The sequence below is a fragment of the Nycticebus coucang genome, chromosome 21, assembly GCF_027406575.1.
Source record: "Nycticebus coucang isolate mNycCou1 chromosome 21, mNycCou1.pri, whole genome shotgun sequence".
NCBI lineage: Eukaryota > Metazoa > Chordata > Mammalia > Primates > Lorisidae > Nycticebus > Nycticebus coucang.
The window spans coordinates 36,403,701-36,475,789 of NC_069800.1; the positions used below are offsets into that span (position 1 = coordinate 36,403,701).

The 72,089-nt window shown below is 45.9% G+C and overlaps 1 protein-coding gene across 1 annotated transcript; it reads right to left on the reverse strand.

Moving 5' to 3' along the window:
* Window positions 1-16,005: 16,005 nt before the first annotated feature.
* Window positions 16,006-58,891, reverse strand: STK35 (serine/threonine kinase 35). The gene is made up of 4 exons (XM_053574372.1): window positions 58,401-58,891; window positions 57,212-57,809; window positions 44,501-45,250; window positions 16,006-20,470 (listed from the first exon to the last, which is right to left on the reverse strand). The coding sequence occupies exons 1-3, from the start codon at window positions 58,704-58,706 to the stop codon at window positions 44,538-44,540; spliced, it is 1,617 nt and encodes a 538-aa protein (XP_053430347.1). The 5' UTR covers window positions 58,707-58,891; the 3' UTR covers window positions 16,006-20,470; window positions 44,501-44,537.
* Between the last annotated feature and the right edge of the window lie 13,198 nt (window positions 58,892-72,089).

The window sequence follows — 72,089 nt, forward strand, 5'->3', positions numbered from 1 at the left end:
GTTTTTCTCTCTCTGATGTGAAACAAGCTGATACAATGCTCTGTCTTATAGTAAGGAAAATACAACACTGAAACATTTGTTGTGCAAAATTAGCCAGTCTCATTTCCTGTGCCAAGTGCTGACCTGGGATAATTGCCTTTATGCACAGAAAAATAAGAATGGGACCTGAAAGTGTTTGCCAGATCTCAGAAAGGGTGCCTTCTTCAAAAAATCAATTACCTATTCTCACTTCAGAGAAAACACTTCACAGACACATTTTACATTCTAAGTAGAATTCAGTGTTGTTGGCTGAAACTTACCTGAAAATTATTCTCAGGGACCAAGCGGCTGGACAGAGGCCTCCAATTACCTCAGCTATCGATGTTCCGGGCAGCAGGACACAGTGGTCGTCTCAGTAATCAACTGCTTTTATCATCCAAAAGAAAATCTGAAGTGTAAAATAAGCCTTGGATGTGTTTTCCCCTCCCTGCGCCTGGCTTGCTGTCCCAGAGGGGGGGGTCCTGCCTCACGCACCCTTGACAGTCACACAGCTGTCTTCTCAGTGTGTGAAAGTGGTTAATGAGCCAACAGCTCTTGGCCTTGGTTTTCTCATCTGTAGAATAGGAACAAGAATAACACCGAGCTGGGGGCAGCAGTGTCATTGTGAGGACTTCGTGTGAAGGCTACGAGGAGGGAAAGAACATTTTTTTTTTTTTTTTTTGAGACAGAGTCTCACTATGTCACCCTCTGTAGAGTGCTATGGTGTTACAGCTCACAACAACCTCCAACTCCTGGGCTTAAGCAAATCTCTTGCCTCAGCCTCCCGACTAGTTGGAACTACAGGCACCTGCCAAATGCCCGGTGATTTTTTGTTGCAGTTGTCATTGTTGTTTAGCTGGCCCGGGCTGGGTGTATGTGGCTGGTGCTGTAACCACTGTGCTACAGGCATTGAGCTGGAACGAACATTTGCCCAGCACTTCCTGTGCCTCTTGGGCCTCACCCTCCTCAGTCCCATCTAAGCTCAGGGTCCAGCTGAGCGAAGGGTTGGGCTCCAGAGTGGGACTGCTGAGGTTCAAATACCAGCCCCGCTGCTCACTAGCTGGCTGACTTTAAGCAGGTTGCTGGACATCTTTATGCCTTGGTTTTCTCATCTGTATAATGGGATCACCCAGGGTCCCTACATCATAGAGTAGATGCCAGGAGTGAGCGAGTTCAGCCAAGTGCTGTGAGAGGCTCACAGTGCCCTTGTCCCTGGGACATGGGAAGAAGAGCATGAAGGAGATGAAAATAGGAAGGCAGGTTAGCTCTGCTTCCAGCCCGCTGAGCTGCAGTGCCCTTGGGACGGGTGAGTGGAGATGTGGCCACATCTTGGTGGAGGGCGAGGCACAGGTGGATGAAAGGCATGGACATACCCAGGCCCTGCAGAGGGTGGGGAGGTGGAAGGTGCTGTGTGCCTCCAGAGGGAGAGATTTAATGTGTGTTGGGCAGAGGTGAGCCGGGAAAGGTGACCGCTCTGAGAAAGGGGGTTGCAACCTTCCTGTCCATGCAGTTCAAGCTGTTCCCCACTCATGGGGCCTCAGTTCCTGTGTATTTAAAATGAGGACACTAATGTGCGGTTTCAGGGGTACAGAGGTGTGTCCGGTCTGTAAGAACACGACGCAGAGGCAATGTTAAAAGAGTTCATAGCTGCAGTCCTGACACCCTGTGCCCTCCACAGCCAATCTGTCAGCTGATGCTGCGGGTTCTACCTTCAGATCGGTCCAGACCCTGGCCGCTTCTCACCTCCACTGCTACTCAAAAGCCACCAAAAAGCCACCCCTTCTCTTAGGGTCATGATGCTTCTCCAACTGTCTTCCATCCCAAATCTATTCCTAACATAGAAGCTGAGGGACTCTCTGAAAATGGAAGCCAGATCCTGTCACTCTATTTAAAACCTTCTGCAGTCTCCTCTATCACCTGGAGGAAGAGCCAAGGACCTTACGATGGCCCAGGAGGGCCCAGACCTACCACCTCTTCCTTCATCTCCTCCCCTTGCTTCCAGGCCTCAGACCCAACAGGGCTACTGAATTTGCCGTTCCCCAACCCTGCCCATCACCTGGCTCCCTCTCCCCCTCCGTTAGGCCTCTGCTTAAATGTCACCTCAGTGAGGAAGCCACCCTGACCACTGACCCCTCTTTCTTCAAAGTGTTTATTTCTGTGTGTCCCCCTGTACTGGGCTCTAAGTGCCGTGGAAGCAGAAACTAAAGGATGCTGCGAATCCCCAGCAGTTGCAGTCTTGGCTCAGAGTGGACGGCCAGTAACTGTGAACATCACAGGACCGCCGCTCACTGACCTTTAAGCAGGGCCGGGCTCCTGTGTGCTCGGCCTCCCCTGGCTGTCCCAGGGCAGGTACATTACGATGCCCTGGTGGACAGAGAATGGCCAGCCCTGGGTTGCACTGGATAAGAGGAGGGCCGAGGCACGGGTTATGCCCATGGAGGCAGCTCAGGCCTCAGCATGCCACTAGGCAGTGCCCCAGGGGAACACCTGGGACCCTGGCATGTGCAGGCAGGTGCACGGGGCTTGGCCTTGCAGCGTCATCATTGCCCGGGTGGGACTGAGGCCCCAGGCAGCAGCGTCCAGGACATACTGGCCTGCGCTCCTCCCAGGCCCTGGGTGTCCACCCATGTATTAGCCTTTCAGAGCCAGTGGGCCTGGTGAATAGGTGGGGGGCCCTGTCAGGACAATTAGTGAGCACAAAGCTGAAGGGCTGGCAGCTCAGGACATGGCCTGGGGAAGTTTCTCTGCGCAAACACAGGATAAAAGCCTTTCCGGCCCCTCTCCCCACTGTCCCATGCCAGCTTATGTAATGTGTTGATGCTGCAAGTGGCATCCACCCAGCCCTCTGCAGACCCTGCCTGTACCCCAGGAAATGAGCCTTGGGAGATGACCCAGCCGGCTGGACACCCCCAGCCTGGCCAACTCACATATGCACACACACACACCCCCCACCATCCAAGGGAACACAGAAACCTGTTTTTGTAGTTATTCACTCAAGAACTCTTTATTGAGCACCTACTGTGTACCTGGTGCTGAGGCTATGGCAGTGCCCATGATGGGGAGCTGGCATCTCTGGGAGAGAAAGACAGAAGCTTGATATGTTAGATGGTGTAACAAAGCCAGCAAGGGGGCTGGAGGGAGAGCGGGGCCCGGGCACACACCAGGGCGGGGGCGGGGGGAAGCATTTCAGGAGTGGGAACAAGCCCAAGAGCCCTGAGGCAGGAGTGTGTCCTCAAATAACACAAGACACGGCGGGGCTGGGACAGTGAGTGAGGAGAGAGGAGACTGGAGAACCAGGGAGGGGATGTGGCAGACAAGCCCTCCTCTGGTGCTGTTGGTGTACTCAGCGTGGTGGCTCTATGTCTCTCGCCTACAAGCAGAGCTGGTGACCCCTGTAGACTTGAGCCCAGTGCAGGGAGTCCTCAGGACAGCCATAGCTGCCCATTGTCTAATTTCCCCACATTTGCTGCCTCCCCCTGCACCTCCCCCAGGTTTTCACTCTGAGCTCCAGCTATCAGTGGCCCAGACAGGTGACCCAGGCAGGCAGTGGCTGCTGACAGGAGGAATAAGCTGCCAGGAGGCTCTCCAGAGGCCCAGGGATGGCCTAGTGGTCAAAGGTCAGGGCCCTAATCAGACTCTTGGAGGTGAAAAGACTCCTCTGGACCAGCCACTTATTCCTTTCCTGGACTTTTAAGTATTTTCACACTGACCAAGAGGTTGAAAGAATTGTGCAATGAACACCCAGGTGCCCTTCCCCTTGGCTCCCCATTTGTTAGCGTTTTGCCACATTTGTGTTTGTTTTGATAGAAATACAGACACGGATGTCATAACACCCCACTCCTAAACACTTTGGTGTGTATCCACACATCACCTAAAATCAAGAGGCATTCTCCTACCCAGAGAAAATACTAAATACCCCAAATGTTTACCACGATTACAATCTCTATCCTAATACAGCCCGTATTCTAAGTTCTCTAAATGTCTTCACAATGTCCTTTATAGCTGTTTCATTTTTACTCTTTTCAATATAGGATTCCATCGTGGAACAGGCACTTCATTTGGTTGTTACGTTCCTCTAGCGTCTAATCTAGAATGAATAGTCCCCACTGTACCATCCTCCTCACCTTTCTTTTTTTCTTTCATGACATTGACATTTTTAAAAGAGACAGCCCAGTAGTCTCATAGAATGTTCCACAATTTGCGCGTATCTGATTGTTTCCTCGTGATTAGATTCGGGTTAAGTATTCCGGGCAGTGACAGGGCAGAGGTGAGGGCGTGCCCTCCCCTTTGCATTATTACATAAGGAGGGCATCATGCCAGTGTGTCCCATCATTGGTGATACCAAATGAGATTATGTGATTAACGTGCATCTGGAAGATCTCTCCAATGTAAAGATGGTAATTTGCATCATCTGTGTGATGAATGATGCTATTTGAGACATGTGAAGACCCCGATTCCTCACGACATTTCATAGTTATTTTAGCAACTATTGATACCTTTTCTGAATTATTTCTGCAGTGGTGGCTGCAAAATAAAGATTGTTCTAATTTTCTTGCCATTTCTACATTCTAAGGTCATGTTTTCCCCTCCCTTCATTCTCCTCCATTTGTAGTATCTGCACACTTATGAATTATTATTATTCAATGTGTTAAAATCTATTATCGTGACTGTTCTTTACTGATGCTCAAATTATTTGGGGGGATCCCTTCAAGTGGATTCTTAACGTCACTTCCCACTCCTACCCCCCCCTTTAAACAATTTAATTGAGGCATAGTTGACATATAACACTTGAAGTCTACAACTTAGTAAGTTGTGACATACGTATACACCATGAAACCTTCACCGTATTCCAGACAGTGAACGTACCCGTCACCTGCCCCCGCTGGCCCTTCACCATCCTCAAGCAGCCACTGATCTGCTTTCAGCTACTGTAGAATAGTTTGCATTTTCTAGAGTTTTGTGTAAGTAGAATCATACAGTGTGTGCTTTCTTTCCCTCAGCATAACGCCTCTGAGAGTCCCCCACGTCACTGTGGTATCGGCAGTTTCTTCCTTTCTGTTGCCAAGTAGCATTCCGGCATATGGCGCTACGGCTAAACCGCTACTCGTTTACCCATGTGGCGATACGCGGAGGGAAGTCTGGGTTGTTCCCAGTGTGGAGCTGTTACAAATGAAGCCGCTACAAACATTCATGTAACTCTTTGGACATAAATTTCAAAGAGTTTGGTAAATACCTAGAATTGGAATGGCTGGATTATATGGGAGGTGTATGGTTAACTTTTAAGAAATTGCCAAAGTTTTCTTTTTACAGATTTGCTTTGGTTGTTTTATTTGACCTAGAGTAACACTTTTTTTTTTATATATATTTATTAAACTACTTTTAAAAAAAGAGAAACTACCAAAGTGCTTCTAAAGTCGTAATACCATTTCTCATTCCTACCAGGGGTAAGAGTTCCAGTTCCTCCAAATACTTGCCATCACTGGCATCATCAGTCTTTTTAATATTAGCCACTCTATTAGGTGTGTAGTGATATCTCACTGGGGTTTCAAGTTTTAAATTAAAACGTTTTTAATCTAATTTTCCTTGATGGTGAATAATGTCAAGCATCTGTTTTTGTATTTTTTTTTTTTGTAGAGACAGTCTCACTTTGTCCCCCTTGGTAGAGTGCCGTGGCCTCACACAGCTCACAGCCAACTCCTGGGCTTAGGCGATTCTCAGCCTCAGCCTCCCGAGTAGCTGGGACTACAGGCGCCTGCCACAATGCCTGGCTTTTTTTGGTTGCAGTTTGGCAGCCACCCTCAGTATATGGGGCTGACGCCCTACCCACTGAGTTGCAGGTGCCGCCCGTCAAGCGTCTTTTTTTGTGCTATTTGCCATGTTTATGTTCTCTGATGACATGTCTATGCAAATCTTTTGCCAACTTTCAGGGGAGAGGGGCTTGTTTTCTTATTGTTCAGTTGTGAGAGTTCTTTACAATTCTGAATACAGTCTTTGTTCAATGTATACTTTGTAAAGATATTCTTGCAGTCTGTGTTTTGTCCATTCATTCTCTTAACAGTGTCTCTTGAGATGCAGAAGTTTGAAAGTTTGATGTGGTTCAATTTATCCATATGTTCTTTTACAAACTATGCTTTTTAGTATCATAGCTAAGAGATATTTGTCTAACACCAGGCCAAAAAGGTTTTTCTCCTAAAAGCTTTATCCATTTGAATTTAATTTTTGTATATGTAAGGCATAAATTGAGTTATTGAGTTATCCGGTTGTTTTAATACCATTTGTTAAAAAGGCTATCCTTTTTTTCACTACATTATTTTCAAAACTTTGTCAAAAATCAGCTGTGCAAATACATGTGGATCTATTTTTGCACTCTCTATTCTGTTCCGTTGAGCTGTGTGTCTGTTCTATGCTATTACCACATTTGCTGATTAATGTAGCTTCACAACACTTCTTGAAAGCAGATAGTATAGCTCTCTTTGCTCTGTTTCAGAGTGTTTTGACCCTTCCGAGTTCTTTATATTTTCATATGGATTCAGCTAGTCGATGCCTACAAAAAGCCTGCTGAGATTTTGATTGAGATTATACTGAACCCATAGGGATGAGTTTGGGGAGACTGACATCTTAACAATATTGAGTTTTCTGACCCATGAGCAAAGTACCGACAATTGTCATTATTTGTGGTAGTTACGTTCTATGAACACTGAATTAGCAAATACTGTACTAAAATATTGCCCCTAGGGCAAATACAGGGTTAGGTTTCTGTGAGGGTCTGGTTACAACATTCTCATCAACTGATTGACGCATGTATGTTACCTTGTTTTATGTGTATTTCTGTATAGGCACCTTATGTAATAGCTATTGTTGATGCATTCGCATTGAACTCACAGCCAACAGCACCACAATTCACACTTCAATGAAGCTTATCTTAGACACTTCCCTCCTCCACGAGGCGCACCACGGGCCGGTGTGCACAGGGAACCCCAGGCAGCACTTCAGTACTAGCTTGGGGGCCATTCTAAAATTACCAGCAAAAAGCACACATGAAAAAGTCACACTACATAGACTGTGAAAGGATACTTGTTAACAGTTACGAGAGCAGAAAGGAAAAGGCAGGCAGTTACCTTGTTTGACCTGGGCTGGGAAAGGGAGTATCAAGCTACTCCCAATTTTTGCTACCTGCTTGCCTATGAATAACTGAAGTTACAAATGTTAGTAAGCAGGCGAATTGCAAATATGAAATCCAGGAATAATGAGGATCAACTTATCTCTCTCCATTTATTTAGATTTTATTTTCTCTCAGCAGTCGTTTGTAGATTGTATAAGTCTTTGGTGTCTTTTACCAGTTTTATCCTTAAGCAGTTCATATTTTTTCATGACATTATAAGCGGTAGCATTTTTTTCTATTTCACTTTTTGATTACTCATTGTTAGCATATAGAAATACAATTGGCGGGCAGTGCCTGTGGCTCAGTGGGTAGGGTGCAGGCCCCATATACTGAGGATGGTGGGTTCAAACCCAGCCCCGGCCAAACTGCAACAAAAAAATAGCCGGGCATTGTGGCGGGTGCCTGTAGTCCCAGCTACTCGGGAGGCTGAGGCAAGAGAATCGCCTAAGCCCAGGAGTTGGAGGTTGTTCTGAGCTGTGTGATGCCACGGCACTCTACGGAGGGCGATGAAGTGAAAATCTGTCTCTACAGAAAAAAAAAAGAAAGAAAGAAAGAAAGAAAGAAATACAATTGGCTGGGTGTGGTGGCTCATGTCTGTAATCCTGGCACTCTGGGATGCCGATGTGGGCAGACTGCTTAAGCTCAAGAGTTGAAGACCAGACTGAGCTTTACTAAATAGAAAAAGTAAGCAGGTGTTGTGACAGGTACCTGTAGTCCCAGCTACTTGGGAAGCTGAGGGATGAGGATCACTTGAGCCCAAGAGGTTGCTGTGAGCTATGATGATGCCACAGCACTCAACCCCAGGGACAGAGTGAGACACACAATTGATCATTGTATATTGATCTTGTATCTGGCAACTCTGCTAAACTCACTAAGTTCTAGTAGCTTTTTTGTTGATTCCATAGGATTTTCTACATAGATGATTGTGTCATCTGCAAATGAAGACAGTTTTAATCTTTTTAATCTCATGCCTGTTATTTTTTAATTTTAGTTCTTACCTGGTTAGTCTGGAAACTCCAGTACAACACTGAATGATGATTGTACATCCTGTCTGTTCCTGATGTTAGAGGAAAGTATTTAGTCTTTTACCATTAGTATGATGTTAGCTACAGTTTTCTCATAAATGACTAAGGAAGGATACACTTGAAAGGGGTTTGAACCTTGTTGGGAAAGGTGTAGTTTAGCCACTTTATAGCAGAGAAGTTTGACAATTCAGTCAGGCTAGTGCTGGTCTGGAGCTACTGGGCAAGCAAGAGGCCACCCTCTGGGGTGTGGCTGGAGGAACAGCCAGTGTCATGGACATGAAGTGGGAGTCCAGGCACCAGTGGGAGGGGAAGGTCTTCAGATGACCCTGGCCACACTCAGACTTGCAGAGGGAACATAGCTGGCTATGTGAGACCATCAGGCCACAGTCAACTGTGCGTAGGCCACACCAGGGCTTTCATTTCAAGAGGACTGCTGGAAAGTTACTGCCAGACTGAGGCTGCGGGGTTGCAGAGATTGTGTTCTGGGTCAGTGGCTGGGGTAGGTCTGTCTGCAGTGCCCTTCCAGTGTCCTCTATTGAGAGCTTGAAATCATGCTTAATGGAATTCTGTGAATATACAAATCACAGAACATATATGAAAGGGGTACTCAGAACCGAAATGAAATAAATAACTGACGTAGATGGTAGAACTTGCTATATTACCTGCTCTCCAAAGCTGACTACAGAGTGGTATGAGGGTCTCAAAGGAGTAGTTTTGGGCAGTGAGTTTGGGAGCCTGAGAGTGGAGAACTGGCTGGGTTCCAGGAGCAGGCAACTGGCTCAGCTTGGCAGGCATCTGTGGCTAATCATCTTTTGTTGCCAGATTACTGCTCATTTGATGACCCAGGAAAATACAGTGCTGTGTTACTGTGCAGGAATTGGTTGTCCTCCTCTCCTAGGTCCCATCTGTAGGTCTGGCTTAGCAGCCTGTCTAGAGTTATGAAACACGGTATCCACAGGCTACATCCCACCAACCCAACTGGGACCTGACCCACGTCTCTTTATTTAGCCCCTTTAATGCATCTTGCCTGAAACAAAAGGTCTCAGGATGTGTTCTCTATATGCCCCACCCGACTCCACAGACCTGGCCATCTCTTTTAGTAGTCATCTTGGGAACAGAGCTTGGAACTCAGTAGGGGCTCAGGAAACATTGGAATGATTATAAAGGATACGGCTCTACCCGTAGTTCATCTCTGAATCCCCAGTGCCCAGCAGAGTAGGTGCTCAGGGCAGGAAGAAGGCAAGGGAGGTGTGGAGCAGCCCTGTGGGTCCATTGAGGAGACCAGAGCTGCTTTTACTCCCCAGGGTTCAAAGAAGTTTATTTGTATTAAATCACTTTTCCCTCGCAATAATCTTGGGACAGCATTCTTACCATCTTCTCCACCTTAGAGATGAAGACATCAAAACCCAGAGAGGGTAAGTAAACTGCCCCAGATCTCCCAGGAAGTCCCAAACCCAGGACTCTGGACTCTGTTTTAATTAGGCATTGGATTTCAGACTCCATTCTTGTGACCACTAGGAAGTTCTGCCTCTTCGTCCAGCCCCAGAAGAGTGAGTGCTAACACAGATGACACTCAGCACCTCCTCCCTGAGTAAACAGCAGGCCAACAGGAGCCCAAGCCCACACCTCTTCTGGCATCATAAGGTCCTGTGATGGCACTGCATAATTAACTGTCATACCAACTCTGATCGGACCCCCCTCTAATTTTAGTTCTTTTTATTTTTTGGAGTCCATATTATTATGTTCTGATTATGGTGATTGCCAAACCTTTATCAGAATTGCCCTTTGTCAGAGGCTAGTTGCCTACCCAGCTTCCAGTCTCCCTCAACCTTAAAAACAGGACCATTGCTTCCTTCTTTCTCAGCCTCCTTGGCCACAGATGTTGCCATGTGACTAGGTTTCAGCCAGTGAGAGGTAAGTGAAAGTGTAAGGTCAGTGTCTTCAGGAAAGTTTCCTTAAAAGTTGGGCAAATTTTCTTCCTCTCTCCCTTTCAGCTGCTACTTGGGGTGAAGACGAAATGCCTGAAGCTCCACCATTCTAGACCAGGAGCTGATCTTGAAGATGGAAGCCACTTGCTGAAAACCAGAAGGAGATGGGATCCTTGACTTCACATAATGAGCTTGAGAGACCCAGATCGCCATCTCCACTCTTGTTTGATATGAAAGAGAAAGTGAGTTGCATCTTATTTCTGCTGCTGCTATTTGGGGTCCCCTGTGTGTGCAGACACAGGTGTAGTTATTACCCTCATTTTACATCTGAGGAGACTGAGCGCTAAAGAGGTAGAACCACTCAATTTGGAACCAGAAAGTCTCACGGTAGAGCCTGTGCTCAGAACCACTAAACGACAGGTGCCTCCCAGCAGAGGCTAATTGCGTGTATCAGGCGCTGGGTAAACACTAGCTGGAGGGTGGCTGGGCTCTGCCAATGTGGGAACCAGGAATGTGAGGGTTTTGGCAGTGTCCTTGCCCTGCTGGCTGGGGGAGCTGCACTCTGTGTTCTTACCACATTCAAGTTGTCTGGGCCTGGGCCCTACAGCATTTTGGCAGGGCCCCCAGACCGTGGTTATTAAATTCTTCATATTCTGGTCTCAAGGAACCAGTAGACCAAGCAGAGGCACTTCTGGAGGCTTCTGCAAGAGGAAAGTGATTCTAGCCCCATGTAAAAGAGATAGAGTGGCTGAAGTCCCCTAAAAGAATATTAGGATTTTAGAGCTGCAAAGATGATGTGGTTAACACCTCCCAACCTGGACTCTGGAGCATTTCCCCTAAAACACTAGCATCAGATGTTGATAATACAAGTTCAATGTATAAGCAGCAGTGATCCAAGAAGCTTGAGAAACAGGACTTACTATAGGACTTCTCAGAGCCTTTAACATGCACTGGCTGGCGCCTGCTAGGAAGGGAATGAAATATTTCACCTTCCATGGAGCCCTTTTATTTGAGGAGCATCTCACAGGATGTCTTTCTGCCTTAAAAAACACTATTGATAATACTGGATCAGAGCCTATAAAAAATACTATTAATAAATACCGTTTATGAATAAATCACTGCATCCTTATAGTATACATGCATTGTCAGCAATTTTCAGAAAAATCTACAAGTGGGTACTAGTGATGTCGCTATTTACAGATGATAAAACTGAAGATTGGAAAGTAACATGCCCAAGGTCACAAGATTGTAAGTAGTAACGCAGTGGTTCAAACCTCGTGTCTCATTACAAGACCCGCTGTGCTATTAGGCCCAGAGAGAGGAGAGGACAGGTGGCATCCCACACAGCTGGGCGAGACCAGGGTGAATCTGGACTCAGGTATCTTGACTCCTGTTCCAATTGCTTTTTCATACTTGCTGCTTCTAGATTCGTGGATGTGTTAGGAGGTGAGTGATGTCAATTTCCCTACATCACGTCCTTTCCAACACCCAGAGCTGTCTGGCCAAGCGACCAACTGGGGATGAAGTAAAACCTCTGAGCCTGGTTCTTCCCCCTTAACCAACACGCAGATTCACTTCGATGGACCCAAACACACAGGCCAGTCTCTAAACTGGGTCCATTTGTCGTGGGCGATGCTGTTGATAACCCAGCTCACAGAAGCAAGCTTAAGACTACTCTAGGTGTGTGGGTTTTGTATCTGTAAATGGTTTGAAGAAAAATAAAAATAATATTATTTTGTGACACTTTAGTGAAAAGTATATATGAAATGCAAATTTCAACATCCATTCACCAAGTTTTATCGGCACTCAGCCACGCTCTTCTGTTCACGTATTGTCTGTGGCTGCCTGCGCCGTCCAATGGCACAGTTGAAGGGCTATAACAGGCAGGGGTCCTGCACCCTGAACAGCCTAAGATATTTGCTTTCTGGCTCTTAATAGAAAAAGTTTGCTGAACCCTGTTCCAGATGAAAGACATCAAACCCCAATATTATCCTCACATCTGGTGATTTCCTTCTCAAGTAGCAAGTTTCATTCCTGCCTCTCGGGGGTTGGCAGGAATGAAGCCCAGGACTAAGCCTCAGGAATGAGGAGAAGCTGCAGGCCAGGCGGAGGGCTTGGCCCCGGCTCAGGAGCATTGGGGTCCTGTCCCCCGCAGTGCCCTCCTCCCTGAAGGCCCACGAACAAGTTCCTACTACTGGGGCCATAGAAGAACAGGCTTGGATGTGGCATGCTCTTGACAAACATATACTGGATAGCACACCCTGTCGCACATTAGGCACTGCTTAATGACATATGTACACACATACACACAAAATATATTTATATGCACACTTGTGTATGTACATAATATATAGGTATATAGTATGTAAAACTCCATTGGTTATAAGTGCTATAAACAAAAGTAAATATGCTGAAGAGGTAGCGATGGTGAGGTATTCCGTTTCTTTTTCTTTCTTTCTTTTTTTTTGAGATAGAGTCTTCTTAGTTTGTCGCCCTTGGTAGAGTGCTGTGGTGTCGTAGCTCACAGCAACCTCAAACTCCTGTGCTCAAGTGATCCTCTTGCCTCGGCCTCCCGAGTAGCTTGGACTACAGGCACCCACCACAATGCCCAGCCATTTTTCAGAGACAGGGTGGTCTTGAACCTATGAGCTCAGGCAATCTACCCGCTTCAGCCTCCCAGAGTGCTAGGATTAAAGGCGTGAGCTGGTGTTTCTTTAAATAAGGGTTCTGCAAGGGTCTCCCAGGCAACAAGAGCAGAGACCTTTGTGAAGCAGTGAATAATGTCTCTCAGGTGAGAACAGCCGGTGCAAAGGCCTGAGATGGAAATGCCCGTGTGCCTACGGTAGCAGTGTCAAGACAGCCTGGGGGAGAGCCTGAGGCAGTGCTGGGTAGCAGGAGGGCCCAAGGAGTAAGCAGGAGGCTGGTGGAGGGCTTTCTAGGTCAGCGAGAGGAGTCTGGGCACTATGGTAAGTGCAGGAAGCCTAAGGCCTTCTGTCATGGCCTTTCCTTCCTGAGGACTTAGAAGGGAATTTCTCAGTTATGTGCAGATGGGATTGAAGGGATGGGGCTCAATGCCCCAGGAGCTCATGGGGTCCTCAGGGCAGGGCATCACAAGGTAAGGGTATGCTGCGAGGCAGGCAGATGCTACGGCTCTCCAACTTGAGAGGTTAGAAAAGGACCAGGGTGCTGTGCCCACCACACTTCAGAACCCTTGGTGGGTGAGCAGTCCGTCAGGGCACTGCAGGCCAAGGGACTGCAGCATGGCCTGGTGGGGACAGGGGCAAGTCAGGCAACTGTGTGAAGTGAGCATAACCCCTCCAGGGAGTCTCCCCCATCCTCCCTACTCTGGGTGACACTGGGGCCTTCTTTGTGCTCCACAGCCCCTGGAGCTGCCCTCTGTGGGGTCTGGCCCACTGTAATAATGTCCCTGTCTTCCCTGAGGCCCCCTCATGGGTCCCTGAGCTCCTTGCCAGCAGGGCCTGACTCATAAGCCCTGAGCATAACCACTAAATCAGAGGCTGGAGCCCCAAGATGAGTGAAGGCCCAGACATCTAACTTCTCCTTCCACCGCACGAACTCTGGCCTGGTTTGGTATTCCAGATTCTTCCCTCCAGGGTCTGGGTGACACACTTCTCATCTGTGCAGAGTCTGGAGCTCAGCTGGCCATGTGTTACTGTGGTATGTACCGAGTTCCTCATTACCTGTGCCCCAACACATGCTGTGAGCTCCTCAAGGCCCCTAACTCCAGGTGCCCAGGACTCAGGGAGAGAGGAAATGCTCACTGAAGGGGGTTTGCCTAAAAAATTGCTAGTCTTGCTAACCATCCTATGAAGTGGCTATTTACTTTATCGTGAATGAGAAAACAAAGTGATCTGCTCCACGGTCAGAAAGCCAGTAAATAGCAAAGCTAGGCCTTGTTTTCAACTCTACTCAGCAAAGGCTGAGTACCTTGTCCTTGCTGGATCAGTGAGTGAGTTCTAGAGTAGCTATCGGCTGTGGCACGCCTTACTGCCATTAATATGTAGTGTGGACACCTGTAACAACTTGTGAACATTTATGGTGCAATATGGCAAAATGTAAGGAAACTGCAATCCTCATACCTGCTGGTGGGAATATACAATGGTCCAGCCTCTTTGGAAAGCAGATTGGCGGTTCCTAAAGAAATTAATGTTACCAAATGACCCAGCAGTTCCACTGCTTGATATATACCCAAGGAAATTAAAAACATGGGGGAACTGGGAAGTGACTGTAACAGGTATGGGTTTCTGTTTGAGGTGGTAAAACTGTTCTGGAATTAGTGATAATGCTTGCACACTGTAAATATACCATTATAAAAACCACTGAATTGTATACTTTATGGTTTTCTGATAATCACTCCTAGGACGATGAATTGCACACTTCAAAAGGTGAATTATTTCAATAAATCTGTTAATAAAAAAACTTGTGAATAGCCCTTCAAGTTCCAGTTTGTGTTCCAGGCTAAGGACAGAAGTATCCTTTGTAAGCAGCTTTGTCCCCAACAGCCAATGGACACCAAATCCCAGGCCTGGGACATAGCGTGTTCACTCAGACCAGGCAGGAAGCCTGCTTTATCTTTTCCTCTAACTCACACAGTCCAAAGTCCTGACTCCATCTTCCTGCTGGAGTTTGATTTTTGTCCTGGGCTCACGGGTCCCCCTTGAGAAAGCCGCGCCACAGCAGGACACCAGGAGGGCCAGGGCTTAGTGTCCAGCAGACTCCAAGAGAATGACAGACCTATCTCTTTGGGAAAAGTAAACTATAGAATCATTTGTTGGGTGCCTACTATGTGCAGGGCCCAATATTTGGTTTTGTTTTGAGACATAATCTTACTTTGTTGCCTTCAGTAGAGTGCTGTGGCGTCATGGCTCACAGTAACCTTAAACTCTTAGGTTCAAGTGATTCTCTGGCCTCAGCCTCCCAAGTAGCTGGGCTATAGGCGCCCGCCACAATGCCTGGATAATTTTTTAGAGATGGGGTCCCACTCTTGTTCGGGCTGGTCTCAAACTGCTTGACTGAGCTCAAGCAATCCACCCACCTTGGCCTCCCAAAGTGCTAGGATTATAGGCATGAGCCACTGCGCTCATCCCAGTATTAGATTCTTACATAGCTTCAATAGTTCAAAAGGTGGCTATCTTTGCCCACGCTTTAGGATGGGTTACCTGCCCAGAAGGCAAGCAGCAGTTTTTCTTTCCCCATCCACCAGAACCCACCCTGTAGTCTCAATTTCTCATCAGTCGAGGGGCTCACATCACACTTACCATGCAGCACAGTGGAGCCAGAGCCACCTAGCTTTTAATCAATTCTAGGCTGTGTTCATCATGGGACATGGTTTTGTTGGCCCAGGCACAAAGGGAGACAGGCTACGTGCTCTGTTACCCAGACTCCAATGCTCTCCAGACATGGATGCTACGCCTCAGCCTCCAGAACTGTTCTGACCTGACAAAACCCACCTCTGCTGAGCTTTTCTAGAACTTGACCCTTACCTTTGCTGCTGGCATATGGAGACACACCTGTCCTATTTCCACATTTAAACCCCTCAGAGGTAGAACTGGAACCACTGGGCTGGGGTTGAGAGGCCCACGGTGTGTGGAGAGGCCCCAGAAGAGACCAGGCCATCTCTGGACCCGGGGTGCCCCAGGACCAGCTGCACGGCTCCTTCACGTCCAAGTGCCTGTCTTTCAGGTGTAGAAGGCAGGCCAGAAGGCAGCTTTCTCAACCAGGGAGCACTGGGGTGGCCAGGCATCCTTTCCTCATCCACCCACCACCCGGAAACTAGGGGCTGAAGTCTCCACTCTTTCCAAACGACAGCAACAAACCACAAGACACTCGTTTTCAAATCATATATGGCTTCTTTGACCCCATCAAATAACTTTATTCACACAAACGTCCCTTAATTTACAAAGCCTCAGTCATTCATACATATTAGGGGGATCCACAGTGTTCAAGGAACTTAAATATAATGTATCATACCAACCCAAGTAAACCAAGTACAAAAAATATTCATATAAAGTTGTTCACATGTAGGTCCTAGATTACCAGCTTCTGTGCAAAAAAGGAAATAAAGAAAAATAGATTAACTAGTATTTGAAACTAACTTTGTGCCTGGCTTAAAACCTCCCTCTCACTCAAGTCTGTTCCACACGAATGTTTAAGAAGTCAGTGAAATATACTTTCCTGCTCCAATCGGAAGAAGTCCCTGGGCACAAAAGATTGCTTTGAATGCCCCTGAACAGGCTCCCTTCCTCCCGCGGCCTCTCCTGGAAAATCACATGGGAGAGCCTCCCTTCTGATACCCTTGAAATCTTAGGGGACCCTTGAGCAACCAGTAGTAGTGGGTTAATTTCTCCAGACAGGAGCCCTAGGTGCTCAGAGCCCAGGCAGGCAGGGGGCTAAGAGGTGGGGCCTATGCTGTCTCAGAGGCTGTGCTACAGCCCAGTGCGGGAGGATGGCAGAGGCAATACCTCTGGCGCTCTGCCTCTAAAACCCAGTGGCCTGAAGAGCTGAATAATGCCAGCTCGGCTATTCTGAGGTTGTCAGGCCCAAGGAGACTCCCAGCAGCTGTGTCTGCCTGGGGGCTGCCAGACAGGCCTAGGAAGGGAAAATGAGTCAAGGGGAAGGGTAATCCAAGCTGTGGGAGGAGGAGGGGCGTGGGATGACTGATGGTAGGAGGTATACCTGGTGGACAGGGCTGGAGGGGGTGGTATGGAGCCAGGCAAGGGCAGAGCCAAGGACCCCTCCATAGGGATAGCAGCCTGCCTCTTGCATTCCCAAGTTTCTAAAAGATAATCCAGATATCCATCCTACTAAGCTCTTTCTTCTATTATTAAAAAAAAAAAAAAGAGTAAACAGCCAACAGCATAAAAAGAAAGATTCCCACAATGCTAACTCTTTTCCTTCTCTTAGAAAAAGATTCAAGCAAAAATAATCTTATTGCTTCAACACTGGTTTTCTAGGCTAGGAGACAACTGATATGTTGTTAGAGTTGAGAATCCTGGAGGAAGGGAATGATGAGGTGGGCAACGTGCAGGGGCAAGGAGGCTGCAGGGAGGGCGGTGAGTGGTCCTAGCACCACAGGGCAGGGAGCAGAGGGAGTGAAGGAGGCTCGCCTCTGACCCAGGCATCGCTACCTTCATTCGCTCTGGAGACCACACTGGCAGTGCCATAAAGGAGGGCAAGCCCTGTCCAGAGTAGCAAATCTCTAACCAGTGATGGTCATATTTCTCCTCCAGCTGTAAACAGGGTATTGCCTAAGTAAACATTTAGTATACCCCCTCAGAAGAGCCATGGGGTGGGGGGCACACCTCATCCGATTTGGAGAAAAGAATTCCTATTCTCCTGTCCTAATGTGTCTGGGATGAGATGAGGCTAAGGCCTGCAAACCATAGTCCTGGGCCCAGAAAGAGGTCAGATGGAGCCAGTCTTGAATGAACAGACTATAGCATTCTCCTAGCTAGAGGTAAGAGGCAGACTGTGCACCCATCTGAAGCACAGTTTTTCTGTCCTGGGCTAGAGATGCTACTGAGTGCCCTCGTGGTAGGAGGGGCTGGCTACAGCCCTCAGGAAGAGGGTGAGGGGGGCTGGGGTGGGGATCCTTTCCCCTGTGGCTCCCTGGGAGTGGGAGGGAATGAGTGCAGGTGACAGATGGACAGAGATAGGGAGAGAAAAGCCACACCCTTCCAGCAGAGCAGGGATTTCTGGCAGGGGATGACAATGGAATAAGGCACTATGATCTGTCCTGCTGATTCCTCTCTGACTCAGGGAAACCAAGCTCAGACCCAGGACGGCTGAGGCCAACCTCCTCTCTCCAGGAGGCTAGCCTTGTCACAGAGCTAAGGAGAAAAGAATGAATGACCCATGTTTGAATGTTTGGAAACTCCTAGAACTGGGACAGGTCTAACCAACTTGGTGGTGCTGAGATGACACAAGGGGAGCTGCTGGCAGGCCTGAGACCCAGGTGAGGTGGCAGGCAGAGGGGAGCGACAATCAGAAAGCCAGCCCATGGGGAAAGGTGGACATGCACCTAGAAGACAACAGGTGCCAGCCAAGGCGATGCCAAGGCCAGTCCGCTGACTTGGGGAGGACCTCCACCTAGTTGGTTGGGTGCCTGAGGTGGGCAAAGGAGAGGAAGGGACAGGCACTTGGGACTAGGGAAGGAGGCCTTATCACAAAGCAAGAGCTGGCTAGGAGTTCCAAAGACATAGGGGTACAGCTTCTGGCTGCCCACTTTTGACTTATAGGGGATACTCTGATACCAAGAAAAATAACAAAGGGCAAGTACTACACTGCCCAAGAACTCTAGCCAGAGTGATGGGACCTGGGAGGGTAGAGAAAAAAGACAGGTAATAAGGAAGAAACTTATTAGGCTGGAACCTCACCAGGGATGACAAGAGTGTGGGCTGCAGCCTGGGAGAGAGGCTGCCGAGTCTGGGGACGGTTTTTCCCATTTGCCCACGCACAAAGACAGCTGCCCTCAAGGGAGGGTGAGGGTGGAGCACAGAAGGGCTATGCACCATGATTGGGGACACTGCTGCTCCGATCCTCTCAGCTGCAACTTAAAGTACTCAGGAGGCTGCTGGAGGAGTCAGCCCAGGAAGGGCGGGGCCGAGTCATCACATGCAGCCCTGTGGGGTCCTGCTCATAGCAGCCAACTCTCTGCCCATGAGAAAGGAACCTTGGTGTTGAGGGGCTTGAGAGAAGGTGGGAAGAAAGTGAGAAACACATTGCCAAGCACGGCCTGATGATGTACTGGGCTCCCCAAACCCCAGGGCCAAAGGATTCCTGTTTGGGGAGGAAGTCCCCCGTGGTCGTACACCATCTCTCCTATTGATCCTATGTAGGTTTAGGTAAAACAGAATACAAAAACGAATACAGATCTCCTTTCTCCTTCCCCAGAGACGTTATCCTATTTGGCCATAATGGGGGTGAAAAGCCCCTGGAGAAGCCGAAGTTGTGTCCAGAGAGACAACACAGAACATCCCCCTCTACTTGCTGCGGGGAGGGTCGATGGTTCTGAGAAGCAGCCTGGGTGCAGGTGCAGGGGCACTGCCAGCAGTGACAGCTACAACAGACGTGAGTAGGGGAGTTGAAGGGTGGGAGACTGGGAAAGCCTGAGGGCAACAAGCTTTCAAATGGGCACCTCAGGGCCACAAGAGGCTACCTGGTCTGGGCAGGCCCATTCTTTTCCCATCAGACCTATCTATACTGAGGGTGGGCACCTAGTGAGTCCCTGGGGGTGAGGGAGATGGTGTTTGACAGTATGTGCCATCATGTATGACACCACAGACCCTGGAACACAAGGGTGCAAGATGGCAATGGCAGCCAGCTCAGATTACCCTGTCATGGCATCGGTCATAACCGGATCTTGGGGGCCTCAGGCAATCTCTGACACCTGGGTACTTTCAGACCCATCTGGGAAGATGACAAACCAGGAGACAGTAGGTGAGGGGGTGTGGTCCTCATAGCAGTGACGGATGCTGCTGAAGACCCAGCTGTGTCCCAGGCAGAGTTTGGCACGATAGGTTTTCCTCACAGAAAGGTAGGTTTATAGAACTGAGGTTGCCACTCCACTGCCAGCAAGTGGGAGATGGTCACTCTCCGTCCCTCCCTCCAAGCTCCCAGTTACACAGGGCAGAAGAGGGAATATGTGCACACCACTGTGAGTCCTGGTGGGGCCTTGGGCTCCCAACAGCTTAAAGAGAACAAAGCACGCGATTTAGACCTCCTTTCTAGGTCCTTCCTCTTCCAGGTGGTTCTTCGCCTCCGATCATTTGAGGCAGGGAACTGGCCAGGGACAGCTGACCAAGAAGTCCTGCAGTTCCTGCATCTGGCAGGGAGGTAGCCAGAGGCCTCGTTATGTCTTCATGCCTCATTCTAGGAGAAACCCCAAATTCTCTATGGGGAGGCAGGCCTTCTCTAGGGAAGCAAGATGTGATAAACAGAACTGAGAGACGTGTAGAAAGACAGAGGGAAAGTGAAAGACAAAAACAAAAGTAGCTCCCTAACCCCCTATAAAAATTAAAAGTAAAATTTATGCATAAGCCTTATCCACATTGAATTGCTTTAAAGAAACTGGTGCCTCCACACATAGCTTCCTGCTCTTCTGAAGTCTCAATGGTTTAAATTAAAAAACAAAAAGACCAAAAAAAAAAAAAAAAAAAAATTAAGCAAAACTAAAAGGAAAGGGGAAACCCAAACAAAAGCTTCACATTGCCCGAGATCCAGCTGTTGGGAGATCGCCAACCGGCCAAGCCACCACCTGTCCCCTCTGCCGTCCTCTGTACGAGACATGGTGAGACTGTGGGTCCCGAGGGATCGACCTGGAAGACAGAAGGCAGGCAAGGAGTGGACATCGGGTCAGTGGGCCTGGAGCACCAGTTCCCAACCCAGAGGAAGCTGTCTGTGTGCTGGGGGGGGGTGGGGGAGGGCGTTTTCTATATACCTGGAGTCAAACCTAGCTTCACTACGACTTGCCCTACTGTAGACACACATTATTTTCTCAGACTGGGAAACTGAGGCACAGGTTAATTAACTTACCCAAGGTCACAACAATTCAAGGCCAGACCCTGGCTTTGATAGCATGTTGAATCAGTACCGATCAGAACATGAATCCCATCCCTCACCCCCATCCTGTCAGGAGAAGGACACCAGGGACCCACCTTGGATGACCCATCCCCACAGACCCTGCCAGTCCCTTTGACTAATTGTGTTGTAGTAAATGTCATAGCAATGCCCTTGAGGTTTAGTTATCCATTTTATAGAAAAGGAGGCTCATGCCTCTGGGAGCCTGAATGAGGCTACCTACCAATGTCTTAGAAGGGCCACAGTCCCATTGCCCTGCCCAGAGCCCACCACCTGGTCCCATTCAGCCCACTGCAGCATGCTGATGGGGTTAAGAACAAGGGTTCTGGGCCAGAACCTGTGGGTCAGTGAAGAGGCTCTGCCACTTGACCATGGGTAAATTTAAACCCTCTGTCCCTTGGTCCCATCACCTGTACCTAGATCACAGGCTACCATGGAAATTAAGTGAACTAATACATATAAAAGGGGAGCGTGCAGGCCTCAGGAGGAGGACAAGCAGGATGCCCTGCAGGGCTTATTCCAGTGGAGGCCTAGCACACAGAGCTACAGAGTGATTAGTCTTGGGGCTGCCCCCCACTCTGAGCCACCTGATCGGTACCAAGTGTAGGGAGTGCAGGCGGCCACAGCAACAGTGCCCCAGCACTGGACAAGTGCCTGGTCACACCCTGAACGACTAAAGCAGACAAGTCTTTTCCCGTGTGCCTGCAACCCTGCCCTGTAAGGCAGAGCCCAGCCGCTGCTTGTGCCCATCTCCTCAGCTTCTGGGAAGGTGCCCAGCTAGTCCGCACAGGAGGCAGCAGAGTAGAGCATTACTAGGCCATTTACTTCCTGTCAGCCTCGGTTTCTTCCTTTGAGCACTAGGAACTGAGTGGAACAGTGACTGTAAAACATCTGGCCCACAGCAGCCAACTGTCCCCAACCAGATACTATGAATGTGTTAGATGTAAACAGGCCATGGTTCCCATCCAACCACCAAAACTGTTTCTAGCTGGGGTAGAGCACGCCCCACACTGAGGAAGAGCAGAAAAAGCTTCTGGAATGCTATTCGGCAATGGGATTCCAGAGCTTTCAATAGGTTTAGGCCAGTAGCGCCTTCAATCCCTGGAAGTTAAAAAATAAACCCAAATATAAAAAAGGATTTTATGAATAAAGATGTTCACTAAAGTATTATTTAAATTACGAGGTAATAAACTCTCAAGTCTAAAAATAAGGGACAATTAAGCAAATGAGCCATCAACTCAGTCATCTAATGAAATGAGATAGTTGTTTCTCAACTACCAGCAATTTGGAATGGTATGGTAAAACCCAGTTCTCTGGGTTAAGTGAAAAACAGCAGGTTACAAAGTTCTGTGGCATATAGTGACCATAACTATGTGAACCAAACACACACACCCCGCCCCCGACCGGGGACAATCTAGCAAGAAATACCTCAAATGTCATTGTACTTCCTGTCATGAATGGATAGTCCAATTTCCCTACTTTTTGATACTGAACACACACCACATTGTCATACTTGACTTTTTTTTCCCCCCGTTTTTGGCCGGGGCTGGGTTTGAACCCGCCACCTCCGGCATATGGGGTGGGCGCCCTACTCCATTGAGCCACAGGCGCCGCCCATACTTGACTTTTTAATAGGAAAAATGGAGTAATTTAATGAACAATGAACAAGAAAAGTTGGCATTTCTAAAAGAAAGGTACAGACACAGGCTCTGGTCTGGGCTCTTCCCCACACAGCAGACAATGGAAAAGTTTCCACACCTGTCAAGGGAGAGGTTAGGCTGCGTTGACGCCTGCTCCCTAGCACAGGTGTGGGATGACCCAGCATCTGCGTGTGGAGGGGTGCCAGGGTGGCTGAGAACGGCGCTGGAGAAGTATGTGATCTGAAGAGGAAACACAGGGTTTCTCAGGCCCAACCTTTTACTGTGCTGCTTTTGTTGCTTCTACCTGTTAATTCCTCTCAAGAAAAATCATCTGTGGGTCTTGTCTCCCAGACTTTGACTCGGAAAAATAAAATTTCCATAAGCATATTCTTCAATGAATGACACAGCAGCCATCTCAAACTCTAAATTTAGCATCCCTATTGCTTCTCTGTGCTTTCAGTAAATGACACATATCTACCAGAAGATGAAGGAAGGTGTTCAGTGGGACTCACCCTCTAAGACATTAAGACCTTGTGAACTATAACAAAAAGACCAGGGAAATTGTATGATCACATGTGATGTGCCAACGTCATCTTTGGGACCCATTATGACTTTAACACTGCTTTCCTCCCTCTCTGGTAACACCGGAGCTGAAGACAACCTCCTCAATAGGATGACCACCAACCAGCAGGAAGCAGCACGTGGTAGCTGAAAAGCAGCATTGGCAAGGAGGCAGACATTCAGAAGCCACAGGAGGCAGACATTCAGAAGCCAGAGGTCCCTTTTACCATAATAAACTCCTAGAGTACAACTGCAGAAGGTCAAACAGCACGGTACACTGCAAGAGCCCCTGAAATAACAGCTTGTAGTGACTGCTAATCACTCGTTCCTGCCGGGAAGTGAAGCTGACTTTTCCCCAAAGGCTCCCCAACCCTCCCTCCAGCTCTGGCACTGGCTCTAGCCCTCCTGCTGGAGGTCTCAGGACAGTCCACAGGTCTGAGTCTTGTTCTCCCTTTTAGGCAGCAGGAAGGAAAACAAACAGGTTCTCTATTACAAAAGGAACCCTGGCTTTGGGTTGCTCTGCCATCTCCCATCAGAGGTGGTGTAGGATGCTCACTGGAAGCTACTAGAAGCTCTTTCTACAGCTATGAATAGGAATGGCTCAGACCACAAAGTCTCCCAGGCATTGGTTGGCACAATAAAGAGTATAGGTCTCAGCCCTGGCGGCCCCTGAAGCGACCTCAGGCTTTTGAACTTCATCCGAGAAGCCCGTCTCAGCTCCCTGACTGCCCAGGCTATGGCCCGACTTCCTGGTGACCAGCTTCAACCAGAGCTTGTCTCACTCCTCTCCGGGAACTCCTACCTCTGACCACAGAGCCCTCTTTGAAGGCACAACCACACCAACCAAGGTAATGTGGCACATCTGCAATTGATAACTGTAGTATATGTCTGTGATTGTTACGAGGATTGATTTGGCCAGTTCGAACAAGGGAATAGGCCCAGATTAAGAGATGAAGCAACTTTCTGGTCATAACAAGGCTGCTGAGCTGCAAAACTACCACTCAATGCAAACTCCCCCAGCCTCACTGCCCAAGGTCTTCGCACTCTCACAATCTTCATTTAGTGCGTTCACGGCTGGCTCAGCCAGTGGTTCTGAGAGTGCACATCTGACATGGTCCTTGGGGCACAAGGGTTAGTGGCTCTGGGAAGGTTTGCTGGCAATCCTTACCTTTCTTATTTCAGCTTTTAGACTAAGGTGTTTCAGCACATCCTGTCTTCTTAGTTCTCTACAATTACAACAGCAATCACTTACTGGGCAGTTAATATGTGCCAGCTTAATTCTAAGTGCTTTGGAGGTTAACAACTCAATAAGGCAACTTCCAGCCCTTCTATACTGCATTGTGTAGTATATACAACCCCAGTGTCTCAGAAGGAATCATGTGTTTTATATCGACTCCCTCAGCTGTCCCTAGCAACACTGTAAGGAAGGAGCTACTGTCACTGAGTCTTATATGAGGAAACGGTAGCTCAGAGAGACAAGCCACATAGTTGGTAAGTGGCAGTGAGAAGGGTTTAACCCAAAGGCAGTCTCACTCCGAAGCCCCGACTGCTGACATGTAACTGTGGACTGTAAAGTCCCTTCGTAGAGAGACAAGAACTTCAGTGGAACTTAAAATCCACTTAATCTCTTCATTTATAAATAGACTCACTCAGAAAAATGCTCATGGAAGGTTTGGCTTTGGTGCCTGTACATAGGTCTGGCGCTCAGGGCACAAAGGGGTTGTAGTGCCAACCTGGCAGTGACTAGCCTTTCAGCAAGGTCTTCTGTGGGCCAAACAAACGACTGGTCTGAGAAGACGGAGCAACCAAACTGCTCCCATCAAGGCCATCAGCAGCCTGGAGAACAGAAGCTGGGGGGAGCTGAGGTGAGCAGGGAACAGGAGGACGGGGTAGGGATGAAGGCCCGACAGGACCACTTCCTTCCCCATTCCTCAAACTACAGGCACGAAACACAGGATTGCTTCTTATTCTAATATGACCCACCTACTTTACTGGTGTCATAATGTCATTTTTTGAGACAGAGTCTCACTGTCACCCTCAGTACAGAGCCGTGGTGTGATTGATAGCTCACAGCAACCTCAAACTCTCGGGCTCAAGTTATTCTCTTGTCTCAGCCCCCGAGTAGCTGGGACCACAGGCACCCACCATAATGCCCAGCTATTTTTAGAGACGGGGGCTCAGGCTGGTCTCAAACCTGTGAGCTCAGGCAATCCACCTGCCTGAGCCTCTCAGAGTACTAGGATTATAGGTGTGTGCCACTGCGCCTGGCCCTAAAATGTCATTTTTTTTTTTTTTTGATGAAATGATGATGAAAGTTAATGAGAATCGCTTCAAAAATTGTTCCCTGCCCTAGGCTTTTAAAATTGTACTGTCTTACACATTTAAGCTTGGTAACCACATTTCTCGGGAGTCATACAGTTTAAGACTACATTGTAAACTCAGCATCTTCATCCCAGTGCTCTATCAGGGAAGCACACAGGCTTTATGGCAGACAGTCCTGGGTTCAAATCCAAGCTCTTTCAACCTTAGATGGATAAGGGCAAAAAAAAAAAAAACAAGAAAAGAAAAGAAAAAAATGCAAATTCTGCCACTTACTAGACATTTCTACGGTCTGAACCTCCTTTCTTGAAAATGTAGACGACATTCTTTACCCTCTGGGTGCCTGCTAGTAAATTGCCTACCATAGCACCAAGACAGAGTGGGGCAAGATCTATCTTGCTGTTATACGTGTTAGTGGTCACTTTGATTCTTAGGGTGTCAGATTGGACAATCTATCCTATCTTGAGTCAAGGCTCAATTTAGGAATCTCCCTTAATATGGAGATGAGAGAATGAAGGCAGTGGAGGGCAGCTCTCTGGTCCCCACTCAGAAGGATGTAAGCCCTTGCCCCACCATTACAACAATAGCCCCAGGGACAGCCACACACTGGCAGAAGTATCCTCAGCACCTGCCAACCTGTTCACACCTAAAGAATTTTGAAGCCCATGTGAAGGAGCCTAGGAACCCAGAACTCCGCAATACAACCTGGCTGCTACTGGAATCTATTTTGTAGTACTGCACCAGAGCATCACAGCCACTGGTAGAAGGGTGGGCTAGTACCCCAGGTGGCCAGTGGCACTGTCAAAAAGGCTCACACATTGGTCTACAGGGTTCAGAGTGGCACTGGGCACCTCTTAAGATAAAGGGGACATCAGGTACATTTATCTGTGTAAAGAAGTCCTCTCCACAGCTGAGGGATTTCAGTCTCGGAGACTGCTTAGCAAGTCGCAAAAGATTGCAAGTGAACATGTGAATGTAAAGTGGGTGCCTGGGATTCAAACCTAAAGCCCAGTTTTCTCTATTCTATCCTGCCACTTGGATCTAGTTAACAGGAAAGTCAGTCATCTTGTTGGCATATTCACAGTCTAAAAATCACAGTGTAAACTCAAAGTATTACTGGGTGGGTAGCCAAGAACTCTCACCTAAAAGCCCCTCCTGCCCAGACCCGCATAGTGGTATTAATTACCACTGTACCTAATGACGCCACGCAAGGCTTAAAATGCAATGCCTCCTTTGTCCGAAGGACCATGTTGGAGTTATCCTCATTTAAAGATAAGCAAACCAAGACTCAGTTCATTTCCAGCATATGGTGCTGTGAAGCAAGCAGGCATCACAGGTGCAGAGGACAGTCCTCTCCTTCCTCTAGGGTTAGCTTCCAAATGAGTCACTCCCCACTTGTTTAGTACACCAAAGCATCTGGCTTCTCACACTCCGACATCGACATGCCAGCCCCGGGGGTTCAGCGGCCCCAGCACTGCTGTCTATTCCAATCAGTCAGAGGCACTGAGGCCAGGGAGCTACGTGTTCTGATGCATCCCTCTTCACGGCTGAGCTTGAAACGTGAAGCTTAAAGTAGGGCAAAAACAAGGACGCCTGGGCTGTAAGCGTGCCTGTTGTCACAGTAGGAGTGGGGGTAGAGATGACAAACGGGACAATATACTTAGTTCAGGCTTCAGTGTACAGAGAGGGAATGGTACTAGGGCAAGGGGGAACAGGAGTCTCACAGCAGCCCACAACAATCTGGAAGACCACAGGGCCATGCTTGATAGTCTGTGAACCCTGACAGGAGACCACACCAAGGTGTCTCCCCCACAGGAAGATGCTCAGGAGTGGGTCCTGAAAGTGGGGGGAGTGTTAAAGAGCTGGTGCTCTCTTAAGGGTAAGGGCTTTGGAGTAGGAAGATCCAAAATTTGTATCCCAACTCTACCAATGACTAGCTCTGACCTTTATCTAGTCAAGGCTGCCCAAATCTCAGTTTTCCAACTTAAAATGAATCTCTATATGAATCTTCTCTGTTCTCTTATGAGCAGGCATCATAGGGCCTCAGCCCCCATAACTTTGCTGCAAACTTCTATCTTACTACCCTTAGACTACAAGCCTCCAAGGAAAGGGACGACTGGTGCTTCTCTCAGGCCTCTTGAGTTACTATGCAGTGTTGGGTTTCAGAAGGAGCTCAAATACCAGGTGACTGATAGAATCTGAGAGTTAACACATGACTGATAGAATCTGAGAGTTAACACACAGCAACAAAAATTACTTTATGGACTCAATAGAATCATTCATTCAACATGACACGTTTTAACACAAAAACATGGTTATAAAAAATAACTGCCTTTAGTTCAGTTCCTGCTTCAATGCCCAGTACTCTGCACACATACCCAGTGAACCTCCCAACAAGCCGGGTACAGAGAGGGAGGCTCATCCTCACCTCGGAAAGCTGGGAAGGGATAGAGCTGGGACTGTGGCCAACTCTGAAGCCAATGCTGCTATTTTTTTTACTATGATATGCTGCTGTGCCACTACCCTCTTACATCTTCAGAGTGGGGCGGGGAAAGGAGGCATGCAAGGGATTACGGATTTTCCCGATATTACAAGTTCCTGCAACCAGAAGGCTTCTGCCTAGATTCCAGCTCTCTCTACTACTACTCCTCCCCTTACCAGCTTTTTTTTTGGAGGCAGAGTCTCACTCTGTGCCCAAGAGTTTGAGGTTCTGTGGTGTCACAGCTCACAGCAACCTCAAACTCGGGCTCAAGAGATCCTCTTGCCTCAGCCTCCAGAGTAGCTGGGACTATAGGCACTCGCCACAACACATGGCTGGTTTTCCCATTTTTAGTAGAAATGGGGTCTCGCTCTTGCTCAAGCTTATCTCCAGAGTTCAGGAGATCCGCCTGCCTTGGCCTCCCAGAGTGCTAGGATTAAATGCACCCCCTATTACAGGATACAATGTACCAAGTTTTTAACCCAAACCCTCTTTGTCTGCAAACATATTCTGCTTTATGTGGAGAGGGCCATCCAAATGTTGCTGGCTGGGGCTAGTATGGCTTTAGAACATGACTCCTAAATCTAAGTTAGTAATAGTTAAGAGGTTAATGAGGAGCTGAGTTAGGACTGGAAGACTTCAGTTTGGCCTAAAACTATGGACTCCTCCAATTGTTAAGACTTGCCACGGTCTCCTTCCAGATCCGAACATTTATAATAAAATGGCAACAACACCCTATAAATCTCTACAACTAACAGGTTGTTCAGGTGGTGGTGATGGAGCTCTGGCCGGGGCACTGTGAGGTGTGGCAGAAGATGGTGGATAACTCCCACGTGGCATATTCAAAATACAGGGATTGTTGAAGAGATAGCTGGGGACAGAGGGCAGCCCTACAAGGGACCGAGCACCAGCCCTTGCATAGCCAGAGGTCCACCCTTTGCCTAACCCACCCTTCACATCCTATTCACCTACTCATGTGTCCAGAGGAAGCCAGCCCCATGGAGGCTCTGAAAGACAGACTGCTGCCCAGGCTATACCACCACAGACAAATCTTAGGAACATCCTCCCAGGTGACAACCCGTTAGGAGGTACTAAACTAAAATGCAAGATGAAGGATCTGGTCTGGAACTAAGAGCAGAGGTGTGAAACCTGCCTTCTGGTCCCCTCTAGCTCTGTCCCTGTCCTCCTCTGGACCCTTCATTTCTTCATCTGCCAAATAACGGCCTTGGACCAGCGTAGGGATTGGACTCCTTCTAACCACAAGGATGCACAAGTTCTGCAAATCTCCTGAAGGTCCGTGAAGCATCACAACGTAAGTCCTACACATTTTTCTGGTAAAATATCCCACCGTTCAGGTTCTGAGAAGGGTCCATGACACAAAGAACACCGAGAACTAAGAGGTCCTTTGTAGGCTCCTTATCTATTAAGGCAAAAATTAACTGGATAGCAGCACACACGTGCTCCAAGTGAGGCTTCCCACAGCATGGGGAGGACACCTGTGGCTGGGGTTGAGGGGATTCAGAGTGACACGTGTTTAGGGGAGGCAGCCCAATTCACGGAGCCCTTCCTACCCATGGGGCGGTGAGCTCCTCCTCTGTGAAGGTCTCAAGAACCAGAGACACCTCACCCCCTCAAAGTGGGTGAAAGCTTTCAATAAGAGACGGGCCGCAGGCTGTATCAGTTGCAGTTTGAGCCACAACCAACTCAACACACGGAAGGGGAAGCACACTCTCGCAGCGAGGAGGGGCAGGCCCAGCGCATATCAGGGCATGACTTACCGAGAGAAAAGGTATGAGCAGAGCTTAAAGCCAAGATGCTACACTGCCTTGAACAGACGTCAGTGCACCAGGAAGTTGAGTCAGGGCAGTGCAGCAAGCTTAGATATGGAGACTGGTTTAATATTGTTTTAAACTTCTTGATTCCTCAGAATGTACTGCCAAAATTGCTGGTATGAAAAAGTTTGCCAAATACACAAAAAGAAACACTGGGCAAGACCACTGAGTCAGCTATGGAGGTGTCCGCAGTGACCAGCAGCAGGTGAGGCTGCAGACTGAGTCATCCTCTGTCTGAGGACCCAGTCCCACTTAAACCAGAAGTCACGAGGCTAATAGGGCCATAGGGTTGGTGGTGTCCCCTAAGCACTTTAATAAACACATACTGGGTGTAACTCAAGACCAACTAAAGGCAACTATTTGTCTCTAGAAACAGCCTCAATAATTGGCAGTTAGCTGTGTGGATACCCTAACTAATTTCCATCCTCAACTTATTAAGTGTAGGGTTGAAATAAAAGCTGCCAGCTCCCTCAATTGGTCCCCAAAGAGACAGGTTCAGCTGTGACTACTGTAATTAGCAGCCCAGGGGGTGCTTTGCCAGGAGGAAGATATCTAAGATGCCATGACTGGCTAAAGGAAGAGGTCACTCTTTCACATGGGGGAAAGATAATTTGTGGTTATAAAAGGAAAGACTAAAACAAGGTCATGCCTGGAGTGATCCATCCATACGGACTTCTGGTTACCGCAACCAGTCCAAAGCCCAGCACACCAAGAGAAAGTCACTGGGGGCACTTGCCAAGGGGATTGGAATTCCTTAGGGGAAAGAAGGATACTACAAGTTGTTAGAAAGGCAAAGTGAAAATGCCTGAATGGCCTATGAGGATTTGGCAAACAAGACAGTGGGATGAGGGCACGCCACAGAGCCACCACTAATTACTTCTCACTCCGTCCCAGTGCACCGGATACAGTCAGCAGCATCTTCCGCATTAGTCAGGGAAATGGGGCCCCAGATAAGGTAGGTGACCCGAAGTCACCCAGCCACTAAGTGGCAGAGCCGCAGTTTAAACCTTGGTTTACCAGTCCATCAGGTTCAACAACAAGTCTCTTAGAGCCATGCACCAACACAGAAGCAGAGAGGTTCCTCTTTCCTATCCAGCTGTCGCCCTGTCTGCCCTCACATGCTCAGACTCATGCCTTCTGGAGACGTGTCCTGTCCCTGTGGCATCTCATCTCCCTTCCCTGGGGGGCCGACGGCTCTCCCCTCACCATTACCTACACACCTTCCTAAAACACAGCCTCGTACGCCTCCACCAGCCATCCTCATCTTTTTTGCAGCATGAAGTTCATCCTTCTCAGTCTGACATTCAAGGCTCTTCCACATATTCTGCTCTGCCTTCACTTGTGCTGTGTCCCCTACTGAAAATACCCTCACCTGTCTTTCGCCAAGGTCTACCCTAAGTCGCATGTCCTGTGTTTGGCCACCACTTCCTCAACAGAAGCCCTCTCTGAGCTCTGGTGGCACCGAGACAATGCCACGCCACTATGGACTTGCTCAGATATCCTCTTTGGTGGCTCAGCAGACAAAAGCATAGGCACCGGAGCTCTAGCCCTTGAGTTGGCCATTGGCAAATGACCTACCAGTGGCAAGTTCAGAGAGAGAGTGGGGACACCCCACCTTCCCTCTTACGCCTTGCCATGATAGACTCTGGGTTGTATCAGGCTTGTGCCTATCCAGAAACAAATAGTCACATGTCACACAACATTTCTGTCAATAATGAGGCACATATACTATAGCAGTGGCCCCATTAAGATTATAATGGAGCTGAAAAAATTCCTGCTGCCTGCTGACGTCTCAGCCATCATAATGTCTGTCACAGTGCAACACATTCACCATGTTTGTGGTGGCGCCGGTGTAAATCAAGCCACCGTACTGCCAGTCGTTTAAAAGTCTAGCACATATAATTATGTTCAATACACAATCCTTGATCATGACAATGTTACTGGTTTCTGCATTTACATTACACTTTCCATGATTTTAGACTTATAATACTCAGTGTTCCTACTGATGAAAAAAAGGTACCCGTAAAACAGCCTCAAGCAGGCCCTTCAGGAGATATTCCAAAAGAAAGCCTGTTATCACAGATGATAGCTCCAAGCCCGTGACTACCCCTGAACACCTTCCAGTAGGACAAGTCATGGAGGTGGATGACAGTGATACTGGTGATCCTGACCCGTGTATGCCTAGGCTACTGTGTGTTTGCCTTAGTTTTTACCAAAAAAGTTAAAAGTTTCTATTTTTAGTTTCAAATTAGAAAAACACAGTGTAAAGATACAAAGAAAGAATTTTATACAGCCAGGTTTTAAGCTGTATTATTACAAAAGAATAAAAAGGTAAAAAAAACCCTAAGTTTATAAAGCAAAACACATTACAGGAAGCTAATTTATTATCGAATAAAGAAAAATATTTTTTATAATGTAGCATGGCCTGCACATACAGTGTTTAGAAAGTCTACAGTAGCACATACCAACGTCCTAGGCCTTCACATTCACTCACCACTCACTGACTCACCCAGCAGAACCTCCCATCCTGCAAGCTCCATTCACAGTATGTTACCCTACACAAATGTACTATTTTATCTTTTATCTAGTACTCAGTATAGTAACATGCTGTATGTGTGTAGCCTAGGAGCCATACCTAGCTACAACATACAGCCTAGACATAAACTGAGCTATCCCATCCAGGTTTGCGTAAGTACAAATGATGTTCACGAGACAAAAATCACCTAGCAACCCATGTCTCAGACTGCATCCCCAGTGTTAAGCCACGCATGACTGCGTAGTGAATGCAGGACTATCAGAGAGCTCCGAAGACTCTCAAGTAAGAATCTGCTAAATGAAGGGCCAAAAAAAGACCTAAGTCCCCCTGTGTTCCAAGGAAGGGGTCTGGTGAATAGACAGTGGGGCTAGACTCTACCCCATGCCCTATATACTTGTATTAAGCAAACCCAGGCGTAACTGGGTAGCTGAATTCAGAATGACTCTGAAGCCCCTTCCCCACTGGCTGGATGTCAAGTTAAAGCTGGAGGGGCCACCCATCCCTCAGCTCTTGGTACTTGCATTTAGAAGCCCGAAAGCAATTGAGACCAGAGACCTCCCCCGCCTCCATTCCCTGTACTTTTCTTAACCCAAAATAGAAAGTATTCCTCAATTTACAAATTAAAGTAGTTCTCAAAATCAATTTTACAGCAGCAATCATGGTCCTGAGGTTATATAACTAGTAAAAATAAATAAACAAAGAGAGAGATGTGCACTAGAAAGCTGCTGCATGACAGAATCACCAGGCTGCCCATGTGACAGGACCCTGACAGGTTTTCAACTAAAAAGCAAAACAGTACCCCTCCCCCCCCCACCCCACCCCCCCGGGCCAAAATGCCATGTTCTTAAGACAATTATAGCAGAGTACATAGGCAAATAAAGATAAGGAATAAAAAGCCAGGCACATCAGACACCTAATGGAAGGTGAATAGAAAGGGAAGAACAAAACGCAGAGAGACTCAGCCATCAAATAAAGGCTGGGAACACAGCCCTGGAGTCTAAGGGGCCCTCTCTGTCCAACACCAAAATTGAGATGTAATAGTCCTCCAAGAAGACCCTGCCAAACATACACAACTTACTATAAACACCCATGCAGGAAGAGAGGGGATGGTCTGGTGCCCATACACCCAAGAGACTCTAACGTAGGCTCAAATTTCCCAAACCCTCTCCTCCTGCAATGTTCACTAGCTCTTAAAGGGTTCCACCCGGACTGCCCAGTTACTCAAGCCACAGACAATGGAGTCATGTCTGAGCCGCCCACTCCTCACCTTCCTACTTCAAGTCCATTTATGAGCCCCTGAGAAACCCTCCAAGGCACCATGAATTCACTCACCAATTACCATCCCCTTTGGCCCAGATAGCTACAGCCTCCTAACTGGCTCCCCTTTCCATGCGTGCTTCCCTCCAATTCACCTGTCACAGCAGCCACTGATCCCCTACACCTGCATACAAATGGTGAGGCATGCCATTCAATGATCCAACAGGACCTACGAGGCTGGGCCTGAGCAGGCCCCCTTCTCCTCCTGGTGGCTCCCTCTCAAGGACACCTCTTTCCCTCTCTGCGTGACAGGTACCTCTTCCTTCAGTCTCAGCGCTTTAGTGTTACTTCCTCAGAAAGACTCCCTCTGACTGCTATTTTCTTTATCCATACACAACTGAAACTGTATCTACAGTATTCTTGTAGAACATATCTCTCAAACTGACGTGTAAGCACCTCAAGGGTGGCACCCATGTGTTAGAAGCACCCACCACAATGCCTGGTACATGGGCAATCCAATTAATAGGCCCCCTCTGGTGCGAGTTTCCCTTTTAATTGGTGGGGCAGGGTGAGAAGCGCATGAATGTGCTCACATTCCAAGATGCTAATTATAGCTCTGCTACCAGCATGGCCAAGAACTGGCGCGAAGGGACAGCAGGACTATGCTAGCTTTACGTTAATGTTCCACCTAATCCTCATGATAAGCCTATGGGGTAAGCGTTAGCATCCTCACTTTACAGAGAGATGCCTCAGGTTTAAACAGACTGAGGTCAGGAATTATCCTCATCTCCACGGCCCAAACCAGGCTCCCAGCAGGTGCTTAACACATGCCTGTGGAAGGGAGAAATGACATTTTCTAGACAAGACTAAACGCCATGTGTAGGAACTCCACTTAGGGACTTAGTGACTACATGCGTGTCACAGGGTGTCCCTAGTCCCTATGCCCAATTACCCCTTAAACCCTCCTTTTTCTACAGGTGAGCTCCCTTCCTACCATTCTGACTTCACAGGGATCCCATTATTACCCTGACAGTGTTCACCTGAGATCATCTTAAGACATTCACTATTGTTATGACTCAGAAGTCCACTTCTTCAGGCCAAGGATGCCCAAGAAAAAGTTAAATGATTTCTCCTCCCGGGAAGAGGAAGCCACAGGGCCTCACATCATTCTAAAGATATGTTCCCTAAGAGGGTCCAAGCTCCAGTTGGTTGTCCTGGGTCCTAGAACCACTTCCCTGGAACTAGGAACATGGCAAGGTTGAGGGAACAGGGATAAAGGTGACAGGAGTGGTCCTGCCTGCACTCTGGTTCTCTGGATGGAGAAACCAAGGTGAAGAGGAGTGCCTTGCCCCAAGTCACAGTGCTGGGTAATCAACAGAATTACCTATGGAGGTACAGCAGCTGGGACTAAAGGGGTACAAGGTGAAGGCAGAAGTGTGCATGTTTAAAAGACAGCAGGGTGGCTGACTGTGCCTTTGCCCTTCTTTGCTAGAGCAGTTATTAAGCTTATGTGTTCAATGACATCTCCTGGAGGGCTAAATAAAATACCCTTCCCTCATTTCCAATTTAGCGAGTTTGAGGCAGAGCCAGAAATACCCATTTCTAGCAAGTTCCCAGGTGATGCTGCTGGAGGGGGCTAAGGTTCTTTCCTCACTGACACTGTATGTTGGGGGTGGGATTTACAGGGAGCTGTGACTAGAGCTTGAAGATACTTTCACAATCATAGCACAAACACTCTGTTTAAGTAGAAAACTCCTACTCATGACATCCTTGGTGCCTGCCGCTGATAAAATGGAAGCAATCTTCTAACAACACTTAAACTTCACCCAGGGTCATGCCATTAGGCTGCAGAAGACTCTCAGCTGGCTCTGGCTCTGGTCTCAGTCCCAACTCAATTCTGAGAGCAGGCAGGAGTCTGGCACTCTAGCCACAGATGCTGCCCTGCTATAGACTCCAGAGCAGCAGTGTGGAGCTATGTGCTCTCTGGAGGCTTTTCTAGCTATACACGTTGGGGCCCAGGCCCTCTGAGGGCAGGGGAAGGAAGAAGACTCCTGGACTATGTCAGTGGTGACATCAGATTTCGGTTTAGGCACTTGGCCTAAACCCCCATTTATTATATTTGTTAAAGGTAAAAGTCAGCCTGTTTTGTCTGGGGTGTGGTATATTCACACTCATTTCTGCTGCTCCATGCAAACCAAGGGTTTCTTCCAAACATTCATCAGGTCCAAGATGTAATCTGGTTACTAACAACAAATGAGTCTTTACTTGTGACTTCCAGTTCTGTCTGTCTGGTATAAGGCGGGGCTGTGCTGTTAATGCCCATGCAATCTGCCAAGATCTGACAACACTAAACTACTACGCCACACCTTAGATTTGCCCTAAACTTCAGCTTTCTGGGAGGGCATGTCAGAAAAAAGGGTACATATGAAAAAAGCAGAAAAGAAAAAACAAAGGGGTGCTACATATGGTTAAGGGTTTCCTTTTCCCAAACAGGCAGAAGTAAATGCAGGATAAGTCAACTGGCTCACATCATCTTCGTGATTTTCCCATTAAAATAGATGATCGACACTAAAACCTAAGTGATATATACCAAAGCCAGCCTGCTTCCCATCACTGCTACAATATCACGCTCCAAATTCAGAAAAAAATCAAAGTTACCATTCAGAAGACTGTCTCCCAAGACTCCGTGTCAAGACCCTTTTTGCAACCTGGAAAAATCGCAGTGTTTTCATCTCCTTCACTACGCCCTACGGTGTGTGCCTGGGTGGCTCTAATCCATTCCTCCCAAGTCCCGAGGCGTCGCTTTCTTTAACAAAGAAACAAAATACAGCGTTCTGACCTGTGTACAATGCAGGTTGAGTTATAGCTTTCCCCTGGCACCTCTAACTGAAAGTGAAATTCCTTTAAAGTTGTTAAATTCATTGCAGTGTTTTATGGTATTGATTTATTTTAAACTTGGTTGGCAGTTTTAAGGTCTGCCATTCCTGAATCCTGCAGATGCCGGAGGAGATCTCCATTCTCTGATTTCATAATGCCACAGAGGACTCACTAGTGGAAACGAACAGAGGGCTGCAAGCCATTCGCTGCTGCCCTAGTTATCAAGACAGAACACCTTGGGCACTCTCCCCAGGCCCTGTTAGGGATTTCACTGCTAGAATTTCCTCTTGCAGTTGAGAGTACTATACAGCTAACAGAGCCTCTTCACAAGGTACCCCTAAAAAGCCTTCAAGAACCAGCCCCAATCACCACACCCCCATGAAGGCTTCCCTCCACTCTCTCCAGCCTTCTCGTAGCTCTACTGGGCCACAACCCACAATTCAGTGTCCATGTCTTGTCATGGAGACAACATTGGGGTACAAATGATCAATACCACCACCAGGCTAGTGCCTGACATATGCCCGAAGCATCCTTGCCAAGTCTGACTTGGCCTGGCTTCTTCAAGGACACCAGCAGCACTACAGACAATTAGGATGCCTCGGGCTCCTCTCAGCCCTTTCCTCCTAGCTGGTGCCAGACACTGTCGTGCTGACAGCATCCCTCAGCACCTCCCACTTCAAATCTTTTGGTAATTTTTACCTCTGCATCACCGTTGATTATACAGGCACCTCGCTATCCCAGCCTCACCTTTTGTGCCGTGTTTGGGCTGTATCAGTGCAACACAAGAGGAAGCCCCATGCAGGCTGATGTCACCTGGAGTGGCCATGTTGCAGCATGCTCATGCTAAGATCCGTGGTCACACTGCAGAGGACACCCATGGCAGCCCTGGATACTCACATCTGAGGGGCCGCCACTGCCTCAAAATAGAATTTCTAGCTAGGTATACCTTGTTCCAAACCCTGACTCTCAAAATCTTAGGAAAGTGATTCCCAGCTTCCTCTTCTGCAGAAATGAAGGCAAATAACAGAATACTCACGCAGATGTTGTGGGATTTACAGGGATAACATACATAAAGTGCTTACTTCAGGAGTAAGGATAAAAAGGTCTCTGCCCTCCACAAGTCAAAGGGTCCCTCAAGGCAGGTTTTGATAACCAGAAGCTATTATTGCTAGTGGGAGTGTCTTTGTGTCCTCGAGGGTAAGAGGAAATGGGAGTTGGGAGGACCCAGAACCGTCAGGCAGTTTTGCTCACAGCTGGATGATCACAGCAGCCAGTGATTTGCCCAAAGGGCTGCTATCTAGCTTGGGTGGAGCCAAGAATGCCAGGGAGGAAGAACATGTGAGCAGCAACTGGGCCTTGACGTCAACAGCCCCCAGGCAGGCCTGTCCCCTCATGGATGCTTTCGTCCTGCAGAGCTACAAGGGACAGATTATCCCTAGGGGCCACCAGCCCCATTACATAACTGACAGCTCAGCTTCCCGCTGTTGATGCAGCAGAAACAATCAAGAGATGGCAACAGCAGGCCACGGGAGAGCTGCATGAACTTACGAAAATACCAGCCTCCCCACCTGGGAAGGAAAACGCCTCAGAAAACACAAGTGGACAGGCTGGCCCCAAGGGACATGTCTCTTTGTGTATAGATAGCTAGAGCCACCATGGTCTTCATAGCTGAAGGCTGAGCTTCGATTTCCTTGCGGGGGTCTGGGGGTGGGGGGAGAACTAAACATTCTGAACCTTCACTCCCAACCCTTCCCCCTCATGCGGGTTCTGTGAAGTGCTAGTGAGACAGGGTGACCCAAAAAGAGGCTTAGGGGGTGTAGATCGCCCTAACTCTAAGAACTGATAGTCAATAGACACACATGCACCCACCCACCCCCAAAAGATCTCTATGCTTTAAATAAAATCCCATTCTTCAGGATCTAATAACTCTCAAGGTGCCGGTTAGCATTTCCTTTCTCCCATCTTCCTTCCTGGCAATTAAAGGCTCCAAAGTGGGGATCAGCTTCTGGAGCACAGAACCAAACCACTGACTTCAGCCCCTTGGTGTTACAACTTCTTAGTAGGAACTTTTCTTGCTTATATTTCCTTTACACCTGGCCGCTTTTCAGCACACTGAACTCTGCAAAGTAGCAAAGGACCTCCCTCCTACTAGAAGTCCACCAAGCGCCAGCTGTGCCATGACCATGCCCCTCATCTCAGAATGCTCAGGGTAGGTGAGCAGGAAATCCCATCTAAGTTCAGGCTCAAGTGCTTGTTGAATTCAATTACAAAATATTCTAATTTTATGGATGATTCAATCACGGAAGCAATCCACCACACTGGTTAAAGCCAGGGACTTAGTTCTGGGTTCAAATCCAGAGTTTGCCCCTTATTAGCTCTGCGACCTACAGGAATTTACTTGAAAAGTATTAAATAAAGTAACAGCAGTTAGCCCAGGGACAACCAATAATCATCACCATTATCATCTGTGGTCATTTTGGTGCTGTCATCCTTCACAGCCTATTATCCCACCACACTCTGCAACTCAGGAGGCCAGGCTACCGGTGCACGGGGTCTTCACACCCAGGAGCTAAGTCCCATCCATGGCCTCATGCTCCTACCTCCCACAGGGAAGCTGTGAGGCAAGGGCTCGTTAATGGCCATCCTGACAGCTGGGCAAGGAAATCACACTCAGAAGGGACCTGGAGACCTAGCTAGACCTGGGGTCCCAGTTTCTCACCTAAAAGCATTTCTTAATTTATCCTCCAGGGCCTCTGTTTGGAAGGCTTTGCTGTTTAAATCTAACCACATTAATTAAGCATTTCTCTTCCACCTTTTAGTATCACTAATTAACTTGACACTACTAAATACAGTGTGACACAATCTGGGTATAATCCCAGCTAAAAGGAAGCAATTTGGTAAATGAATTGGCTTCTGCAACTTCAACAGGCAAGATATGCTGTTGTCTGTCAGGAATATGAATCCATGTTAACGGCATTAGGGATGCACGAGAGGTCAGGGGACTCCAAGGGGAAAACCTTAAATAAAAAGCAAAGCAAAACCTACAGCCCATGTCAAGGACCAACCCAGGTCACCTAACATGTTAGCACAGAGCTGTATCTTTTGGACCCCAGGGACAAATATCTATCACTTCAACAAAACAGCTACCAATATCTCTTATGGAGCACAAAATATTTTCTGTGACCCCTTGAGGTCACACCAACATCTGATTTCCTTCAGCAGGCCTTAACTGCCCACTCCAAAAAGACGTCATTCAAGGGCTTTGGCTTCAAAAGGCCCTAGTAACAGAGGTTTGTGTATCAGACAGTAGACTTGGCCCTGAATGCTGATTCCCTCATCCTACAACACTCTCCTTGGTAACACACGGGCGGTGGCACCTGGGACATCAGTTTGGTTGGCTTCCTGCTGGGGTAAAGCTGTGGCTAGCTGGAACCATAACAAATTATTCACTATCTTCCCAGAGTGACAAATAAGGGGGAAGAAAGACCCAGCATTGAGTACCCTTTAAAAAGATATATTTTTCTGGAACAAGTGATGGGACAGGGTGGCCCGGACTGCAACTTCTGATTTAGAAGCAAGGCTACTAAAGACCACTGCCTTTGGAGGGAAACCGAAGACAATACCTCCACTTTAGGTCAATGTGAATCTGAAATTCTACTGTATACCAAGTAATTTTGACCATGTATATAACACACTTTTACAACCTTGTCCGATTCCTCCAACTACCTCAACAAGGTAAGTATGTTGAAGATAAAAAGTATCTATTTTATGGATAATAGAACTGGGGCCCGGACAAGTAAAATAATTTACCTAAGACCACGTGGCCAGTAAACCAGACATGAGACTCAATCCCTGCACTCCCACTACGCCACCAGGCAACTATCTTTTCAGGGATATCCCAAGTTTGCAACCCAAAGTATTTTTCCTTTTATTTTTTGCAAAACCAAACCTCTTAGCCCTGACTTAAATGTTACTCTGAAATCTTCAATCCTAGATTACTGAGGTGTTTCTTTATGACGTTGGTACTGTGCTCACGTGTGTTTACTATCTGCAGCTGGACTTTATTGCCACGAAAGTGGGCTAGGAATCAGGATGGACAGATTCTGTCCTTTCCTTTATTTGGGAAATAAGCAATCTCCTTCATTCTGGGTCTCCAGCTATCGCCCCCTTTTCAGCTCCTCTTCACAGCAAAGTTCCTCACAAAGAGTCATCTACAAAATGTGATCTGATTTGAGAATCTGAAGCCAAACTCTTTCGTAATGCCAAGAGGACGTTATCTTTTTTCACTTTCATTCTCTCATAACTGTACAATGGAGTTTTCCAGAAGTTACATGATGAGTGGTACCAGATTATAATAAGACTCCAGCTGGCTATTAAAACATTAAAGAGCTCTGCAAATATAAAATGCCACACTATTCAATTTTTTTTAAAAAACTAGTTATTACATAAAATATGATACTTATAACATGTAACTGGTTTACTGTTATTTATTCATTCATTTGAAAGGAACACTCAAAACATTTGTTTTCATATTTAATACTGCAGATATCCAGATATAATTCAAACCAAAAGCTCTGGAGTCTATAATTTCAAGAGTGTAAAGAGGCTTTCAGGCCAAAAACTTTGAGAATTATGGGTCTATTACTCTAATTCATCTTTTCTTTGCCTCTCAAATCCACTCTGGTTAGGGCACCCCCCCACCCCAGTTCACGAAACTGCCCATGAACATGACTGTTCACTAAGTCCAGCAGTCAATTCATCTCGCTCAAACAGCAGGCAGAATGTCACAGCTGCTTGACGTCTTTTCCCATCTCTGGCTTCTTTCTTCTCAACATCAGTGTTGGGCAACCCAGAGCTAAGTCCTCTGACCCCCTCTCTGCACCCACTGCAGTACTTGGCAATCTCCTTCCTCTGAACCCCAACTGTCTGCTCTATATCTGTACTTGGACTTTAACTAGACACACCAAACTTTCAGATGACTAAAACCCCATGTTCTCCAGCCAAGCCTATACCTCCTAAAGTCTTCCCCATCTTACTTGATGACAACTTCCAATTGCTTAGGCCGAAACCTTAGAACCATTAACTTCTTTCTCACATACCTCACACACAATTCGGAAGGAAATCAGATGGCTTGACTTCATGATACACTCAAAATCCAATCATCACCATCTTTGTTCCACTGTTTCTAGCCAACATCATCTTTTACCTGGATTATTACAGTCGTCTTTGATCTTATCTCCTAACTTGCTCCCCTACAGTTTATTTTAGGAAAATGACAAAGTGATTCTTTAGAATGAAGAGAAATCACAGCTCAACACACACCAATGGCTTTCTATCTCACTTAAAAATAAAGTCAAAATCTTACTACTTGGCTCCTGCTTACCCTCAAGCCTCTATGTGCTTCTCCCTGCTGGCTCTGTCCAGCTTTCAGGCCGTTATACTGTTACTTCTGTCTGGAATGCTCTTTCCCCAGAAATCCCCAGGACTCAACTTCTAACCTTTGCACCAAGGTTAGTATCTCCAGGAGACCCACCCTGATCTCTTCCATCCAGCACAATACCACACTCCATGCCCCACCCTCCCAACATTCAGATCTCCCTTACCCTTGTCCTGCTCGACTTCTCTAGCCCCCAAATTGGCACCTAATATTACCCATGTTTACTGTCTGTCTTCCCAATGGAATGCTAAGCTCCACACTCCAAAAACTGTTTTGTTCACTAATGTATCATCTGTATCTATGATGGTACCTGCCAATTAGTTTCCCAGTAAATATGGGGAATAAACAAATGGAATTAGGTTGGACTCAACATTCTTCCCAACTCAAGCTCTGACCATCCAGATACAGCTCATCTATAACACAACTGATTTGAAGCTTTGGCACCATAGGTTTAGTTCTGGTCACAGACCTGGACCCAGGCCCACAATTTTAAGTACCCACCTAGGACAGGGCAGAATAGGCTATAGCCAAACTGAAACCACCTCTACTGTACTCATTAGCTGCAAGAGGCATAGAATGAATTAACCAAGCAGCCTGGGACACTTACCAGTAACTCCATTCATAATCTTTCCTCCTCTTTGCAAAGTTACCTACTTCTAGATGAAGGAATCACTGGACTCCTAATTTACCTAAAACTTTGCCTTGCCAAACAGCACAAATCCCAAGTAATCCCAAATGGGAGCCTTAATCTCAATTAGTTGTGACAACCCAAATTTAGGTTCCTCTTCCAATGACAATCTTCTTATGCCAGAGAAAACTTGAATTCTAAGAGGTCTTTCAAAAGCAGAAAAGATGAGATGGAAATGAGAAGTGACACAATGAAATACAATTAAAACACTGTCCAGCCAGCCCTTTTGGTTTCTAACATGGTACTACCCCAAACCAAGCTTTGGGGGAATGCTGTTCTCTTCCCCACTGGGTGCAAGACAAATTGGCCTGGGCCCTGGAAGGCACTCGATGTTTGTGTAATGAAGAACTAAACTGCTGACTCGCTCCAGAAATACATTCAACTGAGACATGCGAAGCCAGGCTTAAACCAGTCAGAACCAACTCCCCCTAGAAATGAGGGAGATGAAGGGAAAAGGGATGAAGAACCCACCTGGGTAACAGAAGGCCCCGTGTTCAGTAGTTTCTGAGGCTCCTTCCCTGTGACCATCAGCTCACCTCAAAGCTTCCATGAAATACAACAGTAGTTTGTTTCTACCTGCCATTTTGACATCAAGGGAAAACACAGTGCATGTGTGTATGGGGGGCTGCCTAAGTAAGATATACCTGACCTTACTTAGGGTCTGGGGTAAATTACTTATTTCCATTATAACGGTGAAATGAAATGGCACATGTGTAAATACCTAGCATATGTGGTCAATTTCTCATTTCCTTTCCATTATTCACACCTCAAACTCTGGTTCAACTGAACAACCCAGCTGTCCTGGTACACACTTTTGGGTCTTCCTCAACTGCCATCCACGCTGTTCCCTTTCCTGGCAGGCTGCCCCCTCTGATCTCCACAAGTCTATATACTTATATACTCCTTACCAACTCACTCTGGTCCAGTCTCAAATGTGCCAGGCTCCCTCTGGGCTCAGGTCCTTTGCAGAGGCTAAGCCTTCTGCCTGGGACGCTCCTGTCTACCTCAGTTCCCTATTCTTGACTCTGGGCACCAACAACTGAAAGGTTAATTTGCCTCAATAACCTTCTCCTCCACTGTAAAACAACTATGATAACTACTGTTGAACATATCTCTAATTAAGCTGCAGAATTCATGAAAATGATTTTGCTTATATTACACCAGAAGCTAGCACAGTACAGTCACTTGTCACTCAACGAGGGAGGATATGTTCTAAGCAATGCTTTTAGGTTATTTTATAGTTGTGCAAACACTATAGAATGTACTTTTACAAACCAAGAGTGTATAGCCTACTATATACCTAAGCTATATGATACAGCCCACTGCTGCTCAGCGATTAGCCAGTATAGCTTGCTATTATACTGAGTACTATACGCAAAGTAACACACTGATATTTTCGTGTCTAAACGCAGAAAAGGTAATGCATTGTGAAAAGAAAGTACAATGGCTATGATGTCACTGCACAACAGGCATTTTTCAGCTCCACTAGTTTTATGGGAGCACTGTCATGCAACATCATTGATCTAAACATTATGTGGCGTGTGATGGTACTTGACAAATAAAAGCTACAATAAATCTGTTAAATTAGCAAAGACCTCCATATAAGATTTGTCCATACATCCTTTACAGTACAGTCTGAGGTCTCAAAGAGAATGGCTACATTATGGTACATAGAACAGTGTCACGTAACCACTAAAAGCCATATTCTCTAAGTACCATGGGGAATGCTCCACTTAGCGTTGAGTAAAAAAGAGCGTGAAACAAAACTCCACCTAATGTAGCAAGATCTAAACTGTGTAGAACTGAGACAGTGTTCATTCTCTGAAAAATTGTACCCATTTTGCAGATTTTCTATAATAAACCTTTATGACTCGAGAAAAGGGACGTCTAAAAAACTTAAGAGATTCAGCTTAAATGCAATGTCCTTTCAGAAGAATTCTCTAGACCTTCCAACTTATACTCAAATGATAATCCCATGTATCTCCTTACCAAGACTTGGTGGTCAGGGGGATCTTGGATGATAAGCACCTACTTTTCTTCAACCCTACATGTCCACTCCCAACTCCAAAAGCTCACCCCAGGGCCCAGGATGAGGAACCTAGTCCAGCAAGTGTGTGTGCAGAACAAAAAGAGAGCACTCACCTAGTTTAAAAACACCCAAGATGCTTAGCCCTGAATTTTAAGCAGCACATGTGACCTGGTCCATTCTGGTTTCAAGTTCAAAGGCATCAGGCCGGTCCTGTGGGTTAGCAGCTAACATGTCTTTCAAGAGCTGCTTGATCCCCTCAGACATGGAAGTCCTGCGTTTCTGGGGGATGTGCAACTCCATCTTTGGGTTTTCTAGCAGCGCCTCGCCAACAGGGACGATCTCAGTCCCCTGTTTAATATAGGTCCCCAGGAGCTCCTTCTTGGTCTCAGAGTCAATAAAAGTGATTCTTTCTATCATTGCCCAGATGATAATGCCCAAGGCGAAAATGTCTGCCTTGGCTGTGTAGTGTCCCTCCCAGACCTCAGGAGCCATGTAGAAGTCTGAGCCGCAGGCGGAGGACAGCCAGTACTTATTCACATTCACATTTTTGTTGTCTTGATTGCCTTCTTTGCCTCGGGGTGCCAGGCCGGCACAGACCTTGCTTAGTCCAAAGTCAGCCACCTTGAGGATGGGGGTGCCAGACCGCTCTGTGATGAGGATGTTGTCTGGCTTTAGGTCCCTGTGCACGATGTGGTTTTTGTGTAGGAAGGCAATGGCACTCGTGAGCTGTAGCATGAAGCTTTTGTTGGTGGCTGGGTCTGGCCTCCGGGACAGGACATACTGATTCAGGTCTCCACCTTCACAGAACTCCATGACAAACCAGAGATAGCAGGGCTCCTCAGCATAACCCAGGATCCTTTCCCCTATAGCACAGGAAGATAAGAACTTGAGTGAGAGGGACATCTTCACAGCACTTTTAGATTAAAGGGATGCGCTATATTATAGTGAGTGACAGATATGACAAACAACTGTTCCAAGAGGATCCATATATTCAGCCCTACGCCCTGTTTCTACTCACAGGATAAGTCAAGGAATGGCACAGGCATCAGGGACCAGTGTCCAGCACTGGGGCCGGGTTCAGAGGCCCAGGTGGAACCTCTGGTCCAGAGGTTGACTGAAGCCTTTTGTTTTATTAACTGTTTCCAAACAGGCAGCAGCAGGCCACTCATACCTCCCAGGGCTGAGACACAAGAAAGCATGTGAGAGGGCCACCAAATGTCTGTTGCTTCTATTATCAATGTTACTTCATGCCAGGCAAACAGTGCCTCTCATTTTCCCTGACTTATATAACAATTCTTATTAGTGCACCTGGAATGGCACTACGATTCTGTGTATTTCAGAGGCACACTCCAACCCATTAACGTTTTCTGCAAGCTTACCACATGCCTAGCATAGTTACACGTTCCATCTCCATGAAACTCAGTTTCAAGGAGATGACAGATCTATAGCAGCAACCAGCAGAAGTCAGACGTGTGCATCAAGGTCAACTTCTCTAAACAGAGGGGTGGGCAAGAATCACCAGACCTGAAGAAGTCAGAAGGGACAGGACTTGCAATGTCCTCTAAAGGACAGGCAATAGGTCAGCAGAGGGAAGCAAAAAGGGCTTTCTGGGCTGAGAGACGGAATAGATGATGAACACAGGGCAAACAGACCAGAAAGTGTGAATAGGAAGTCTGGCAGGAACAGTGGAGTCTGAAGTAAATGTATAAGGTCAAAATTAACTTGTGTGAACCTGAAACTTCAGGAAAGCTGGTGACTACCATCTTCAAGCAAATGCTGGTATTTTTTACAATGCAACTGATGGCACAGTGAGCCCTTACATAGAAGTCATCTGATGACTACCTCTGCCTCCAAAGCTAAGTCTAAGTAGAGAGATGTTTTATTTTGTGAGGGGGCTGGGCTTGCAAGTGAAGGGATTTGCCCTGTGTGGTCACATAGGTCATTTATAACTAAGCCAAGACCTGAAAACAAGTCCTCTGGCCTCAATATAGTACATCCATTCTATCCCCCAAAAAGACTGCACCTCCTACGACAGCCTCTGCAGAGGCTTCCTTCACTAGTCATCTACTTTCTGATAAGGAGAACCTGCAGATCTGGATGATACCCCACTAACCCAAACAGCCCTGAAACCACATAGGCACACAGTCTACCAAAGCCAGTGGCTCAGGAGTTCGAGGTTAATCCAAGATGATTTGATGTATAAGACAGAAGCTTTGGGTTTCTGACCACAATCTGACAGACCTCACTTCCCCTCTAATTATATAATTTGTTTATATTACTCACAATCAAAGTAATACAGGTAGAACCAGTTTAGGGCAGATGGTTTTGTTCTTTTTTTAAACAGTTGTTTCCCCTCTCATAATCCCCTTTTTGGGTCACCGGCTGGTGGACTAAGGTTCTCTAAAAACACTGCAAAATGAAGCAGCAACCTGAAGTTTCAATCAATCTAGACTCTGAACTAACGAGCCATAAAAAGGAGAGCAAGAAATGTTTACTAACGCTACAGCCAGAAGGGAAAAGATTAAAAAAGTCATCAAATTCCTTCTGCAAAGGTCACAGCAGAAAACAGTGAAATTTCTGGTGGGTGAATAAAGGGTGGAGAATAATGATTATTTTATATACAAAGTTGGTAACTATGGCAACTCAAAGTAAAATGAAAAGTCTGCAAAACAGACTGTAAGCCCAGGTTATGAAAATCCAGGAAAAGGAAAAAGATCTTAAAAAGTCCTAAATTAATAACGAGTGGGTGGAGGAGATGGGACCCCTGGAGTGAGTAACTTGCTCTGAGGAGGGAGCTAAGCTCAGGATGTGCTAAAGGAAGGGCCGTTTGTTGAGAGGAAAACACTGAACAGGTCTCCTCAGAATCAGACACAGCATCAGCAACCATGACAGAATGGAAAATGGGGATGCAGTGACTTGTCTCAGAGACGAAAGTACTTCTGTGCGCAGACCGAGCCCCTGGGCTTATTCCAGGAGCATGTGTTCTCACCAGCTCCTCCAGAGGCAACAGAAGAGACATAGTAGAATTCCCATCCTTCACTTCAGGCAGGCACCAGGGAAAGCAAGAGCAAAGACCAATGTGTTGATAGATAAATATAAAGCAAGGAGCCTGGGTGTAAACCCCAACTCTGCCCGTGTTCATTGGGTGAACTCAGTTCAAAGGAAGACACGGCGAGGTCAAGGTGTGACAGAGAAGACGGCTAGAATCTCAGGTGATCCTGACTGTACCTCAGTCTTCTCATCTATGAATGAGGACGTGGCATCACCACATGACTACTGTGAATTAAGTCACGGGTACCAGCTACATTTTGCAGAGAAGACATTTGGGAAAATAACCCATTGACCAACACTACCATCATCCTTCTCATGAAATACCAACCAAGTCCTTAGAACTTGGGGATTTCAGTAATCCCAGTGCTCACATGTCAGGCAAAAGACGAAATTTAGATCAGAAAATGAAAAGAAATTATTCCATGTCAGACATATTTCTTAGACTGTAACAGCTAAAATCCATGTTCTAGCTAGACCAGACCACTCTTATTTGGGGTGATCCCATTAACTAAAAAGATGACATTCCCATCCCTATAGGTTTAACAAAATGTACACCTTAAGGCCAGCTAGAATGCCAATCTACAGGGTGTTCCAAAGGTCAATATACATATGGAAAGTGGGAAATTACATTTACAAAATATTTCTCTATATGTTGATATATAAAAAATATAAAATATGAAGAGTGTTAATTTCGCCCAGGAATGGTGACCTTTGGAACACCCTGAACTTTTTACAAATGCCTGATTTCCCAGATAACTTCCTTCATCTGACCCACCAACGCTTTTATATTTTTATTTTAGCTTTTATTAAATTATACCAGATATTCTGGTTAGCAATAGTTAATGGCTTAACTTTTCTACTTAACTTAAAAAAATGCTGGCACATTTTGCAAATGTTTTGATTGGGGGGGGGGGTGCGTAGATTTCTTAGTCTTCCAGCCTCCCCAGAAGGACTGTGCCCTGGGGAAGGAACAATGGTCTAACTCTGGGGGATTACTGAACACTAGTTCCAAAATGACACTGACTGCTGAAGACCCAAAACGTCACTGTGGTCCGCCAGTCCAGTCAAGAGTAGGGGCTGGTGAAGGTCAGGTGATCAATGAGTTTCAGCTCAGGCCCTTCTCAGTAGGACCCGTGGGTCCCCAACCCACCCTATGGTTATTTCCCCAGTTTCAGGATGTGTAACTAGAACCAACATAGGTAACAACTCCTAAAATCCCCACATGAAAAGAAACTTAAGTTTTTTTAGCTGACAGAAACAAAATTTACGTAAGTTTTATAATTCCCTTGTCTGGTATAATCAGACAGCCATACAAGATTAAGAGTTAAAAATGTACCTTTCTTCACAGAGAGGAGAAACAGTGTATTTGGAGAAACAGTGTATTTGGAGATCAGCATTTGAGGTAAATTAACCTCTGAGGAACCACTGGGTTTCAGGCACTCCTGCCAGTTCCCAGGTTGTGAGCAAGATGGGTTCTGCAGATTTGAGTTGAAATCTATGTAAGTTGGAACAGGTACATTTACCTATCACCTGTAGTAGCCTCTGTTCATAAGTTTGAGTTGTATGTAAGTTGAAGTTTGTAACTCAGGGACTGCCAGAGTGCCTGGATTGTAAAAGCTCATGATGTTAGCAGTCTTGCCTTCCTGGACTCCGTTTTTACAGGTGGGGAAACCAAGGCTGAGAAAGGTAAGTAACCTGCCCAAAAGCACTGCCTCAAGTAGGTGAGCGGGACATGAACCCTCAGGGCACGTTCTTCCATCAACAACACTGTCCCCCAGTTCATGGAAGGCTGACAACATGTACTTTGAAGAGACGAAGGCCCACCTCCAGGATGGTTTTACTACGTCCCTCTCAAGTTTGATAGCCGGGTGACCACAAAATAAATTAAGGATTTCCAATCATTCTATGCCATAGTTCACAGGGAGACAGGTACTAACTAAACCCAAGACAAGCACCAAGAACAAAACCAAGCAGGTGTCTTGTATCTCATCACTCATGGAAATTAGCAATGTTACAGTCTCCAATAAAACGCAGCCTGCTCCACTGAGAAGCCTGGCTGCAGCAGGCTCCACAGAAGGCCAAGGCAGTGTGAGCTCTGGAAAGGCGGACACCTCCTGGAAAGAGATACAAAATACCTGATTGCACAAGCCTATTCCAGCTGCCTCCAGAAGTTAGATTTCCAGTTGAATGGAGTTCCAGTCAACTCCATTGAAACATTTCCAGAACACACAGTGCTTGTTAGACATCAGAGATGAGGCAACTTAAGAGCCAGTCCCTGCCCTAACAAAGGCATCTGGTAATCAGAAGCAGAACATGACAGGTATGAGAAAAAGGAAGAGGGCCCAGCTCTAGCCGACGGGTGGGGGCAAGAAGCTGGGATGTGAGAAGAGACCCCTGAGCTGCATCTCCCAGGATGCACAGGGTGGGCACACAGCGCAGGGGTGTGAGCATGCTCCAGGGCCCCAAGGAGTCTGTTCTATAAGCAGACTTACACCTTAAGAAATGGGAAGGAGCTCAAAGTTCTTGATATACTCTAGAAAGATGCCTTGCTTGTGGAATCTAAAAAGGCATCGATTTGAAGACATATCATTTATGTAAGCCATACAGGCTGCTGACAGCACTCTGACATACCACTAAGTCAACTTCAGATTTCAGAAACGTTAATGGATGACAGAGCGTAACTTTGACAATCAGTGAAACAAGTTCCCTCTGGAGGCATGAGAGGTCAGAGATGAGACAAGAGACAGACTAACAGCCAACTGATTAATCAGGAGGTTCTGAAACCCAGAGAAAGTGAGGGCTCATAAGAGAGGAGGTGAGCAGGAGAGGTAGGGATGAGAGAAAGGTCTAAGGTTGAAGATCAACAGAATTCAGTAACTTGTCATAAGATGAAAAGAATACAGAGCATTCTACCCCATCTCTCAAACACCCACAACTAGTATTTCATACAGCATAATAATAAAAGTGAAGGATTGGAAATAACTCTCCAAGAACAGGTAGCTATTAATTATGGTACTGCCAATTGGTCAAATGCTTTGAAGGGTCAACAAAAATGACCTGTTAAAAAGCCAAGAAGGGGGCGGCGCCTGTGGCTCAGTCGGTAAGGCGCCGGCCCCATATACCGAGGGTGGCGGGTTCAAACCCGGCCCCGGCCAAACTGCAACCAAAAAATAGCTGGGCGTTGCGGCGGGCGCCTGAAGTCCCAGCTACTCGGGAGGCTGAGGCAAGAGAATCGCTTAAGCCCAGGAGTTGGAGGTTGCTGTGAGCTGTGTGAGGCCACAGCACTCTACCGAGGGCCATAAAGTGAGACTCTGTCTCTACAAAAAAAAAAAAAAAAAAGAAGATCACATGTTATAAGCATGTTTTAACATGAAGAGGAGAAAAAAGGCAGAATATAAAATTATAAAGTTATGTTTAAGAAAAAGGATTAGGAGAACCTGGAAAAATGAAGTTTGAATAAGTTGTGACTACGACCACCCCCGTTTTTAATTAGGAATTATACATTAAAATATTTTCTTTAAAGAGCTCAGTCCTGAAAGGCTGATGACAAGTATTCATCCTGGCATGTCTTCCCAACAAAGATGAGCATGTGGCCCCATGCTCAATGGTTTTAGGCAGTGTCATGTCACTATAAGGAAGCTAGATACCATGACCATGTCAACATCACAGGGTATGTTCAAGGTACTTCTAATACAATTAACCATCTGTTATGATGGCTGCCAGGGCAAGATACAGTGTCCTACAAAGGAGAAGAAGGAACCAATGGGCCTAACAGAAAGGATAAGGGCTGTGGAACCAGTCAGAATTGGGGCCAACCCTTCTGCCTCCCGCCCCCCAACTTACATGGTTATATCAATCACTCTGGGCAAACTTCAGACCTCAAAAATCTTTCCCTTTCCATAAATTGAGAAGAAACACCGACATCACTGGGCTGTTGTAAGGGCTTGTGATATATGGAGCACCTTGCATGATGCTCACAAGAGCAGACACCACTCGGTATTCATGTCGATGTCTCTGGACACCGCTGGACATCACCCAACAGTCATAAGGCAGCCTGTCGAGTACGTGGAAATTAGAAAGAACATCTACACATAAATCTTAGACCCCCCCAAATGGTCACTCGTGTCATACTTGACATTGATTTTCTTGGGCCAAGCTACAAAATCAACAATTTCAGGCCAGGTGTGGTGGCTCACTCCTGTAATCCTAATACTCTAGGAGGCCAGGGTAGGAGGATTGGTTGAGGTCAGAAGTTTGTGACTAACCTAAGAGCCAGATCCTCTCTCTACTAAAAAAATAGAAAAAATTAGCTGAACATTATAGTGGGTGCCTGTAGTCCCAGCTATTCTTGAGGCCGAGACATTAAGATATTACTTAAACGCAGGAGTCTGAAGTTGCTGTGAGGTAGACTGATGCCATGGCACTCTAGCCTGGGCAACAGAGTCAGACTGTCTCAAAATAAAATAAAAAAACAATTTCATAGAGAATATTAAATGAGAATGAATACGATAATACTACAAAAGGCTTGCTTATTACTACTAGGAACATTACAGGGATCTTGTTAAAATGTGGATTCCTCCAGTCAGGCAGAGAGGGAGTGAGCCTAACCCAGGGCAGTAGGGCTCGAGCATCATCTCCCCACATGCAATAGGCCTCACCACATACCTAAACTTCAGCTCTTGTCAGAGGTTTTTTCTGATTTACCCTTTTACAATTCATCCTTCCTTCCCCCAAACACAGTCTAATTTCTGGCAGGCGGGTGCCCTAGAGCACCTCTTAAAGGCTGTAATGAAGTTAAACATCAGTTGCTCAATAACCATTTCCTCCATTAGACTGGACACTCAGGGTGGAAAGACATCAAGCCTCCAGGTTCCTCAGAGCACACCACACACATAACATAGCAGGCATTCCATAATGGGGGGAAATAAAATCAAGATTAAAATAAATCAAGGTAAGAACTATGAGCTAGAGAGATAAAAAAAAGAACAGGGAAAGTAGTGGGAAGGCACGCAGAGGACATAAATTAAAATCCAGGATTTGTGAGTAGGACTAAGGTTCCTAGCCCTAAGGATACCACCAAAGGCTGAATTTGAGGTGAAAAATGAACTGTTTGATCTAAGGAAGCCAAGGTTTCCTTGAGAGTTTATACTATAAAAAGCCTTATCCAATGCAACTGTAATCAACCAAGACTCTCAGTTAAGGAGGGACGTTTCTGTCTCTTGGGCTGAAATCTAAAAGCCCCCAGGGCACACAGAAGATAGCAGGGCAGTCAAGAGCAAGAGAGAAATCTGCATGGCTGTTGCCTAAACATTCAAGAGCAGATCAGAAAGCAAGTAGAGTCCCTGCACAAGCGACCAATACAAGGCACCAGCAGAAACAGCATTGCCACGAGCACTGAATAAACAGTAGTCACTAGTTTCTAAGTAAAACATATGTCCATTTACAACCAAGAAAAACAGAAGAACTCAGAACTTAAGCCACTTGTCCAGTCCCCACAGTAAGACAGCATATTCAAGATCGAATGCCCAGGCTTGTACCCTGACCTGGTTATCTGCTTAGCTATTTTCCATGGGAGTCTGCAGGCTGACAACTAATCTACTGCTAAGTCCCTGGTCCCCCAACACTCATTCCTCCTTCAGCTACTTCCTTTCTCTGCTCCCCAGTGCCTCTAACACAACTCCCAGAAACTCTGTTTTCTAGGATGCTGCCACCTATAACCTTCTATTGTGTTCATTTGGGCAGGTGTCCTCCGCACACCTCATGAAGGAAACAAATGCAATACCCCGGGCTCACAGCAGCCACTTGGTGTGCTGGCAAGGTCTAGCTTCCCAAGCCCCCTAAAGGCATCTTGAGTTCAGCAAATATCAATTGGGAAAGCAAGACTAGGTAGTAGTGTCTTACCAAGTTGAGGGTAAGCTAGACTCCAGCTCTTCCAAAGTTAGAATTATTCAGTTTTATGAGACAATTTGTCCTGGACTTGTCTTTGCTTGCTGTTTCTTAGAAGGATCAGTGCATGCATTAGAGAAAGCAATACAGATTTCTGAGTTTGACAATGCATCAGGCTTACCTGCTCTCTAAGCAGCAGGATCCTGAACTTTGTTTTAGGTGCGTTCAAGGCAGGGTCCTTTAGCAATGGAAAACAAGAGGCTAAAAGCAAACCACTGATGCCTTCACTACTTTTTATGTGAAAAATACTTTTAAAGTTAAGCAATTACAAACACAGGCACCAACCCAACAACCAAGTAATTTACAGGACTGTTAATTTGGATTAAAAAAGACTGGGAGGCTGATTTGAGTGCTACCACTAACTCATTCCTCATTTCAGACAAGTCCTGTTCCTTTTCTTGGCTTCAGTTTTCTTTTTTGTGAAACAGAGACCAGATCAGACAACTAAGACCTCTTCTAACCCCTATAGCTTCTGAGACTCTTTATAAAAATGTTTCCTGGATAGGACTTGCTGGCTCCATGCTCAAAAAGCAAAGACCTAAGGCGCAGTTTATCAAACAACACAGGCAAGACCGAGGGCAACATTCCATTAGTTTCTTTTGATATTGGTATTTTTTATACACTGAATAATTTGAGACAGTGGAAATGCCTTATGTGTATTCACCAAGAAGCTGAAACTGAAGGAGGAAAATTCTACTGACTCAATAGTGAAAGAGATTCATTCTGTTTCTTCCTTGCCTATCCAACAAGGTCTTAGGCAAACATTTTTCAAGCCCACCTTCCAGGCTAACTCCCCATTCTCTCTTAATTCTGTACAAAGCCCTTGTTAATGAGCCAATTTACCATTTCCTCTAGTGACCTGGAAAGCATTTAAGTTCTCCACCAGGCCTCAATCTTTTCAAATGTAAGTTCCTTTGGGGCAAGGAATAATTTGTTTGGGGTTTCCCCCCCTCCCCTTTCCCTTCAAATACCACAGTATGGACTTGACTTTGGGTGAAGTTGAGAATGAGGCAGGTTAACACTTTATGGTCTATTTCAAAATCATTCTAAGTTGCAGGCAACCAGGCCAAGAGAGACTGCAAAGGGCTTTTCTGTTTAAGGAGGGCTGAACCAGGTTATCGCTTAGGATCCCTTCCAGCTCTTACTTTACTGTGTGGCACTATAATGCGTGCTGCACAGGACCCCAGGACAGACCAAGACTGCTAAATGTTGGAAGATAAGAGTTAGAAAAACTTAATCTGGAGTAATTTGGGTCTTTGTTCTCCACTGTAAAATTAACAAAAAATTCCAACTGCCTATTTACCACTTGCTAAATTAACACAATATGTAGGCTTAAATGTCCTTTTCACAAGTAGAGATAATGCACGTTTTCATCACTGCTCTACCTGAGAGCCTAGAACATTGTAGAGACTCAAATATTTTAAAGACTCTATAAACAATTGAAAGGGAAATATTAAATGTGTGGTCTAAAGCAAAATATTTCTCTAGGTCTCAATTTTAGCTTATAAAGGGAAAATAAAAATACTAGTGTTTTTGTCAATTTAGGATTACTGACAACACAGGAAATGAGGTGTGTTCCCTGGTCAAACAAGTTTGGAAAACCCGAACTATGTGAATCTTGAAAGAGATGATGGTAGAAGAGGATACAGAAGACAGCCTGAACTTACTGAGCAGTGAATTCCTCCTTATCTGGAATACTTACTGAACACCCTCAGTCTGCACAGCGGCCCTGTGCCATAGGTACCTCATCTAAAGGAAGGCTCCTCACAAGTTTTACAACTTGTCCCTTGTCTTGTGTAGTCAGTCCTTGGATAAGCCAGGACTTTGTTAATCTAACCCTAAAGTCCATAGTATTAATCACTATGTTATCCTGCCTCTGAAGTTTTAACAAGTTCTACAAGTGAGGGAAGTCTAAATAGTATTTATGTTGGGGGAGTATGCAAGGCCTTCAAACTGAGGTTGAAGTTTCAAGACTGGCATCAATGAACTAAGGAGAGATATAAAGCATTGGCAAAGCCAAGTTCCTACATCCCAAGGCAGTGCTGTAAATCCAGACCATTCACTAACCATACAGCAGAAGAAAGTATGAAAATAAAAGGATTTCAAAATAAGTGATCAGCTCCCAGAATACAGGTTAGGGAAAAGAATCTCCTGGGACAGTGGTACAAGCCCTAATCCCTGCTACTTGAGAAGCTGAGGTGAGAGGGGTTTAGCCCATGAGTTGGAGATAAGTCTGAGCAACATGAGACCCCATTTCTTATAGAAAAAGGGTTTTTTTTTGCAGTTTTTGGCAGAGTCTGGGTTTGAACCCGCTACCCTGGGCATATGGGGCCAGTGCCCTACTCCTTTGAGCCACAGGCGCCGCCCCATAGAAAAGTTTATTTTAAAGATAAAAAAAAAAAAATCTCCTGGGAAACAAAAATATTCCACTTGAGAAGAGGGTACTTTCACAGAATGGATGGAACAAGGATGCATATAAAGGTAGATGTCTTAAAAAGGACCCTAGATGATATTCACCACGTCTCCCAAACCACTAGTCAAATAAGTGACTTGAAATGAGATAAGGAGTTCTGTTAGGATAGGCCTGTGGGATCTCAAAGTTGCACAAAAGCTCCAAGCAAGATTTTAGAAAACCACCCTCTCCAACCCCACCCAAAATCCTAACCTATTCTTAAAGGTTAAGGAGGACAGAATTAACTTTGAAAGGATCTAGGCCTTCAACTGAGACAGATCCTGGTACACAGCACTTAAGCTATGATAAGTATAAGGAAATCAGGAGTACTGTCCTCTCCTTTCAAGTGGATTAACCTTAATCAAGTTATTAGTTGTTCACTTGTAAGCTTTAGTTTCTCTATTTATAGAAAGGGGAAAGAATCTACTTTTAAAGTTGTTACCTAAAATCATGTCAGAACTCAGACCATAGCTGGGACTCAGTAACCTTTCCCCTGGAATCTCCTGCCTTGGGAAGTCTTCTCAGATTTTCCTAGTCCACTGCCTTTCTCCTCTCTGATCAGATCCCCTGCTACCTTGCAATCTGAACAAGGCTTATGAGTACTGAGTACTTAAGATGAACATAATGATGTAGTTAAAACCCAGAAACCAGGAGTAGTTCTTCCAGGACTGTAAGACCTGGACCTCAATGACCCCCATTTTCTTTATAAGTAAAACCACTTCCCACCCAGGCTCAGAGCTCAAGAAAAAGACTAAAATATAAAATGAAGGGAAAATATGTTAAGAGGATTTGTTATATGACAGCTATGGGCCCACCTGTGGGGGTTATTAGCCCACATGCCTCAGAGGACCAACCCAGAAAAACCATCGTTTTGCTTGATTGCCTGGGATGAAGGGCTGGAGGGGGCAGTCTCAGAGGAAAAGGCAGGATAATAAGCAAAAGTTTGGGAGGAGGAGATGGAGGGTATCAGGAAACTTGGAACCAGAGAGAGAAAAGTGTGTGGACAGGTTCATTAAAGTTTTTTTCAGATGAAAAAAGGATGAGGCACTACATAGTGAGAGGGTTCTGCAACTCTGCCACCAACTCTGACCCCAACCACCTCTACTTCCCAATCAAATCTTGAAAGTGCTAGACGTTTAATCGAGGCCCACATTTATCGAGCGCTTAAATGGGTTCTTGTGAAAAACCCAGTTATGAAAAATCCAGCCAGCTTTTGGGCCAGAAGCTGACCCTGGACACTGAGAAGAGAGCGAGGCCCGGAATGCCTGGGCCCACGGTGACAGGAGCAGGAGCTACCCGGGACAGTTTGAAATGAGCAATCCAGAGGGGGAGAAGGTCCGGCCCTGGGTGGGCAGGATGGCCCAAGGTGTCCCACCTTTGAGGGAGGTCTCCACCAGGCGCAGGTAAAGCTGTGAGTTCTTGTTGCCGTGACTCATGCGCTGGGCTAGCCCGTTGCGCTGCAGGACGCACTCTTCAAACTGCACAACGTTCTGGTGGCGCCGCTTGAGACTGGTCAGGGCCCAGAATTCAGCCAGCGCCAGCTCCACGTTCTCAGGGGCGTCGCAGCGGATCTTCTTGACGGCCACCCGGGCCCCGCTGCGCCCGGCGACTGCCTCGTAAACCACGCCGTAGCTGCCGCGCCCGATCTCCGCCAACAGGCTGTAGCGCGGCCGCGAAGAACCGCCACCGCCTTCTGGCCGCCGCCGCGCCAGGTAGGCCTCACCCGGGGCCTCGGCTTCCACTGGATCCATGGCCTGGGCCGCCGCCGCCGGCCTCAGCTTCGTGCTGGGCGCCCGCGGCACTGGGCTTCGCCTTTTCCGCTCTGGGCTTTGTGTACCTCTGCGGGCGCCGTCCTTCCCCGTTTCCATGGCTGCAGGCAGCGGGGGGAGCAGCAACGGCGCTGCCCGGCTCCCCCCTGCCTCATCCCTTCGTCCGGCCCCGGGACGCGGAGGAGCGGGACCTTGGATTGTGACCTGCGAACGAAAGAATCGGTTAAACGACCAGGCCGAAGCGGGGAGGCAAGGAGCGCAGGCCGCGGAGCGTCCTACCTCCTCCTCCTCCGACCGCCGCGGCCCCTTTAAGACGGAAGCCACCGCCGCTGATTGAACGGGGGAGGGGAGGGGAAAGCGGGAAAGACGAAACCACTGGCCAGTGGCTCAGAGGGGGAACCGGAAGGAAAAGCTGAAACTTTCCGATTTCTCCGTTAGTTTATCATGTAGCAATAGTAAAAACAAGAATTGACTAACTTGATGATTTCAAAAAATTGACTTAAGGAACTATTTAGACTGTTGAAATCTTTTTTCCCTTCCTGATCCCCTCCGAGATCCCCCTCCCTGCATCCCGCCTTGTGTTCTCCCAAGTGTAAACAGTCCATTGAATTGAGCCCTAACGGAGCTCAGGAGACTGGCCCAAGTCCCCAAGGGCCGCGGGTAGAGAGGATTGGCTTAAACGTTCAGTTTCTCTGACAGCGACAAGCCGAGGACCCGAATGCCCTTCCCTAAACGCCGAAGTAGCAAAGATAACTTCAGTTTCCGCGCTTGACTCTACTGGGACTGTGCGCTTACCTGGCCTGCGCACCTCCACTTCCGGGCGGTCCGTTTTCCCTTTGGAGCCCCTGCCTGGGGATGGTCCGTTCCGGGACGGAGTTGCCCCCGGGTTCGAGCAGCGCGGGAGGCAGTGGTCCGGCTCGGACGTGCGACGGGTAACGCTGCCGCACCAGTAGTGGCAGCGGCGCTCACGGGGGAGGCCCAGGCCTCCAGGCTCCCGTGGCTTTCCACGTGTTCGCGCCAGCTGAGTCCTTTACATAACCTCTTTATATAAGCCGCACCTCCCGCCGGCTCTCGGGCCAGTGGAGACTCCTGGTGGCCCATCCCCCGGGAGGCCAGCCGAGTTCTGAGCCTCCCGAGTACTGCCAAGGTCGGCTGAGTAGTCGCAGCCGGGCGCACCGGCACGCCGCGCCGGGGCCCAATCACCGGCGAGAACGTTCAACCAACAAAAAATAGGCGCCAAATTCCCGTGATCCGCGGCGGCCTTCGAGTGTCTGAGCCGCCTGTGCCCGGCGACCTCTCCTCCTCGCCTGACCTGCGTGAAGACTAACTGCAAGCAGCAGGCGCTCAATAAATACAGATTGGGTGATTGACTTGATTTGTTTGATTGATTCGTAGCTCCGGCGTGAGAATCTTGCAGTTGGAATCCCGACCTTCCCTTCTCCCCAGTGATTTTGCGCAAATCATTGCCCCACCTTGATCCTGTTTCCTCTGCAAAATGTATAGAATAGGACTTAATCCTCAGGCATGATTGAGCAAAATGAAAGAGAAAGGGTGGCTAATTGAGTGTGGGGCTGTAAGTTATTCATAATGTAAAACTCTAAGCACAGATTTTTGAATAGTTTTTCACTGCTTTATAAACCAACGTGCAGTGGATGCCCAATATTTGTTACGTGAATCTACAGATAAGTATTGAACACTTATAATGTGCTCTGCACCATTCTAAGTGGTTTGGAAAAGAACAGTGGACAACATAGTCTGCCTTAGTTGAGATTCGGTGACATTGAAGGAGTCAAACCACATGAGTAACATTGGCAAATTAAGCAAATTGTGTCTGGTTCCTCACTTGTAAAATGGGAACACTAGAGATTCATAGAAATATTACAGTTAAAGCACTTAGAAGAGTCTTGCACACAACAAATATTAGGTATTGTTACTAAATGTACAGAATAACTTTTGCCAGTGAAAAGTGTGATTAAAAAAAAGAATGAGCTAGGGCGGCGCCTGTGGCTCAGTCGGTAAGGCGCCGGCCCCATATACCGAGGGTGGCGGGTTCAAACCCAGCCCGGGCCAAACTGCAACCAAAAAATAGCCGGGCGTTGTGGCGGGCGCCTGTAGTCCCAGCTACTTGGGAGGCTGAGGCAAGAGAATCGCTTAAGCCCAGGAGTTGGAGGTTGCTGTGAGCTGTGTGAGGCCACAGCACTCTACAGAGGGCCATAAAGTGAGACTCTGTCTCTACAAAAAAAAAAAAAAAAGAATGAGCTAAAGAGTACCTTGGGGTTGGGGACAGGTGGTCACCTGATGGTCACCAAAAGCCTCTATAACTTTTTTTGGATAAAGTTTCAAACTTACACATAAATTGCAAGAATACTAAAGAACTCATACTATATTTCAGCCAGAATAACCAATTGTTATATTTTGCTTATACATGTATTTCCATATCATGTTCTCCTTTATATATGTGTATATAAACACACCCATACATACATATTATGTGCAAATGTATGGTATTATAAATGCTATGTATATTTCCTTTTTTCTAAATAATTTTAGAATTTTTCTCACTGTGCTCCTTTATCCTAAACATTTTTCTGTGCGCTTCCTAAGAAAAGACATTCTCCTTCATAATCTCAGTATAAAGGTAAAAATCAGGAATTTTAGCAATAATACAATTGTTTTATTTAATATACCATCCATATTTAAATTTTGCTCGTTGTCCCCCTTTATAGTTATTCCCCAGGATCCAGTTCAGGATCACAGGTTACATTTACTTGTCATGTCTCTTTAGTTTTCTTTAATCTGGAAAGGCAGTTAGTTACCCAGCCTTTCTTTGTCTTTCATGACCTTGACATTTTCAAAGCGTATTGGCCGGTTATTTTGTAAAATGTCCCCAAATTTGGATCTGTCTTATATTAATATTTTCTCACAACTAGATTCAGACTAACCACTTTTTAACAAGAAAACTAAAGAAAGAACATTCCTTTTTTCTTTTTTCCTTTCTTTTTCTTTCTGCTTTTCTTTTTTCTTTTCTTTCTCTTCTTGTCTCTTCTCATCTCTTTTCTTCTTTCTCTCTCTCCTTTCTTCCTTTCTTTAAATAAACCCAGGCTGGTCTCAAACTCTTGGCTTCAAGTGATCCTCCTGCCTCAGCCTCCCAAGTAGCTGGGATTACGTAGGTGCATAACTGCACCCAGCTTCCCCTCCAGAATTTTGAGAGAAATTGAATATAAAGTTCTGGAAGTGTGAATCCTTTCTATGATGTTAGAAGGGACAGACTACTTGATAAATTCTTAAATGGCTTGACCACATATTTATTCTTTGTATTGTTTTTGCTTAAATTACAGAAGCAACCTGTACTTATTGTTATGACTGATAGCCAATATTTATCAATTTTTTTCTATCTACCAGGCACAGGGATTAATAAAGAATCATGATAATCCTGTGAGCTTGTTACTTTCATAAGGTCCATTTCAGGGATGAAGAAACTGAGTATGAAGGTTGCACACCTGGGGTTTGAACTGAGGCCTCAGACACTCCACACCCTCTTATCTTGCTCACCTCTCCCCAAGGTAAGCAGTGTGAACCTTTACAGCAAGCCTTCTTCTACAAACCTGTCAGGTGCCTCAGATGGTGCTGGGCACATGAATGGAGCTCAGTATTTAGTGGTAGAAGAAATAAAAGAAAAAGAGAAGCGTGGCAGTGAGGTTTTTCGGCCTTTGCAGTAGGCTTGGGATGCAGAAGAGAGGCCCTTCATTTGCTGAGTACAGAGGGCTATGTGGAGTCAGACATTGGTCATGCTCTCTGCATGCAAGAAATCACTTAGCTACTGGCTGAATAAGGCAATGGCTATGTTAACTGTAAGAAAAATAATTTATTTAACATTTTTTGAGTTTTTGCTACTGTAATGTGCTAGGCAGATTTGGAGATGATGAGCAAAGGATGAGTAAGAGAAAATTCAGTGCCTACTTTTGAGGGGCTGACGTAGGAGAGAAGGCAGCAGTGCAGTTATGTGACCTCATATAACATTAGTCCTACACAGGATCATGAAGTAGGAAAGGTACAGCAGAGGATGGGCTAGGCACTAGCCTAGAATGGATGGTTTGAAATAATCTCTGGAAGGAGGTGACCATTATGTAGCGACTTAAGTAAAAAAATAAGCAGATGGTTATCTACTGGAAGAATGGTCCGTGTCAAAAGTGGGTGAGAGCCTGCTCTGAGCTAAGTGCATGGGGAAAGAGTAGTAGAAATAAGAAGCGATGTGGTGAGGCCCCTTAATGAGTCAGGGACTTGGGGGCCATTGATAAGGACATTGGGCTTAGTGAGTAATTATTATGTACCAAGTACCCTGGTAAGTGATGCAGCTGGAGGCTGTTATTGCTTCCACAGGTGAGAGCAATGAGGCTTAGGTTGTTCTTTTAAACAGTTGCATACCAATACCAGGGTGGGTGGGTCAGGGACTTGAGAAAAAAAAGCAATCCCTGATCTGTCCCCCACCTATTGGTATGTGACTTTAAGATCTACCCCCTAGTGAGAAGCCAGAGGGATGAGCAAGAGAAAACTCTCTCCTATGTCAGCCCCTCAAAAACAGTGAGGCTGGAGTGGTAATCTTCCCCCTCACCTGACCCATACTTCAGGGGGCTGAGAACACCCAAGAGGGCGTGGTTTTGTGGGAAGGTGGGAAGGCAGGGGGTCCTGGCCTGAGTGAGAAAGGTTGGGTGGAGTGGAGTTTGGGAGAGATGGAAGGTAGGAGATAGGGGCTGAGATTGCCCAAGGGGGCTGGGTGAGGGTTTATGGGGGAGTAAGGAAGGGTGGAGGTAGCGTGGGATTGTGGGCTGAGATCGTATGGCATGGTGGCTGGGGCAGGGGGAGCTAGAGGTGGGAGAAGGTAAGGGAAGAGAGGAGACAGAAGGTTGAGGTGAGCGCCTCAGCGGTGGAGATTCTGGGAGCAGGAGATACTGTGGGCACCTGGGGAAAGAGTATACAGCTGCCTTGGAGAGCTCCCCTCTCAACATTGATGCTACATTTCAGAGGGTTCCAGGAGAGCTATCTCCAGGAGAAACTGGAGCTTGTCATGATGCCTAACACCGTACCACTCACAATCACTATGTGAGAGACTGTTTTTGTTCCCATTTTAAGAGAAGACTGTGAGTAACAACTGAGAGGTTGTCACATTGCAGGTATCTGGAATTTGAACTCAGAAGCTTTAGGTTTTGAGTAACCACATTCTTAACCATTATACCTGCACCCTTCCCATTAGCACATCATTAGCACACCTGGAGAGGTGGTTTGCCAAATTGCTACCCCTCTCCCTCAGCTAATTAAACAGTCCATGCTCTGAGCAGCGCTATGTTATAAGCACTAATGCTTCTAGACTGAGCACAAGGCGTAGGCAATTACAGAGGATTTGAATTCTGGCAAAGAATTTAGCCGTTACATAGGAAACTAAGCAAATAAGATATGAGGTGAATGATTATTAAAGCTAAGAAACAATAACAATTTATAAGGAAAACATTGTAATTATCATAAACTACAACACTCAGCTGGAAATATTACATTGTCATTATAATATATAAAAGCACGTTGATAACTAAAAATTATAATTGTTTTGGGAGAATTGGAGAGGGGAAGTGTGTTGAGAAAGAGAGAGAGACACACTAAATCCTTATCTTCCACCGCTGAGAGTTAATAGAAACGGTCAAATTTTTAGAGTAAAGAAGTGTTACCATAATCAAGTCAGGAAAAATAACTACAGAATTAAAATTATTGTCTCTGGGATGAGATTGGGGGTGGGAAAGGGGATTTTTGATATAATCTTTGTAGTAATATTTAATCTGTAGTGGTATCTAGCTTTTAAACATCATGTATATTTTACTTGTATTAAAAGTGAAATTAAAAATAAAAGTGGGTGTGGGCGTTAGCCACCGCTGAAGCAGCCGGTCAGCTTGGTGGCGCTGTTCAGCTTCTGGCCAGGAGCATCACCTGTTGTCAGTGTGTTACCTACGCTGGAGAGCTACCAGTCCTACTCTCATGATATTTGGGAGGACACCGAACAAAAGACGTTGCACCCAGTAAGACTCAACAGAGAGAACATCGTGTTTATTAAATGAGAGTCCTAGTCACAGAAAACAAAGACGGGTGCAGATACAGCCACCCCGTCTCCAAAACTTAATGGATAGTTGTAAACATTCTTCCTATCAGAAGAAATTCCAACGTTTTGTCCTCTTCCATCTGGAAAAGGCATAATTTTTTTTGTCTGGCATCTGAATATTTGCTGCAGGAAATTGATTGCTAAGTTATTAGGAGCTGTTTATGATTTTTTGAAAGATAAAGGATTGCAGTGTAGAAGGAGCAGAGCCAAGCCCTTGATCCTGTAACTACTAGAACATTTAAAATGAATTATTGGGGATTCTGGTTAAAATGTACGCAACCAGAAGGCAACAAGACACACTCGTTGATCAAAGTGTAAAGCAATGCAGCCTTTTATGAAGGCAATGTGATAAAACATTCTTTATAAATGTATTTAAAAATTCATATACGTTGATCCAGCAATTGTTTCTGGGAATTTATCCTATAGAAATACCTAACTGTGGAAAAAATGTATGTGCAACAATGCTTTTTATTGTGGCCATTTATAATAATAAAATATTAGAAACACTCAAGTACCAACAGTAGGGGATTGGTTACATAGAACCATTACATTTGAATGTAATGTAGACATCAAAAAGAAGGAATTATCAAGTATTTATATATACTACCACACAACAAATATTCATAATATTTTGTTATATAAAAGATATATATAAACAAGTATGAATTCCTATTTTGTTTAAATATGTATACCTAATTGCTGGCCTTCATTGAGTTATTTCTCTGCATTTGGGGCCATCTTAAGTGCTCATTTGTAATAACTAATTTATTATTCCAATAAGCCTCAGACTAGATTTTATTATCATCTCCATTTTCCATAGAAACTGAGGCACAGAGAGGTCACGTGACTTTCTCAAAGCCAAATCACACAAAAATGCCTTCAAACCCAGGCATGTCCAATTCCAGAGCTTGTGATCTTGAACTACTTACTACAGGAAAGAGCCTTTGTACTTAACATGTTAGTTTATGGGTACATAATGGAAACATTTGCATAAATAATGGTCTAGATGCCAAGAAGAATTCTTTCTAGGTGATTCACTTTCAACATAATGTTGTATGATTCAAACCTTTTATATATATATGTATGTGTATATATATATACTTATATATATGTATATATGGTATTAATTTAAGCACTTTTTGTAAATATGAAAAAATAATAAAATTCAGTTTAAAAACAATATACAATAATGTAGAACACACCTCATTGTTTTATTTCCTTAATGAGTACTTATAAACTCCTCCTGTTTGCCATATGGGAGATTGAGATGAATGCATAGAACTTAGTTTCTTTCATAGAAGAACTTAAGTTTCTTTCATGGTCTAGTCAGGATGCAAAGAAAAAAAATTCAGACTCGGTGCCTGTAGCTCAGTGCTTAGGGTGGCAGCCACATACATGGAGGCTGGCAGGTTTGAACCCAGCCCACACCAGCTAAACAACAATGACAACTGCAACAAAAAAATAGCCAGGCATTGTGGCAGGTGCCTGTAGTCCCAGCTACTTGGGAGACTGAGGCAAGATAATTGCTTAAGCCCAAGAGTTTGAGGTTGCTATGAGCTGTGATGCCATGGCACTATACCAAGGGCCACATAGTGAGACTCTTTCTCCAAAAAAAAATTCAATCTAGAGCCTTTTCTAGCTCTACCACACTGTGATTTTGCTTTAGAGTTTGGCCAGTGAGAAATAAGACAGAGCCATAGATATCAAGACTCAGAATGTGCTTCTTTCAACTAATGGGAACCAAGGTCTGTGCTGGGCTCTGAACTTTCTACACTACCTTTCTTTCCATATAGAAATTATTATTGATTCAACAAACATTTGCTGGGTGTTGGGCCCCATGTGTGAATTGGGGATCCTGGGATGAATAAAACAGGGTCCCTGTTGGTAAAAGCTCATTATGTGGAAAACTGATGTGTCTACAAGTAATTACGGTTCTCCCTTGATGAAAATAATGACAATAACTAGCATCTAAGATGCACTTACCAGGTGCTGTTTCACACGTTTTTTACACAGACTAATTTATTGGCTCCTCAACCCTGTGAGATACTGTTGCTATCTATATTTCACAGATGAGGAAATTGAGGCCCAGCGAGATTAGGCAACTTGCTTAAGAAAGTGGAACTTGCTTAGAAAGTGGAAGAACAGGAGATTCCAATCTAGAAAAGCGCTCAGAAGAATATAGCCAAAGAGCCCAACCTGTGGTAGAATGATCATAATAAAAATAGTAGTAACCAATATGATAGTACCTGTCACAAATCACACAGAGTTTTGGGTGTTTTAAAGGGCTTTCACATACTATAAAGCTCAGTATCAGGTGGCCCCATAAATAAGGTGTCCCTGCCTCATTTTGCATAAAGAGAAGATTGCAAAAGAGAAACTATGTGAAGAGGTCAACTTAAATATATAGATTCTTAAGATTGTAGATGAAATAATCAAATGTCTACATATCATGTTTAATTTATTATTTTTTAATATACATACACTTTCAAGATTACTCAGAAATATTGGGTTTTCTCCTACTTTTTCATTTCACGAAACAATTTCCTATCATTTCTTCCTGAGCGTCTTGGAGCTCAGTATCTCTGTTTTCCCTGCAGATGGTTTCCACATCACTTGCTCACTTTCTCACATAATTTTCACTCCTATCTAAATTGTGATCCAGCACTTTTGGAGCCTTTACATGATGCTGGCACTGAAATATTTTATCCTCAAAGTCCCAATTCACTTAAGTTGCTTTTTCCATTTCCTTTATTGGTTCATAGTCATGGTCACAACATCCTAACATTTAATGGATTGCTTTTAAAAGCCTCTTTCCTAAGACTTGTATCTTTACAAGAGAGGTGAGGTCAGCCCCAGTGTAATAACTTACATCTATGTCAAAAATTGTTCTCTCTTCTTTTTTTTTTTTTAAATATTTCCTTCCGATGACATTTATAAATTGGTCTTTCTCAAATAATACTTCGTTGCTTAAAATAATCGGGAGCTCCTAGGGAATATGAAAGATTCTGTGAGCCTTTGTAAGAATTTAAATATAAAACAACTCTCTTTTAGTTTTTTTGGAACTGCCTAATATCCAGGTATATCCTATATGTTAACTTTATTTATTAAATGTGGCAAACCTATTGTACAGATCTGTATGGTGGGCATTATCCCCTTTTCACAGATGAATATGTTGAGACTCAGGAGATGGAGTGATTTACCGACAGTACCTAGCAAGTGGCAGGGCTGGGACATGACTCAAATCTAAGTCTATGTGAGTCTCTCATCCCCATTCTTCCCATTAAAGCACTGAGAAAGTTTCTGAACCACTTTCCTGATTTAGATTGCTGGCCCTTTGTAGTATGCAAAGCTGTGTTGACAGAATGCTAATACTGATTAATTTATTATGCTTTTATTGCCTTATGGTTGTATAGCTGGGTGCAGTTTTTCATAAAGAAAATGGCAAGGCAATTTGCAAATACAAAGCCCAGATGCTTAATTTCAATTTCTGGGTGCCTGTTTCAAATCCATTGCAAAAGTAGGCAGGTTGTTTATGCTATAAGTAAACTTCCCACTATCTATCTGTAAAGATCCCCCAAAGCTGAAGTGGTAGATTTGCTCACACTCATTTTGTTCTTGAAAAGCAACTATCTCAAGCATGCAGTGGGAAGAGCCACTGGGGTCTGCCTTAGGAGTGCAAGGTTCCTTGAACTGCTGTGCTGGGGCTTGTGCCTCCGGGCCCATGAGGCATGCTGGTGGCTTGAAATCAGCCCTGGTGGGAGTATGTACACCGCAGACATTGGCAGCCCTACAAATCAAGGCTCCTTCCCTCCCCCTTTTCCCCTGCCCCTCTGCCCCACATGACTTAACCTCCCTGTGCCTTGGGAATAGTCAGCGTGCTTTCCTTCTAGGTTATTCTGAAGATTTAATGAGGTAAAGCATAGAAGACACCTGGCACTGCTGTACGTTTATGTTTTAAATAGGTAATGAAGTCTCAAGGTTGGAAAAAATGAAAAGATTACAGTGAAAAATACGTTTCCTTCTCAATCGGGACCTACGTTCCAATTCCTATACTGAAAGGAAAATGGTTTCTATAAATCTTTCTGGAGATATGGTCTGATGTGTGTGTGTGTATATATATGTGTGTGTGTGTATGCATTTGTATGTATACACACACAGTAGAACCTCCATAGTTGACCATCTCCCTATATTGACCACCTCCTTCAGCTGACCTAATTTTCTTTTTTTTTTTGTAGAGACAGAGTCTCACTTTATGGCCCTCGGTAGAGTGCCGTGGCCTCACACAGCTCACAGCAACCTCCAACTCCTGGGCTTAAGCGGTTCTCTTGCCTCAGCCTCCCGAGTAGCTGGGACTACAGGCGCCCGCCACAACGCCCAGCTATTTTTTTTTTTTTTTTTTTTTTGGTTGCAGTCCAGTTGGGGCCGGGTTTGAACCTGCCACCCTCGGTATATGGGGCCGGCGCCTTACGGACTGAGCCACAGGCGCCGCCCCCTAATTTTCTTTTCTTTTTCTTTTTTTTTTTTTGAGACACCGTCTCAAACTGTCACCCTGGCTGGAATGCTGTGGCATCACAGCTCACAGCAACCTCAAACTCTTGGGCTTTAAGTGATTCTCTTGCCTCAGCCTCCCAAGTAGCTGGGACTACAGGCACCTGCCACAATGCCTGGCTATTTTTTTGTTGCAGTTGTCATTGTTGTTTAGCTGGCGTGGGCTGGGTTCAAACCTGCCAGCCTCCGTGTATGTGGCTGCCACCCTAAGCACTGAGCTACAGGCACCGAGTCTGAATTTTTTTTCTTTGCATCCTGACTAGACCATGAAAGAAACTTAAGTAGGTGTCCACCACAATGCATATGTATATACATATATACTTATGTACTTTTTATATGTTTAGTATATATATATACTAGTATATATTTAGTGTATATATATATATATTTTTTTTTTTTTTTTTTTTGCAGTTTTTGGCCAGGGCTGTGTTTGAACCCGCCACCTCCGGCATATGGGGCTGGCGCCCTACTCCTTTGAGCCACAGGTACCGCCCCCAACTATATGTTTTTGTTGCAGTTGTCATTGTTGTTTTAACTGGCCCAGGCTGGGTTCAAACCCGTCAACCTCAGTGTACGTGGCCGGCGCCCTACCCACTGAGTTACGGGCACCACCCACTGACCTAATTTTCATAGACTGGTCATGCACCACATGTATGTATCAGTACAGTAGGCTTAGTACCTTATGTCGACCACCTCCATATGTTGACCAGTTTGTTACAATCCCTTGGGTGGTCAACTTACTGAGGTTCTACTGTGTGTGTGTGTGTGTGTGTGTGTATTCACATAGGATATGATTTATTTTACTAGCCGTCTGTGGATAACATTTAGGTTGTGTTTCATCTCTTGCCAGTACAAACTACCAGCCTTGAATAACCTTGTCTTTTGCACATAATCATGAATATATCCGTAGGCTCAATTCCTGGAAATGGAGCTATTAGTTCAAAGGACATGAGCATTTTAATTCCAGCTTGAGTGTCAAATTGCCTTCCAGGGATTGTGCCAATTTACTCTCCAATCCACAGTGTAGACAAGTGCCTGGGTCCCCACAGCCTTGGAACATTGTTCCCATTTTTGACATGTGCCATTCGTAGATTTTTTTGCAACTCAGACAGGTAAGTTGATCCTCATCATTATTATTGATGGAGAAACCCAGTTGCAGGGAGGAAAGGGACTGGGTCCAGATTGAGTCTGGTGCCTTAACCCTGCCAGAATCCTTGGGGACTGGGTACTTGGGAATTCTATGAACTTGCTTTGCCAGCTCTTTAGCATCCCTGTTTTTCTAAAGTGCAATTTCTCAGGAACATGAAGGATCAAGACGGTGTGAAGCTCTCGTGCTCTGGGAAGCTTCAGTTCCTCTTGTTCTCCATCACTGTAATAGACTCGGCTTTCTGAGATACAGGCGTCATCTCTCTTTTCAAAACTTTCTGTGGCTCCATGTTTCTCAAAGTCCCTGTACCATGAGCAACACCAGCAGCACCTGGCAACTGGTTGGAAACACATAATTTCAGATCTTACTGAAGGTTTACACCACTGGACACTCCGGGGGTGGGTTCTGGCAACCTGGGTTTTCACAAGCCTTCCAGGTGATGCTAATGTGTGTTCATATGTGAGAACCACTGACTTATAAATTCTGTAGTCTCGGCAACTGCTGCTCCAGCTCACCTTTCCTGCTATTAATATATTTGCTTCCTCTCTCCATCAAGTTCTAAAACATCTAGCATCTGGCTTCCCCTAAAACCTCCTCCACCTCGCCTCTGTGCTTGGGGCAGAAACCTCCAGCTGTGGCCCCTTTTCTTCTAGAGAAACAGAAGCCCACATTTTGAAACTATATTTCCCAGCCTCCCTTGAGACTGCATTCTGGCCAATGGGATGGACACAGAAGTGAGGTATGCAACTTCTGAGCTGTGCCATTCTCAAAAAGAGAACATGCCTACCGTCCCTCCTCCCCACTTCCACCTGCTGGAATGAAGATGTACTGGTTTTGGACCATGCAAATAGATGAAGGCTGGGTCTCAGGTATGGTAGAGCATTGGGAAGGAAGGAGTGTAGGTTTCTGATGCTGTGGGGTCATCCTGGCAACTGTAGAACACGTGAACCTGGACTGTGTTAGAAGAAACTTCCATTTTCTTTTGACCACTGGGACTTTAGATCTGTGTTAAAGCAGCTGACACTATACTTGCCCTAATGCAATATGTTCGGGTGTTCTGTCCTCCAGCTACCTGGCCACTTCCTTTCTTCAAGGACAAAATCAAATGAGCCTTCTTCCCCTGATGCTACAAGAGTTGGTTTCTCTTCACTGGGTGCTCGTTCCATTTTAGAGTCCTTGTTGCTGGTTACCATGGAGTCGCATCATTTCCCTATGAGATCAGGAGCTTCTTGAGGCAGCGTCCGATCTTGTTTATCTTGGAACCTTCCCACAGGCGTGGCTCACTGTCTGACAGAGAGTGAATACCAACAGACATTTTTCAGGAGCAATTTTAAGATGGCACCTGCATTTTTCTATGCTCTCTGTTCAACTGTGCTTGGATGAATACTTTGGGTAAGTAGAACCAATTCATTATCCAAAATGGTGACCTGACATTCTTTTCTTCTTCTGAGAGCACCTCTGGACCAAGTTGCCTGAGACTGGCCACTAATGAGTACTTGGGAACAGCTAAGGAGGTAGGAGTTACAAGGAAGATAATACATCAGGAGAAAACAATTTATTAGACATACATATCTCCATTAAGCCCCTCTCTCTCCATGTTTGGTCTGAATGGTATGAAGAGACAAGCCTCAAGGTCAAGAGTTCTGAGCAATTGTTACCCAGCGCAACCTTCTCAAAAGGCTACTCAGTCATTGCATTGTTTCATGCCCCAGGAGCCTTCTGGTCTCTCGGAACAATATTTGTTCCGTAGGACCAAACTGTATCAGAACACTCTGACCTTTACTCTGACTCAGAACTAGAAGTCTAAAGCAATATACTGTCAGCCAGATTAGTGATCCCTCTCTCTCTTTCTCTAAGGGCAAACAAGTCATTAATATTCCGTTAGTTCATCAAATATTTATTGTGTATCACCTTTACCAGGTGATACCTAATGCAAGGCACTTAGAATACAGAGATGGAAAAAATACTCTTTCTGTCAGTGATGAATCAGGCAAAACAACATTTTTTTAATTTAAAAATTTAATAAAATAAAAAAGATACTCTTCCTGCCCTCAAAGGGCAGGGGTGCAAATGCAGACAAATGATCACAATAATGCAGGAGCTTATGAAGTGTGATCTGGGGGTGTGTGGAGGTTCATGAGACCCTTTGAGAGGAACTGTGAGGTTAAAATTATTTTCGTAATAACACCAAGACATTATTTGCCTTTTCCACTCTCATTCTTTCACAAGTATACAGAGGGTTCTACCCTAGAATTGCACATGTGGATGCATAGAGTCACCCCTGTATATATGTAGAAGATTGGTTCCAGGTGAGGCCCACAGTTGGCCCAGTGGTACCGTCCGGGTTTTATATTCTGGGAATATCATATTTTTGGTGTATATTCAGTTGAGAAAAATCTCTGTGTAAATGGACCTTTACAGTTCAACCCTGTGCCATTCAAGAGTTAGCTGTATACCTCCAGAAACTCCAAAATCTATGCAATGTGTGACATCACAACACATTACAAGACAGAGCAGGTATGAGAATCCAGTTGTTGATGGAGCCGGATATTAAAGAAATTTACAAAAATATATAACAATGTCACTCTTCTCACTATTTTTTGGAAAAATACTTACATAAAAACTTTTGTTTTTATTAACATGCAAT

What these genes read in the sequence shown, in the direction of transcription:
- STK35 (XM_053574372.1), bottom strand. Translation starts at nt 58,706, where the DNA reads ATGGGCCACCAGGAGTCTCCACTGGCCCGAGAGCCGGCGGGAGGTGCG. An exon ending in AGTGGAGGTGCGCAGGCCAG is followed by an intron (nt 57,810 to 58,400) that starts GTAAGCGCACAG and finishes TTTCGTTCGCAG; the next exon opens with GTCACAATCCAAGGTCCCGC. An exon ending in GGTGGAGACCTCCCTCAAAG is followed by an intron (nt 45,251 to 57,211) that starts GTGGGACACCTT and finishes CCTGTGCTATAG; the next exon opens with GGGAAAGGATCCTGGGTTAT.